Here is a 72,089-nt window from a genome sequence, read left to right as displayed (position 1 = left end):
GGTAACACACCGGTGAATCTTGACTCTTGCACAAAGCATCTTTTATAAAAAATATAGTTTCAACAGCACAATTTCTTGGAAATCTATTTCTATCTGTTGAAATTTTGTAATTAGTTCAAACTCACTATTGTTAAACTTATTACTGTCCTTCTTTATTAGTTATGGCAAACACCGTTTCCTCGCTGTGAATGTGGAAATTAAATTACACCGCAGTGGAGCGTCTAAACGTTTAACCATAAAAACAAAAACAAAATACGGATGTTGGAAATCTGAAATAAATACAGAGAATGCTGGAAACACTCAGCGGGTCGGGCAGTATCTGTGGAGAGAGAAACAGAGTTAATGTTTCAGGTCAATGACCTTTCGTCAGAACTGGAAAACGTTAGATGTGTAACAGGTTCTTAAGCAAGTGCAGGGGCGGGGAAAGGGGGAGGAGATTTAAGATCAAAAGGGAAGGTTTGTGATAGGGGGCAGGAGAGATTAGAGAGACAAAAGGGATGATGGTGCCCACAGACCTTTCGTGGGCTTTTGCCCAGCAACTTATGGTCATTGGCAGATGACCAAAGAGGTAGGTTTTATGGACTGTTTTAAAGGAGGAGAGACAGGTAGAGAGGCGGAGAGATTTAGGGAGGGAGTTCCAGAGCTTGGGGCCCAGGCAACAGAAGGCACGGCCACCGATGGTGAAGCGATTATAATCAGGGATGCTCAGGAGGGCAGAATTAGAGGAGTGCAGATATCTCGGGGGTTGTGGGGCTGGAGGAGATTACAGAGATAGGGAGGGATTTGAAAATAAGGATGAGAATTTTGAAATCGAGGCGTTGTTTAACCGGGAACTGATGTAGATCAGTGAGCACAGGGGGTGATGGGTGAGCGGGACGGTGCGAGTTAGGACACGGGGTCAGTGAGCACAGGGGGTGATGGGTGAGCGGGACTCGGTGCGACTTAGGACACGGGCAGCCGAGTTTTGGAAGAACTCCAGTTTACGTCGGGTAGAATGTAGGAGGATTGCCAGGAGTGCGTTGGAATAATGAAGTCTAGAGGTCACAAAGGCATGGATGAGGACGTCAGCCAGCTGAGGCAGGGGCGGAGACGGGCGATGTTACGAAGGAGGAAATAGATGGTCTTAGTTATGGCATGGATATGATTACATTACAGAGAAAGTTTTAAAACAGATATCAGAAAGAGCATCTTATTGTAAGAGTGAGACATGTGCCCTCCAAACAGGGCAACAGCGACAAAGGCTGGCAATGGGTGCGTTATCTGCCTTCTCACCACCGTACCAACAAGCCCAGATAAGGCTGGAAGAGGTGTGGTGGTACTGGCTGGGACTGCTGTGGGAGATTGAGGTTGAGGACCTTGGTCTGGCCATTTTTTCCGTGGCTCAGTGGGCAGCACACTCTGAGTCAAAAGGTTGTGAGTTCTAAATCCCACTCCAAGAATTGAGCACAAAACTCCACGCTGACACTCCAGTGCAGTGCTGAGGGAGTGCTGCACTGCCGGGGGTGCTGTTTATCAGACGAGACGTTAAACCAAGGCCCTGAACTGCTCTCTCAGGTGGATGTAAAAGATCTCATGGCATTATTTTGAAGAAGAGCAGGGGAGTTATCCCCGGTGTCCTGGCCTCCCTCCCTCCCTCCCTCCCTTCCTTCCTTCCTTCCTGCGTTTTTCTATATCTTGGCTCTTCCCGAGCCACTTGAGATGATGACATACTTGATCGTGAAGAGACCATGCCCCAGGTAAGGTTGGCTTCTCTGCCCCTTCTCTGAATGAGGCGAGGGCCTCCCTGCTGAAATACTGGCACGATTTGCATTGCGCTCTCTCTGGGAATTCGACTTCTCCCCGGGAGCTGGCCGTACAGTCAATGGATTCCCACCTCGGAAACTGTGTCATTACGGCAGTGTTGGGGCAGTGGGCAGAGAACCTACTTGACTCTCTTGGGAGGAGATTCCAGTCCAAAGTCATTAGGTAAGATGTCTGTAACTTCCTCCAGCCCTATAACTCTCCGTGATCTCTGCGCTCCTCCAATTCTAGCCTCCTGTGCATGCTCAATGTTTATCGCTCCACCATTGGTGGTCGTGCCTTCAGCGATCAGGGACATAAGCTCTGGAACTCCCTCCTTAAACCTCTCCACCTCTCTACCTCTCTCTCCTCCTTTTAAGCTGTTCCTTAAAACCTATCTCTTTGACCAAGCTTTTGGTCACCTGCTTGAATAGCTTCTTATGCGGCTCGATGTCGAAGTTTGTTTGATCATACTTCTGTGAAGCGCTTCAGGACATTTTATTACGTTAAAGGCGCTATATAAAGACAATCGTGCAGTAGGAAGCCAAGAAGAATGAGTATGATGAGTGTTAATGGACTAAGTGAAATTTTCTTTTTCTTTACTTATCTTCTACTGTTTTGACAATGGAAACAAATTCATAGGTTGAAGTCGGATTGTGTACGCCGCCTGTCACCGCGCGCAGGAGGCGGTTAACCGGCGGCAAAGGCTGAATGTCGACGCCTCGCCCTACATTCAGTCGGCTCTTTGGCAGAGGCACCAAGAGGCAACGCTGTGCCGGCTAACACCGCCCCTGTGGTGAGGTCATCCAGCGTACAACGCCTCTCTGATGCCTCTGTCGCGACACTCGCTCTGTACGTTGCCGGGCAACAGGCTGCACATCCCGGGAAACGCTGTGGTCACAGAGCGGATTGCGGGCTGCATCGCCCAGACAGGGAGGTTAGTGTTTCTCTGTATTTATCGCTGCGTGTCTTCATTAGGTTTATATTGTGTTCCTAACACAGATGAGACTGCACACAGGGAGGTTAAAGTAACAGTGACCTCAGTGTTTAATAAGACACTCCAGAGTGAGGTACAGGCCTTAGGGGCCGGCTTATATACAGTGCTCCCAAGGGATGCTGGGATCCCTTGGGACTTCAGGGGATGAGCTCCCTGGTGGCGGAACATGGGAGTGCATGCTTTACAGATACACAACATCACTCCCCCCCCAAAGTCAAAGTGAAAACTATTTACAAGGTGAGGCGGTCGGGAGCCTTTCTTTCCCTGGTGGACCGCCTCGGTACAAATGTCTGTTCTGGTGTGTTGGCTGTGCCCTCGCTGGGCTGGCGTGTTGTTGGCCCTGCAGGGCTGCTGGGTGAGCCTGGCCTTGCTGGGCTGTTGGGCGTGATGGGTTTGATTTCCTGGTCCGGCGTGGTGTCGTTAATCCTTTGGGTGTGTGTTGTAGGCTCGAAAAAGGTGGTGTCTGCTGTGGGTTGTTCAGGGCAGTCTGTGAACCGCAGCCTCGTTTGGTCCAGGTGCTTTCTATAAATGTGTCCATTGTCTAGTTTGACTACAAACATCCTACTCCCTTCTTTAGCTATCACCGTGCCCGCGATCCACTTGGGACCATGTCCATAGTTTAGCACATACACAGGGTCATTCAGATCAATTTCCCGTGACACAGTGACACGACCATCGTTTACATTTTGTTGCTGCCGCTTGCTCTCTACCTGATCATGCAGGTTGGGGTGAACCAGCGAGAGTTTGGTTTTAAGTGTCCTTTTCATGAGTAACTCAGCCAGGGGCACCCCTTAGAGCGAGTGGGGTCTCGTGCGGTAGCTGAGCAGTACTCGGGACAGGTGGGTTTGGAGTGAGCCTTCTGTGACTCATTTAGGGCTCTGTTTGATGGTTTGTACTGCCCACTCTGCCTGCCCATTGGAGGCTGGAAGCATAGGCGACAGTTTGCAACTTCCCTGCAACGTTAGCTTGTTGTAATACACACCCAACTCCGTACGACGACACATCACATGCTCGCACAAGTCTTTTACACGGGTTATACAATACCAGCAGCTTTTTGTAGCATAAAAAAGTTTCTGGCTTTCTCAAAAGCAATTACTTGGTTTTTTCCCCATACCCAGTTCTCACCTTTGCTCAATAACACATGTCGGGGCTCTAAGAGGGTGCTTAACCCCGATCGGAAGTTACCAAAATAGCTGAGGAGCTGCAGGAACGACCGCAGCTCTATGATGTTCTGTGGACTGGGCGCGTTCCTGATAACCTCTGTCTTGGCGTCTGTGGGCCGAATGCCGTCCGCCGCGATCTTTCTCCCCAAAAACTCCCCACTTCTGTTGCTATGAAGACGCATTTCAACCTCTTCAGCCGCAGCCCTACGCGATCCAGTCGCTGGAGGACTTCCTCCAGGTTTTGTAGGTGCTCGGCGGTGTCCCAACCCGTGACCAATATGTCGTCCTGAAAGACCACCGTGTGTGGTACCGACTTGAGTAGGCTCTCCATGTTTCTCTGGAAGATCGCTGCAGCCGACCGAATTCCAAACAGGCATCTGTTGTAGATGAACAGTCCCTTGTGCGTGTTGATGCAGGTGAGGCCCTTCGAAGACTCCTCCAGCTCCTGCGTCATGTAGGCCAAAGTCAGGTCGAGCTTGATAAACGTTTTTTCTCCTGCCAGCGTCGCAAATAGGTCGTCTGCCTTAGGTAGCGGGTATTGGTCCTGTCGCGAGAAACGATTAATAGTTACTTTATAATCGCCGCAAATCCTGACCGTGCCATCACTTTTGAGTACTGGAACAATCGGGCTGGCCCACTCGCTGAATTCCACTGGGGAGATGATGTCCTCGCATTGCAGCCTGTCCAGCTCGATTTCAACTCTCTCCCTCATCATGTGAGGTACCGCTCACACCTTGTGGTGAATGGATCGTGCCTCTGGGACCAAGTGGATCCACACCTTTACCCTGGAAAAGTTTCCAATGCCTGGCTCAAAAAGGGAAGGAAATTTGTTAAGAACCTGGGTACATGAGGCCTCATCAACATGTGATAGTGCTCGGATGTCATCCCAGTTCCAGCGGATTTTGCCCAGCCAGCTCCTTCCAAGCAGTGTGGGGCCATCGCCCAGGACAATCCAGAGTGGCAGTTCATGCACTGTGCCCTCGTAGGTGACCTTGACCATGGCGCTGCCCAGGACAGTGATAAGCTCTTTGGTGTACGTTCTCAGTTTCGTGTGGATGGGGCTCAGGGCTGGTCTGAATGCCATGTTGCACCACAATCTCTCAAACATCTTTTTACTCATGATGGATTGGCTAGCGCCAGTGTCCAGTTCCATGGCTACGGGTAAGCCATTCAATTTTACGTTTCGCATTATAGGTGGACATTTCGTTGAAAATATGTGCACCCCGTGTACTTCAGCATCTGCCTCCTCTCTCTGAGGCTCGAAATTGCTTTGATCCACCATGGACCGATCTTCCTCTGCCACGTGGTGGTTAGCAGGTTTTGCAGAGCTGGAGGTGCCCCATTGTTCCACAGCTCTTGCAAACATACCCTTTGTCGCAGCATGAATAGGCTGAATGGAAGCCTCCACAACGCCAACAAGGTGTGAATTGCCTTGCATTCATCCTTTGTTGGGGACTCTGAGTCATTTGGATCACCTGAGGCCTGCTGGCAGTTGCAGACTCGTGGTTTCTGCCCTGTACATTTCTGCTCGCAAACACAATTCCAGTTAATTTATGAACATTGCCAGCACTTGTGTGCTGAGAGATTTGTTTGGTGTTATCACTGGTGGACATTAACACCTGTGCTATCGCAATGGCCTTACTGAGGGTTGGTGTCTCTACAGTCAAAAGTTTTCGTAGGATGGCCTCGTGGCCAATGCCCAGTACAAATAAGTCTCTGAGCATTTTCTCCAGGTATCCATCAAACTCACATTGACCGGCAAGTCGCCTGAGCTCGGCGACGTAGCTCACCATTTCCTGACCTTCAGATCGCTGGCACTTGTAGAACCGATACCTCGCCATCAGCACGCTCTCCCTCGGGTTAAGATGCTCCCGAACCAGTGTACACAGCTCCTCATACGACTTATCTGTGGGTTTCACCGGAGCCAGAAGATTCTTCATGAGGCTGTAGGTCGGTGCCCCGCAGACTGTGAGGAGGACCACTCTCCTTTTTGCAGCGCTTCCTTCTCTGTCCAGCTCGTTGGCTACAAAGTACTGGTCTAACCGTTCGACATAGGCTTCCCAGTCCTCACCCTCCGAGAACTTCTCCAGGATGCCCACAGTTTGCTGCATCTTTGCGTTGGATTCGTATTCTCGTCGCCAGTTATTGTGTTCCTAACACAGATGAGACTGCACACAGGGAGGTTAAAGTAACAGTGACCTCAGTCTTTATTAAGACACTCCAGAGTGAGGAACAGGCCTTAGGGGCTGGCTTATATGCAGTGCTCCCAAGGGATGCTGGGACTTCAGGGGATGAGCTCCCTGGTGGCGGAACATGGGAGTGCATGCTTTACAGATACACAACAGTTTCAGAGTGAGGAAGTGTGTGTGTGGATCGCAGAAGTTTCAGTTCTTTTTATTTCTCTTCCCGTTTTGTTTCCTGGCCTGGCGGCAGCCTCCCATGTGGAAATTCCGTCGACCTCCTGAGCTCCTGCCCGAGCGTGAGTATGCAACGACACTTTTAGCGCTGCTCTCTCATCTTTGGGCGTAAAAACTGAATTTAGCAGTTTGAGGTTGCACCTAACGCCCGGCGCTAAAACCAGCTCTCAGTGGGTGACACTGTCTCAAACACGGTGGGAGCGAATTTCAACCCCATGGTTTCAGGAATTTCTCATCAGGAATCAGAGCACCAAGTCCTACATTGATTCTGCTGGTTCCCCTCTAAACTCTGTCCTGTGTCCTTTCGATTGTCTAGTGCCCAAAACTGCATATGCTCCAAAAGTATCCTCACCATGATTGACAGGAGGTTAGAATACTTTGCTTTTAATCAACTGCCCTTGAGCTGTGTGTAAGTGTTTGATTGGCCCTGTTCACAACAGCTCCACATTGATTGAACATTTTTAGCGAATGGTTAATAAGCACAGGGGACTTATAATTTTGGTCACTTACAAAGAGTGCCTCACTATCCATAATTCTTTATGAAATCAAGTTTTAAAAAGGGTTATGTTTAAAGGACTGCAGTACTGAAGAGGAAGTAGTGATGATAAGTAAAGTGGAATTGAGGTCGAAGTTCAGCCATGATCTAATTGAATGGTGGACTAGGCTCGAGGGGCCGAATGGCCTACACTTACTCCATTTCTTATGTTTTTATGCAATCTGCCTCTCGTGTCATTCTGCTTTTGGCTCTCTGTCCTCTTTATCGCTCCCTTAGTCATCCCTAGGTGCCCACTCCAACATCTTGGGTTGCAGTCTCTCTATCATTATTGGTGTCAGTCTCTGTCTTAGTGTCTCCATGTCAGCCGTGGCTCACACACTCTATCCTCTGAGTCCGGATGTTGTGGGTTCACTTCCCACTCCAGAACCTGAGGCTTCAGTGCAGTGCTGAGGGAGTGCTGCACTGTTGGAGGTGCCGACTTTCGGAAGACGTCAGGTGGATGTAAAAGATCCCATGCCACTATTTTGAAGAAGAGCAGTGGAGTTCTCTATAGTGTCCTGGCCAATATTTATCCCTCAACCAATATCAGTAAAAACAGATGATCTGGTCATTGGCATGGCTGGGATTTTTCTGTGCACAGATTGGCTGCTTGTTTTCCTACATTACAACAATGATCTTGGGGCATCCAATCCAGTGCCATCTCCCTCTTGCACCAGCTCGCGCTGTTTCCTGAAGCGGTATGTTTCCTCGCAGGTTGAGGGCCACCACACTGTTCAGGGGCCACTCGCCACTCGCCTTTTATGGCCCTGACCTCATTGAATTTCTTGCGGCACTGTGTGAGGGTTCCTTGCACTACAGTGCTGGACGGCAACTCTTCTGCCACTTCCCTCCACATGGCCCTGAAGACCTGGGCAATGGCCTCCTTCCAATTGCCGGGGAGAGTGCAGCCCTTCTTTTCTCGACTGCTCCTACCAATGCCTCCAATGCCACATCATTAAAACACTGAGCTACCTACCTTCCAGCTGGATTAGCAGCTGCCATACCAGAAAGTTCCTCCACTTGCTCTCCGCTCTCCCGCAATTGCAGCTTGTTATAACCTCCCCTTTAAGAGCTGTAATGAGCCAGTGTGAAGGATGATTGCTGAATGCAAGTCTCCTGAAATTGGGTAGTGCTGTGCTGTTCGCACTCCTGTAGCGCCCCACTGAGGTCATTAGCGCTTGATTTACTGTCCCCTTCCTTCCCCGGGTGCTGACGCCCAATTAATATGAAGTTAAGATTCGTTTGCACCTGGTGCTAACGTTTCAAAATGTAAAAAGTTAGTATCCGGTTTAATTTCTCCCCCCACATATTTAAAGCAACATCAGTGAGAATCACTACAATTGGTACATGATAGCTACCTCTGTCTGTGTCTCTCTTTGTCTCTGAGCTACCCCTCGCTGTCTGTCGAATTCTCTGTCGACCTTGCTCGATCTGTTTCTGTCTCTCTCTCTCTCTCTCTCTCACTCTGTCTACTAGCTCTGGCTCTCTATCTCTTTCTCCTCACACCTATCTCAATCTTTCTCTGACTTTCTCTTTCCCTCTGCCTATCTGTTGCTATCTGTCTCTCCTACTCGACCTATCTGTCTCTCTGTCTGTCTCTGTCTAGCTATCTATCTCTCTTTCTCTTGCCTCTCTCTATCTCTCTGTCTCTCTTTCTCCTCCTACCTATCTCTCGCTGTCTCTTTCTCTGTCTATTTTATCTGTCTCGGTGAGGGGGTTGTTTTGATTTCTATCCCAATAGTCTCAGGTTCTGAAAAGAAAAATAATTTTCTCAAATTCGCTGCAAGACAATGAAATCCATTTATTTTTAAAGTGTGAATCCCTGCAGTGCGAGCTTTGATGCAATTATCACAATTCAAAGGAATCGAGATGATATTATTCCTCATATCCTGCAGGCAATGAAGATTAAGATAACTGATGTTGGGAATTCCACTTTCGTCCTTCGCCGTTGCAGGATGAAATGTTGTGGAATTTGCAAAGTGAAAAATCTCTCCCTGGTCCCAATGTGTGTCTCCCGAGCTGCCAGGGATCAGACACACATAGCCCGGGACTGAGAACTGAGGAGAATGGGTGAGAATTACCTTCAGGCAGGCACCAATAGAATCGCTCTTAGGCAAAGGATTAGTGAGGAATCACAAGTCTTTAGTCTTCACTGAGCAATTCTTCAACATTCCTTGACCTCTCCAATGGCTCACGCGAATGACATGCCTGACGAATCCCTCATGGAGCAGGCAGACGGCACTCTGAATACTGAGCACCTGTGCACGCACTTCTCCAACAAATGTATTGTGTTTAAATGAATTGTCATTGATTGTAAAATTCAATAAAGCCTTTTCCTTTATTAAGTCAAAAGCAATTGTATTTCCCGGTGTCTTTCTTGTGCTTTCATGGAAGGTGCTCAAGAAAAGACGGATTCTTTTTGAAAGTTGAAACGCCGATACGATATTCTATTCTCTCATGACTCCAGCGGGATTCTGGCAAAACCCAGAAGCAAATTCAGGGCAGCTGTGTCTTTTGGAGTGGCAGAGAAATGTCCTTAGCAATCACCCTCACAAACAACTCAAAGTTCTTTGTGTTTAGTCAATTAGAAGAATGAGAGGTGATCTTATTGAAATGTATAAGATTCTGAGGGGACTTGACGAGGTGGATGCAGAGAGGATATTTCCCATCGTGGGGGAATCTAGAACTATGGGGCATAGTCTCAGAATAAGGGGTCGCCCATTTAAAACTGAGATGAGGAGGAATTTCTTCTCTCAGAGGGTTGTAAATCTGTGGAATTCTCTGCCCCAGAGAGCTGTGGAGGCTGGGTCATTGAATATATTTAAGGTGGAGATAGACAGATTTTTGAACGATAAGGGAATTGAGGGTTATGGGGAGCGGGCAGGGAAGTGGAGCTGAGTCCATGATCGGATCAGCCATGATCTTATTGAATGGCAGAGCAGGCTCGAGGGGCCGAATGGCCGACTCCTGCTCCTATTTATTATGTTCTTATGTTACTTTGAAGTTCAGTCAGTGTCGTGTAGGCAAACACTTTGCGCACAGGAGGATCCCACGAACCGCCATTTACGTTGTGCCTGGATTAATTGGATCCCTCAAAGCAAGTGGTGACGGAGAAGTATTACTTTGACACCAAGCCACATAAGGGGCATAATAAGACAGGTGATGGTCATGGAGGCAGATTTTAAGAGAGTCTTAAAGGATGAGAGAGATCTAAAGGTTTAGGGAGGGAATCCCAGAGCTTGGGACCCAGGCAATTCAGAAGCACGGCTGCCAATGGTGGAGCAAGGGGAATCAGGGATGTGCACGAAGCCAGAATCGGAGGAGCGCAGATATCTGGGAGGTTTGCAGGGCTGGAGGAAGTTACAGAGATAACAACAACAACTTGTATTTATATATCGCCTTTAACGTAGTGCAACGTCCCGAGGCGCTTCACAGGAGTATTTTGCGATAAAAATGTTGACACCAAACCGCATAAGTGGAAGTTAGCGCAGGTGACCAAAAGCTCGGTCAAAGAGGCATGTTTTAAGGAGTGCCTGGAAGGAGGAAAGAGAGGTAGAGAGGGGGAGGGAAAGTGTCAGCGCAGCTCAAGAGAATATAAATGGTCGATTCCGACACCATATCAGCAAGACCGGTTACTTTCACCTCCGTAACATCGCCCGTCTCTGACAATTCTGCTGCTGAAACCCTCAGCCAATAATCGGAGCCCACCTGCATTTGGGGCTGATTTGATGGGCCAGCCGGTCTGGACCCTCCCGTCAATTCCGTATCCGCATATGTTCCCGGCGCACTGACCTCTGTGCCCAGGAAATACAATGGGATTCGGCGGAGGGACAGGGAAAGTCAGCCCCAATGTGTGTGTGTGTGTGTGTGTGTGTTTCAGCCAATTGCAATAGGCATAAGAACATAAGAACATAAGAGTTAGGAACAGGAGTAGGCCATCTAGCCCCTCGAGCTTGCTCCGCCATTCAATAAGATCATGGCTGATCTGGCCGTGGACTCAGCTCCACTTACCCGCCCGCTCCCCGTAACCCTTAATTCCCTTATTGGTTAAAAATCTATCTATCTGTGACTTGAATACATTCAATGAGCTAGCCTCAACTGCTTCCTTGGGCAGAGAATTCCACAGATTCACAACCCTCTGGGAGAAGAAATTCCTTCTCAACTCGGTTTTAAATTGGCTCCCCCGTATTATGAGGCTGTGTCCCCTAGTTCTAGTCTCCCTGACCAGTGGAAACAACCTCTCTGCCTCTATCTTGTCTCTCCCTTTCATTATTTTAAATGTTTCTATAAGATCACCCCTCATCCTTCTGAACTCCAACGAGTAAAGACCCAGTCTACTCAATCTATCATCATAAGGTAACCCCCTCATCTCCGGAATCAGCCTAGTGAATCGTCTCTGTAACCCCTCCAAAGCTAGTATATCCTTCCTTAAGTAAGGTGACCAAAACTGCACGCAGTACTCCAGGTGCGGCCTCACCAATACCCTGTACAGTTACATCAGGACCTCCCTGCTTTTGTACTCCATCCCTCTCGCAATGAAGGCCAACATTCCATTCGCCTTCCTGATTACCTGCTGCACCTGCAAACTAACTTTTTGGGATTCATGCACAAGGACCCCCAGGTCCCTCTGCACCACAGCATGTTGTAATTTCTCCCCATTCAAATAATATTCCCTTTTACTGTTTTTTTTCCCAAGGTGGATGACCTCACACTTTCCGACATTGTATTCCATCTGCCAAACCTTAGCCCATTCGCTTAACCTATCCAAATCTCTTTGCAGCCTCTCTGAGTCCTCTACACAACCCGCTTTCCCACTAATCTTTGTGTCATCTGCAAATTTTGTTACACTACACTCTGTCCCCTCTTCCAGGTCATCTATGTATATTGTAAACAGTTGTGGTCCCAGCACTGATCCCTGTGGCACACCACTAACCACCGATTTCCAACCCGAAAAGGACCCATTTATCCCGACTCTCTGCTTTCTGTTAGCCAGCCATTTCTCTATCCATGCTAATACATTTCCTCTGACTCCGCGTACCTTTATCTTCTGCAGTAACCTTTTGTGTGGCACCTTATCGAATGCCTTGGCTTAACGTGTGCATTCGAAGAGCAGGACAGCTGGGAAAACCGCAAGAGGATCTGCGGTCTCTCTCTCCTATGTCTGCGACCCGAGTTCAAATGCCACAGCTATTCCTCACACCGACATTTAAAGCTTCAATTGACATGGATTATTCAGTGAAGGGGAGCAAGCCGCTCTTACAGACAGCGGCCTCTCAGGAATAACTGAAATCTCAATTCATCCTCTGTTGGCTTCAGAAACGGATGTAAATTGATTTCATATCTCAATGTGTGGAGCTATTTTCTCTGGAGGCTCCTAATCTGAATTTGCTTCTCAATCGTGAAGTGACAATTCATCAGATTGCTCAGTGTTGACTGCTAACATCGAGCTGATGGATTCTCTCCGGCGCTGTTTTACTCATAAGGATTGGAGACGACTTTCGTATACTCTCCCTGGCCAAGTACAAGACCCACAGCCACATAAATACGGTGGCAACAAGAGCGGGTCAGAGGCTGGTATTCTGCGGTGAGTGTCTCACCTCCTGACTCCCCAAAGCCTTCCCACCATCTACAAGACACAAGTCAGGAGTGTGATGGAACACTCTCCACTTGCCTGGATGAGTGCAGCTCCAACAACACTCGAGAAGCTCGACAGCATCTGTAATGTATTTGCTTCATGGGCTCTTGGCTTAAGAATTCATAGCAACACATTGCGATTAAGAACTAGTTGGTTTATTAACATAGGTTTAACAATCACACTGCACATTACCGGTTCATCCACCAGGCTCACAACTGCATACCTCGTCGTGGATGACCAAGGCCCAACTGGCTGGGGTTTTATTGAGTCTTGTGAACATCACATGACTGGCTGAACCACTCACAAGGCAACAGCTCTACAACTATTTTAAAGTAATTTTAAATCAAGTTCCCCCTTTTGTAAGAGCACACAACCCCACAAATTAACCAATAAAAATTAAAGGGAACCTTACAAATAAAATCAAATTAAAATTCCCTGTTGAACTGATGCACTCCAGTCCCTCTGGCGCCCACCTCTTGCGGAAGGCCGCGAGCGTACCGGTGGACACCACGTGCTCCATCTCCAGGGACACCCTGGCTCGGATGTAACCGCGGAAGAGAGGCAGGCAGTTAGGCAGAATGGCCCCCTCGACCGCCCGCTGCCTGGACCGGCTGATGGCCCCCTTGGCCAGGCCCAGGAGCAGTCCTACCGACCTGCCCGCTCCCCTCTGCACAGGGTACCCAAAGATCAGGAGTGTAAGACTGAAGTACAGCCAAAAGTCAAGCAGCAGCCCCTTCAAATAATGGAAGAGGGGCTGCAACCTCACGTGCTGTATAAAAACATGGAACACGGACTCCTCCAGACCGCAGAAAATGCAACAGCTCAACAAACCAGTGAGCATACTCACAGGTGCAGACATTCACCATCCAGGACAAAGCAGCCCACTTGATTGGCCCCCCATCCCCCACCTTCAACACTCACTCCCTCCACCACCAGCGCCCCCTGGCTGCAGTGTGTCCCATCTACAAGATGCACTGCAGCAACTCGCCAAGGCTTCTTCGGCAGCACCTCCCAAACCCGCGACCTCTACCACCTAGAAGGACAAGGGCAGCAGGCGCATGGGAACACCACCACCTCCACGTTCCCCTCCCAGTCACACACCATCCTGACTTGGAAATATATTGGCCGTTCCTTCATTGTCGCTGGGTCACAATCCTGGAACTCCCTCCCTAACAGCACTGTGGGAGCACCTTCACCACACGGACTGCAGCGGTTCAAGAAGGCGGCTCACCACCACCTTCTCAAGGGGCAATTAGGGATGGGCAATAAATGCCGGCCTTGCCAACAATGCCCACATCCCGTGAACTAATAAAAAAAAGAAGAGGTATTCTGCTGCACAGTGGAAGCAGAGGCTTTTCACAGAGACAGACGTGGATGGAAAGTGTCAGCGCAGATCAATGGCCGGCTCTGACGCGATATCTGTATCATTACCAAATCCGATTACTTTCACCTCCGTAACATTACCTGTCTCCGCCCCTGCCTCGGCTAATCTGCTGCTGGAACACTCATTTGTCATCCAACTGTTCCAATGCTCTCCTGGCTGGCATCTTACCTTGCACCCTCCGTAAATGTGATCTCATCTAACACTCTGCTGCCCATATCCTTAACCGTATCAAGTTCTGTCCATCCATCTTCCCTGTGCTCGCTGACCTACTGTTGCTCCCGGTCCGGCAATGCATGTCTTTTAATATTCTCAAATTATTGTTTTCAAATCCCTCAATGGCCCTCGCCCCTCCCTATCTCTGTAATCTCCTCCAGCCCCACAACCCCCCGAGATATCTGCATTCACTCAATTCTGGCCTCTTGCAAATCCCCGATTTCCTTTGCTCCCCCATCAGTGGCTGCTCCTTCAGCTGCTGAGGCCCTAGGCTCTGGAACTCCTTCCCAAAGCTTGGCCACCCTTTTAGATTTTGCTCCTCCTTTAAGACATTCCTTAAATCCTACCTGTTTGACCAAGCTTTTGGTCAGCTGCCCTAATATCTCCTTACATTCCTGTGAAGCACCTTGGTATATTTTATTATGTTGAAGGTGCTCAAGAAAGGGTTGTCAACCCTCCCAGACTGCCGCGTGTCTCCCAGAATCCATCTCCTGGGCAGTGCTTGTCGTTCGACACCAAGGAGCGAGGGAGAGAGATGCAATATCGATCGCAGACATCACGTGGTCAGAAGTTACATGGTCAGTCACCATGAGGTTGGACCACCACATGATCAAACCGCCAGGATTGCCTCCAACCAAAGTTGGCAACCCGACACCAGGGATTGCGGGTATTAAGACACAGAAATGATGCAGATACAGGGGGCTCACTTGTGAGCTGGGCACGGAGACACCTCTGTCTCTATGGAGACACGTTGTTGAGGGAAAGTAGAGAGAGATATTTAATTCAGATCTAACCATCATGAACACAAGTTCAGCCTTGATCTTATTGAATGTCAGAGCAGGCTCGAGGGGCCAGATGGCCTACTCCTGCCCTTATTTCTTATGATCTAAAAATTCATACAAAAAAATTCAAAAAGGTTAAAACAGTAAAAGGGTGGTGAATCTTTGGAATTCTCTGCCCCAAAGGGCTGCAGATGCTCAGTAGTTGAGTATATTCAAGACAGAAGTTGATACATTTTGAGAACTAAGGGAATCAAGGGACATAGGGATTCTGCGGGAAGGTGGAGTTGTGTTGATCAGCCATGATCGTATTGAATGGCGGAGCAGGCTCGAGGGGCCGACTGACCAACTCCTGCTCCTATTTCTTATGTTCATATGTTTTTATGTTTCCTAAGCTGAGGAGGGAGTCACTTCCTTTGTGTAATGTCACTTCCTGTATGTGCGATGGATAAACATGACAGAGCACAGAAGAAATCTTCCCCGAGGTAGTAGTCATTTCTCCAAATATTAACTAGTTCTGGATCTTTACGAAATGGTCTATAAATTCGGCTGCCTAGTGCCTCTTATTTGCTGTAACATTAGCATTTGAGCCACCATGTCAAACCAGGGGGTGGTTACTGGACGGCAAGGGTTATCCACTGACCACCTGGCTCATGACTCCGCTGCACAACCCATGCACACGTGTGCATCATACATGTAACAAAAGAAACCACACGGAATCTGACAGAGCAGACCATTGATATCCCACTAGTCACTGCCTGCCATTCTCAAAAGGACCCATTAATTCCGACTCTCTGCTTCCTGTCTGCCAACCAGTTCTCTATCCACCTCAATACATTACCACCAATACCATATGCTTTAATTTTGCACACCAATCTCTTGTGTGGGTCCTTGTCAAAAGCCTTTTGAAAGTCTCAACACACCACATCCACTGGTTCTCCCTTGTCCACTCTGCTAGTTAAATCCTCAAAAAATTCTAGAAGATTTGTCAAGCATGATTTCCCTTTCATAAATCCATGCTGACTTGGACCGACCTTGTCACTGCTTTCCAAATGCACTGCTACTTCATCTTTACTCATTGATTCCAACATTTTCCCCACCATCGATGTCAGGCTAACCTGGTAATGTATCAGGTCTATAATTCCCCGCTTTCTCTCTCCCTCCTTTTTTAAAAAGTGGTGTTACATAGGAACTGATCCATAGTCAATAGAATGTTGGAAAATGATCACCAATGCATCCACTATTTCTAGGGCACTTCCTTAAGTACTCTGGGATGCAGCCTATCAGGTCTTCAATTCCATCAATTTCCCTAACATAATTTCCTGACTAATAAGGATTTCCTTCAGTTGCTTCTTTCCCATAGACCCTCGAACCCTTAGTATTTCCAAAGATTATTTGTGTCTTATTCGTGAAGGTTATTAGTTAAGACAGATCCAAAGTATTTGTTCAATTGATCTGCCATTTCTTTGTTCCCCATTAAAAATTCACCTGATTCTGTCTGCAAAGGACCTATGTTGGTCTTCACTAATCTTTTTCTCTTCATATATCTATAGAAGCTTTTGCAGTCAGTTTTTATGTTCCTGCAAGTTTCCTCTCAAGCATCCTCTCAGCATCTACTCTGTCAATCTCCCCTCAGAATTTATCTGTTTCAATGAGACCAATGGGAAACGTGAGTTTCATCATTTTGTTAGGAAGAATAGAAAAACTGGATATTTCTTAAATGGTGAGAAAATATGAAATGTTGGTGTTTAAAGAGATTTCGGTATCCTCATACAGGAAACTCAGAGACTTGACCCGCAGGTACAGCAAGCAATTAGGAAGGCAAACGGCATGTTAGCATTTATTGCATAAGGGGCTGGAAGACAAGTGTATGGAAATCTTTGTGTCGTCCTCACAGCTTACTTTCACACCTAGCTTTGTATCTTCAGCAAACTTGGCTACATTGGATACGGTCCCTTCATCTAGGTCATTAATGTATACTGTAAATAACTGAGGCCCCAGCACTGATCCTTGCAGTACCCCACTAGTTACAGCCTGCCAACCTGAAAAAGACCCGTTTATCCCTACTCTCTGCTTTCTATCATTAACCACTCCTCTATCAATTGGGTATTAAGTGTATTCAGGTGGTGGGTATTAACTGGGGACTCTCTTGTGCAGGCTGAGTTTGGGTGTGCATGGCATTCAATGTGTGTCTGTAAATAAAGGCTCCCATATTCTATACATCACCACTTGGCTCTGACATTTTATAGGGAAGTATGTTTAATCAAATGGCTCCTTCAGAGAGCCAGTATGAGTAACGTGGGCTGAACGGCCTCTTTGCATCATTCTCTGATTCTGTATTAAATACTGAGCTGAAGCAGAGTTTATCCACATTCACACACCGGACACCGGAACAGGCTCAATGAAGGATGAAATCTTGCCGTCTCGGCCTTTATCCTTGTTAACTGATTGTTTCTTTTCATTGTTATTTCCCTCAAACAGACCTTAAGAGTCAATCAATATTGCTCCTTATTCCCATCCACCATGACGAATCCATGAGCTGATCTTCAGAAAAATCCTTCCTTTGCTTGAATAATAAAAGCAGGTTTAACCCTTATTCAAGGCCCAACGTTAATAGAGAGATTAGAAAACAGCATGATCAAGATAAGCAGATGTCCAGCTGACAGTGCACTGATAGCATGGGTCCTGTCTTCCGTTAACAGGATGGGAAGTCTAGTCACAACTGTGAAACCAATATATCTGGAGCACTGCGCACAGTATTGGTCTCCTTATCTAAGGAGGGATACACTTGCCTTGGAGGCAGTGCAACGAAGGTTCACTAGATTGATTGCTGGGATGAGAGGGCTGACTTACGATGAGAGATTGTGTAGAATGGGCCGATACTCTCTGAGTTTAAAAGAATGAGGTGATCTCATTGAAACATACCAGATTCTGAAGGGGATTGACAGGGTAGATGCTGAGAGGATGTTTCCCCCGGGCTGGAGAGTCTAGAACCAGGGGTCACAGTCTCAGGATAAGGGGTCGGCCAATATAAAACGGAGATGAGGAGGAATTTTCTTTACTCAAAGAATTATGAATCTTTGGAATTCTCTGCCCCAGAGGGCTGTGGATGCTGAGTCTCTGAATATATTCAAGGCTGAGATCGATAGATTTTTGGAGTCTCGGGGAATCAAGGGATATGGGGATCGGGCGAGAAGTGGAGTTGAGGTCGATGATCAGCCGTGATCTTACTAAATGGTGGAGCAGGCTCGAGGGGCTCTATGGCCTACTCCTGCTCCTATTTCTTACATTCTTATGTTCTTCTGTTCGAAAGGGATTAGTCTGGGCAGCGAATATTACAGGGATGGCAATTCTTGTGGCCCTTTTATATCATGGCCTCTGATCAAAGCTAAGAAAGTATTTCATAAGTTGGTCAGGAATCAATCCTTTGCGGTTGTGTCAATTGGCTATGATAAATTGGGAAGATTCATTAAAAGGCATGACAGTGGATAGGCAATGGCTATTAGTTAAGGAACGAATGCATGAATTGCAACAGTTATACATGCCTTTCTAGCGCAAAAACACAAAATGAAAAGTGGCCCAACCATGGCTAACAAAAGAAATTAAGGATAGTATTAAATCCAAAGAGGAGTTATACAAAGGTGCCAGAAAAAGTAGCAAGCCTGAGGATTGGGAGCAGTTTAGAATTCAGCAAAAAAGGACCAAGAGAGTGATTAAAAGGAAAAAATAGAGTATGAGAGTAAACTTGCAAGGAACATAAAAACTGACTGCAAAAGTTTCTACAAGTACGTAAAAAGAAAAAGATTAGTGAAGACAAATGTAGGTCCTTTACAGACAGAAACGGGAGAATCTGTAGTGGGGAACACGGAAATGGCAGAACAATTAAATACATACTTTGGTTCTGTCTTCACGGAAGAGGACACAAATAACGTCCCAGAAATGCTAGGGAACCAAGGGTCTAGTTAGCAAGAGGAATTAAAGGAAATGATTATCAGTAAGAAAATAGTGCTGGAGAAACTAATGGGACTGAAGGCAGATAAATCCCCAGGGCCTGATGATCTGCATCTCAGAGTACTAAAAGAGGTAGCCATGGAAATACTAGATGCATTGGTTGTCATCTTCCAAAATTCGATAGATTATGGAACAGTTCCTGCAGATTGGAGGGTGGCAAGTATAATCCCACTATTTAAAAATGGAGGGAGAGAGAAAATGGGGAACTACAGACCGGATAGCCTAACATCAGTAGTAGGGAAAATGCTGGAGTCTATTATAAAGGATGTGATAACAAGCACACTTAGATAATATTAACGGGATTAAACAAAGTCAGCATGGATTTATAAAAGGAAAACATGTTTTACAAACCTACTGGAGTTTTTTGAGGATGTAACTGATAGCATAGATAAGGGAGAACCAGTGGATGTAGTGTATTTGGGTTTTCAGAAGGTCTTTGATAAAGTCCCACATAAGAGGTTAGTGTGCAAAATTAAAGCACATGGGATTGGGGGTAATGTATTGGCATGGATTGAAAATTGGTTAACTGACAGGAAACAGAGAGTAGGAATAAACGGGTCTTTTTCGGGGTGGTGGGCAGTGACTAGTGGGGTACCACAGGGATCAGTGCTTGGGCGTCAGCAATTCACAATATATATAAATGAGTTAGATGCGGGAATTAAATGTAATATTTCCAAGTTTGCTGACGACACAAAACTAGGTGGATTGTGAGTTGTTAGGAGGATGCAAAGATGATTTAGATAGATTCAGTGAGTGGGCAAACACATGGCAGATGCAGTATAATGTGAATAAATGTGAAGTTATCCACTTTGGTAGGAAAAACAAAAGGACAAAGTATTATTTAAATGGTGATGGCTTGGGAAGTGTGGATGTACAGAGGGACCTGGGTGTCCTTGTACATCAGTCATTGAGAGCAAACATGGTGCAGCAAGCAGTTAGGGGCAAATGGTATGTTGGCCTTCATTGCAAGAGGATTTGAGTACAGGAGCAAGGATGTCTTACTACAGTTACAGAGGGACTTGGTGAGACCGCACCTGGAGTATTGTGTGCAGTTTTGGTCTCCTTACCTAAGGAAGGATATACTTGCCATAGAGGGAGTGCAACGAAGGTTCACCAGACTGATTCCTGGGATGGCAGGACTGTCGTATGAGGAGAGATTGGGTCGACTAGGCCAGTATTCACTAGAGTTTAGAAGAATGAGAGGGGATCTCATTGAAACGTATAAAATTCTGACTGGATTGGATAGACTGGATGTGGGGAGGATGTTTCCACTGGGCTGTGAAGTCTAGAACAAGGGCTCACAGTCTCAGGATACGGGGTAGGAAATTTAGGACTGAGATGAGGAGAAATGTTTTCACTCAGAGGGTGGTGAACTTGTGGAATTCTCTACCACAGAAGGCTGTGGAGGCCAAGTCATGGAATATAGTTAAGAGGGTGATAGATAGATTTCTAGACACAAAAGGCATCAAGCGATATGGGGAAAAAGCAGGAACATGGTGTTGAGATAGAGGATCAGCCATGATCATATCGAATGGCGGTGCAGCCTCGAAGGGCCGAATGGCCGACTACTACTCCTATTTTCTATGTTTCTATGTTTCTATGTTAACACCTATCCATTGAGCTAACTTTTAATAGGGAACATATCTTAAAGAGAAACACATATATCTTCGGGACAGAAAAGTATCTTTAATGAGACAGGAGAAAGTTACAAGGGAGACGAAGGATTAGCTACAGTAGGAAAGCACAGCCAGAAAGTGAAGGATGGGAGACGGAGACACAAGCATAGGTATGTTGAACGATGGGAGATGAAGGGTTAGACACAGTGAGGGATGAGAGGTGGAGATGGAAGTTTAAATACGCTGCAGGATGGATGGAGGAATACACCTGCTGAAGGGTGAGTAATGGAGGGATGTACACACTGAGGGAGGAACGATGGAGGGATGCTCACACTGAGGGAGGAACGATGGAGGGATGCTCACACTGAGGGAGGAACGATGGAGGGATGCTCACACTGAGGGAGGAACGGCTAGTTATGTGTCTGGTCAAATGTAACAGATTGTATTAACAACAACAGCTTAAATATATAAGCTGCCTTTACCATATTAAGAATGAATGTTCCGGATTTATTTAAAGAATAGAGGAGGATGAAATTGGCAATGGCCAGTTGTAAACCGCTCAGTGATTCTGTCGCCCTCGCATCCCCTCTCCTTCAGTGTGTTGCTCCCTCCATTTCCAACTTTCCGTTGTATTTATCTTTCCATGTTCAGTATTGTAGTGTATTTATGCCCCCACTTCCAGAAGTGATCGGGGCCCAGAAGAGGCGAGGGCCCAGAGGCAGCACGGACCAGCCCACACTGCGATATGTGTGCGCACTGGGTCCGTGCAGCAGAGCAGGTCTCCAGTCGTCCTGGTTAACCCTTGCCACTGGACCAAGACCTCGCTCTGTCAAGCCCGTGTGGTGGCTGGTGTGCAACGGTCACCCCACGTTAAAAAAATCCTCGCACAGGCATCTTCCACCCTTCAACATGTAGTTCGGGATCTGGAATATTAGGTCTTTCATTGAAACACCTGTGAACTCATCCCTTTTTAGCGTGGAAGCAAGTCATCCTCGATATAGAAACATAGAAACATAGAAAATAGGTGCAGGAGTAGGCATTCGGCCCTTCGAGCCTGCACCGCCATTCAATGAGTTCATGGCTGAACATGCAACTTCAGTACCCCATTCCTGCTTTCTCGCCATACCCCTTGATCCCCCAAGTAGTAAGGACTTCATCTAATTCCTTTTTGAATATATTTATATTCAAATTGGCCTCAGCAACTTTCTGTGGTAGAGAATTCCACAGGTTCACCACTCTCTGGGTGAAGAAGTTTCTCCTCATCTCAGTCCGAAATGGCTTACCCCTTATCCTTAGACTGTGACCCCTGGTTCTGGACTTCCCAACATTGGGAACATTCTTCCTGCATCTAACCTGTCTAAACCCATCAGAATTATAAACGTTTCTATGAGGTCCCCTCTCATTTTTCTGAACTCCAGTGAATACAAGCCCAATTGATCCAGTCTTTCTTGATAGGTCAGTGCGGCCATCCCGGGAATCAGTCTGGTGAACCTTCGCTACACTCCCTCAATAGCAAGAATGTCCTTCCTCAAGTTAGGAGACCAAAACTGTACACAATACTCCAGGTGTGGCCTCACCAAGGCCCTGTACAACTGTAGCAACACCTCCCTGCCCCTGTACTCAAATCCCCTCGCTATGAAGGCCAACATGCCATTTGCTTTCTTAACCGCCTGCTGTACCTGCATGCCAACCTTCAATGACTGATGTATCATGACACCCAGGTCTCGTTGCATCTCCCCTTTTTCTAATCTGTCACCATTCAGATAATAGTCTGTCTCTCTGTTTTTACCACAAAAGTGGATAACCTCACATTTATCCACATTATACTTCATCTGCCATGCATTTGCCCACTCACCTAACCTATCCAAGTCGCTCTGCAGCCTCATAGCATCCTCCTCGCAGCTCACACTGCCACCCAACTTAGTGTCATCCGCAAATTTGGAGATACTACATTTAATCCCCTCGTCTAAATCATTAATGTACAATGTAAACAGCTGGGGCCCCAGCACAGAACCTTGCGGTACCCCACTAGTCACTGCCTGCCATTCTGAAAAGTACCCATTTACTCATACTCTTTGCTTCCTGTCTGACCAACCAGTTCTCAATCCATGTCAGCACACTACCCCCAATCCCATGTGCTTTAACTTTGCACATCAATCTCTTGTGTGGGACCTTGTCGAAAGCCTTCTGAAAGTCCAAATATACCACATCAACTGGTTCTCCCTTGTCCACTTTACTGGAAACATCCTCAAAAAATTCCAGAAGATTTGTCAAACATGATTTCCCTTTCACAAAACAATTCTGACTTGGACCTATCATGTCACCATTTTCCAGATGCACTGCTATGACATCCTTAATAATTGATTCCATCATTTTACCCACTACTGAGGTCAGGCTTACCGGTCTATAATTCCCTGTTTTCTCTCTCCCTCCTTTTTTAAAAAGTGGGGTTACATTGGCTACCCTCCACTCGATAGGAACTGATCCAGAGTCAATGGAATGTTGGAAAATGACTGTCAATGCATCCGCTATTTCCAAGGCCACCTCCTTAAGTACTCTGGGATGCAGTCCATCAGGTCCTGGGGATTTATCGGCCTTCAATCCCATCAATTTCCCCAACACAATTTCCGGACGAATAAGGATTTCCCTCAGTTTCTCCTCATTACTAGACCCTCTGACCCCTTTTATATCCGGAAGGTTGTTTGTGTCCTCCTTACTGAATACCGAACCAAAGTACTTGTTCTATTGGTCCGCCATTTCTTTGTTCCCCGTTATGACTTCCCCTGATTCTGACTGCAGGGGACCTACGTTTGTCTTTACTAACCTTTTTCTCTTTACATACCTATAGAAACTTTTGCAATCCGTCTTAATGTTCCCTGCAAGCTTCTTCTCGTACTCCATTTTCCCTGCCCTAATCAAACCCGTTGTCCTCCTCTAAATTTCTCCTAGTCCCTGGGTTCGCTGCTATTTCTGGCCAATTTGTATGCCACTTCCTTGGCTTTAATACTACCCCTGATTTCCCTTGATAGCCACGGTTGAGCCACCTTCCCTTTTTTATTTTTACGCCAGACAGGAATGTACAATTGTTGTAGTTCATCCATGCGGTCTCTAAATGTCTGCCATTGCCCATCCACAGTCAACCCCTTAAGTATCATTCGCCAATCTATCCTATCCAATTCACGCCTCATAGCTTCAAAGTTACCCTTCTTTAAGTTCTGGACTATGGTCTCTGAACTAACTGTTTTATTCTCCATCCTAATGCAGAATTCCACCATATTATGGTCACTCTTCCCCAAGGGGCCTCGCACAACGAGATTGCTAATGAATCCTCTCTCATTACACAACACCCAGTTTAAGATGGCCTCTCCCCTAGTTGGTTCCTCGACATTTTGGTCCAGAAAACCATCCCTTATGCACTCCAGGAAATCCTCCTCCACCGTATTGCTTCTAGTTTGGTTAGCCCAATCTATCTGCATATTAAAGTCATCCATTATAACTGCTGCACCTTTATTGCATGCACCACTAATTTCCTGTTTGATGCCCTCCCCAACATCGCTACTACTTTTTGGAGGTCTGTACACAACTCCCACTAACGTTTTTTGCACTTTGTTGTTCTGCAGCTCTACCCATATAGATTCCACATCATCCAAGCTAATGTCCTTCCTAACTATTGCATTAATCTCCTCCTTAACCAGCAATGCTACCCCACCTCCTTTTCCTTTTATTCTATCCTTCCTGAATATTGAATACCCCTGGATGTTGAGTTCACAGCTCTGATCATCCTGGAGCCACGTCTCCGTAATCCCAATCACATCATATTTGTTAACATCTATTTGCACAGTTAATTCATCCACCTTATTACGGATACTCCTTGCATTAAGATACAAAGCCTTCAGGCTTGTTTTTTTTACACCCTTTGTCCTTTTATAATTTTGCGATACAGTGGCCCTTTTTGTTTTTTGCCTTGGGTTTCTCTGCCCTCCACTTTTCCTCATCTCCTTTCTGTCTTTTGCTTTTGTCTCCTTTTTGTTTCCCTCTGTCTCCCTGCATTGGTTCCCATCCCCCTGCCATATTAGTTTAACTCCTCCCCAACAGCACTGGCAAACACTCCCCCTCGGACATTGGTTCCGGTCCTGCCCAGGTGCAGACCGTCCGGTTTGTACTGGTCCCACCTCCCCCAGAACCGGTTCCAATGCCCCAGGAATTTGAATCCCTCCCTGCTGCACCACTGCTCAAGCCACGTATTCATCTGAGCTATCCTGCGATTCCTACTCTGACTAGCACGTGGCACTGGTAGCAATCCCGAGATTACTGCTTTTGAGGTCCTACTTTTTAATCTAGCTCCTAGCTCCTTAAATTCGTTTCGTAGGACCTCATCCCTTTTTTTACCTATGTCGTTGGTACCAATATGCACCACGACAACTGGCTGTTCTCCCTCCCTTTTTAGAATGTCCTGCACCCGCTCCGAGACATCCTTGACCCTTGCACCAGGGAGGCAACATACCATCCTGGAGTCTCGGTTGTGGCCGCAGAAACGCCTATCTATTCCCCTTAAAATTGAATCCCCTATCACGATCGCTCTCCCACTCTTTTTCCTGCCCTCCTGTGCAACAGAGCCAGCCACGGTGCCATGAACTTGGCTGCTGCTGCCCTCCCCTGATGAGTCATCCCCCCCAACCTTACTCAAAGCAGTGTATCTGTTTTGCAGGGGGATGACCGCAGGGGACCCCTGCACTACCTTCCTTGCACTGCTCTTCCTGCTGGTCTTCCATTCCCTAGCTGGCTGTGGACCCTTTCCCTGCGGTAAGACCAACTCGCTACACGTGATACTCACGTCATTCTCAGCATCGTGGATGCTCCAGAGTGAATCCACCCTCAGCTCCAACTCCGCAACGCGGACCGTCAGGAGCTGGAGGCGGTTACACTTCCCGCACACGTAGTCGTCAGGAACACTGGAGTCGTCCCTGAGTTCCCACATAGTACAGGAGGAGCATAACAGGTGACCGAGCTCTCCTGCCATGACTTAACCCTTAGATACACTTAAATTGGCAACAACAGTGCTAAATGTTACTCACTGTTATAGAAGAGAAAAAAGAAAAACGAATCACCAATCACCAGCCAATCACTTACCCCCTTGGCTGCGATGTCACCTTTCTATTTCTTTCTACTTCTTTTTTGCCTTCTCCCTGTCGCTGCACCTCCTCTCACCGAACCCGGACTCACACCTCTCCACACACCTCCTCGACGCTGGGCCCGGACTCACACCTCTCCACACACCTCCTAGACACTGGGCCCGGACTCACACCTCTCCACACACCTCCTCACGCTGGGCCCGGACTCACACTTCTCCACACACCTCCTCACGCTGGGCCCGGACTCACACCTCTCCACGCACCTCCTCTCGCCGAACCCGGACTCACACCTCTCCACGCACCTCCTCGACGCTGGGCCCGGACTCACACCTCTCCACGCACCTCCTCGACGCTGGGCCCGGACTCACACCTCTCCACACACCTCCTCACGCTGGGCCCGGACTCACACCTCTCCACACACCTCCTCTCACCGAACCCGGACTCACACCTCTCCGCACACCTCCTCGCTGGGCCCGGACTCACACCTCTCCACACACCTCCTCGACGCTGGGCCCGGACTCACACCTCTCCACACACCTCCTCACGCTGGGCCCGGACTCACACCTCTCCACGCACCTCCTCGCTGGGCCCGGACTCACACCTCTCCACACACCTCCTCTCACCGACCCCGGACTCACACCTCTCCACACACCTCCTCATGCTGGGCCCGGACTCACACCTCTCCACACACCTCCTCGACGCTGGGCCCGGACTCACACCTCTCCACACACCTCCTCGACGCTGGGCCCGGACTCACACCTCTCCACACACCTCCTCGACGCTGGGCCCGGACTCACACCTCTCCACGCACCTCCTCGACGCTGGGCCCGGACTCACACCTCTCCACACACCTCCTCGACGCTGGGCCCGGACTCACACCTCTCCACGCACCTCCTCGACGCTGGGCCCGGACTCACACCTCTCCACACACCTCCTCGACGCTGGGCCCGGACTCACACCTCTCCACACACCTCCTCGACGCTGGGCCCGGACTCACACCTCTCCACACACCTCCTCGACGCTGGGCCCGGACTCACACCTCTCCACACACCTCCTCGACGCTGGGCCCGGACTCACACCTCTCCACGCACCTCCTCGCTGGGCCCGGACTCACACCTCTCCACACACCTCCTCGACGCTGGGCCCGGACTCACACCTCTCCACGCACCTCCTCGCTGGGCCCGGACTCAGTGATGCACCTCCTCACGCTGCCTATGATGATGATTGTCATGTATCTCACATTACTGTATATAACTGTATCTTACCATGCTATACATGACTGTAACTGGATATGACCTGTAACAATATGCATTCCTTACCACCAGGGGTGCACTTGCAGGAGACACTCCATACCTGTCCCACTGATGTATTTAAAGGGAGGTCTCAGGCAAGTGCAGCGCTGGAGAGCTGGAATTAAAGGTGCAGGTCCTGAGTGACCTTGACTTCAGCCTGTGCCTCGTGTGAGTCAGTACTTTAGAGTCAGGACTTAACAATGATGATGGTTTTTCTTGTGCCCTTACAAAAGAGGGCACTTGAATTCACGTTCTACCAAAAATAGTTGTGGACTGTTGCATTGTGAGTGGCTGAGCCAGTCACGTGATGTTCACAAGACTCAATAAAACCCCAGCCATTTGGTTCGGGGATCCACGATGGGGCAGGTGGTTGTGAGCCTGGTCGATGGACTGGTAATGTGTCGTGTGATTGTTAAACCTTTGCTAATAAAGCATCTAATTCTGAATAGCAATGTGTTGCTGTGAATTCTTAAGCAAAGAGCCCATGAAGCAAATAAATTACACCTGTGATTAAAACAAGGGTGCCAGTATTGCATAATGGTAATATCGCAATCACTAGTGGCCTTTTAAATAGAAATATGCAAAAGCTCTTCGAATCATTGAAGCACCAACTTGAGAATAAAAGCAGGTTCGACAGTCGAGTGCTGCCCAGCCACCAGTTATAAGTGGGACCATCATTTACTCCACTTAAGCAAACGACCAAACTGCTGTTGTTCAGATGTCACCCAGAATGCAAGGTTCAGCCGAGATTAGTCGTGGCCACAGACGCGCTATTGGCTGGGATCGAGACACCTGATCACCACCCAATTACCTGATGGACCATTCAGATTGCCATGTCAGCAGATGATTGCTGTAAATGCCTGTAGTTGAAAAGCACTTGTCATTAATGCTGCCATATCATGATGCTGTTGTGTAATAGATACAGTGCGTGCAGGAAAGTCTATCCTACTCCCACTCCTGTTACTAATACAACACAATCCATTCTTTTTAACCCACGCCTGTCAGGAGCCAGGTGAGAGCTGCTCAGTAAAACAGGTCTGCTCTGTGGTCAATGTGTTTATCTCCCCCTCCCCCCTCCCGAGCCCCCCAGCCGCCCCACCACCCCCGCATGCCCTCCACCATCTCACCCCAAAACAAGTCAGATAGTTTAAAGACACGGGGGCGCGGGGGCAGAGTTTGTCTTTGCCAGAGATGGATAGAAAGAGAGATAGAGAGACATAGACAGAGCAAGAGAGATAGACAGACATAATGAGACAGAAAGAGACAGAGAGATAGAGATAGAGAGACAGAGAGAGACAGAGAGATAGAGAGAGAGCAAAAGACAGAGCGGGAGAGAGAGGCAAGGTGAGAAGCAGAGATAGATAGATAGATAGATAGATAGATAGATAGATAGATAGATAGATAGATAGATAGATAGATAGATAGATAGATAGATAGATAGATAGATAGATAGATAGATAGATAGATTGTAGACAGAGATATAGATAGATAGATAGATAGATTGTAGACAGAGATATAGATAGATAGATAGATAGATAGATAGATAGATAGATAGATAGATAGATAGATAGATACACGGATAGATAGATAGATAGATAGATAGATAGATAGATAGATAGACAGAGATATAGATAAGATAGATAGATAGATAGATAGATAGATAGATAGATAGATAGATAGATAGATAGATAGATAGACGGAGATATAGATTGATAGATAGATAGATAGATAAATAGATAGATAGACAGAGATATAGATAGATAGATAGATAGATAGATAGATAGATAGATAGATAGATAGATAGATAGATAGATAGATTTTAGACAGAGATATAGATAGATAGATAGATTGTAGACAGAGATATAGATAGATAGATAGATAGATAGATAGATAGATAGATAGATTGTAGACAGAGATATAGATAGATAGATAGATAGATAGATAGATAGATAGATAGATAGATAGATAGATAGATAGACGGAGATATAGATTGATAGATAGATAGATAAATAGATAGATAGACAGAGATATAGATAGATAGATAGATAGATAGATAGATAGATAGATAGATAGATAGATAGATAGATAGATAGATAGATAGATAGATAGATAGATAGATGGACAAAGATAGAGATAGATAGATAGATAGATAGACAGGCAGACAGACGGACAGACAGATAGACGGATAGACAAATAGACAGATAGATAGATGATAGATGGATAGATGGATGGATAGATAGATACACGGATAGATAGATAGATGGATAGACAGATAGATAGACAGACAGATAGTAGAAGGATAGATAGCAAGGGACAGACATATTCAGGCAGTGAGGCAGACAAAGAGCGAGAGACCAGATCATCTGCTTTTTAATGATGTTGGTCAAGGGATGAATATTGGTCCCGGGACACCAGGGAGAACTCCCCTGCTCTTCTACCAATAGTGCTGCGGAACTTTTACTTCCGCCTAAGAGGGCAGACGGGGCCCTCGGTTTAACCAAGGTTCTAGCTAAGTTTAACACAACTGCTCTGCTTTTGAATTGTATTCCTCTAGAAGTGAGCCCCACTGCTTTAGAATCATAGAATGATACAGTACAGGAGGAGACCAATCGGTCCTGTGCCAGTTCTGTGGCAAAGCGATCCAATTCTCCCACTCCACTGCCCTTTTCCCACGGCCCGGCACATTTCTCCTCTTCAAGTATTTCTCCAATTCCCATTTGAAAGTTATTATTGAATCTGCCCCCACCGCCCTTTCAGGCAGCGCATTCCCGATCACAACAACTCGCTGCGTAACAACACTTTTCCTTCTGTCGCCTCGGGTTCTTTTGCCAAATAACAGTGTTGTTAATCTCAGTCAGAGTTCCCGCTCCCGATGGTGGGTCAATGTTCCCGTTCCCGATGGTGGGTCGGAGCTCCCACTCCCGATGGTGGGTCAGTGTTCCCGATGGTGGGTCAGTGTTCCCGATGGTGGGTCAGTGTTTCCGCTCCCGATGGTGGGTCAGTGTTCCCGATGGTGGGTCAGTGTTCCCGCTCCCGATGGTGGGTCAGTGTTCCCGATGGTGGGTCAGTGTTTCCGCTCTCGATGGTGGGTCAGTGTTCCCGATGGTGGGTCAGTGTTCCTGCTCCCGATGGTAGGTCAGTGTTCCCGATGGTGGGTCAGTGTTCCCGTTCCCGATGGTAGGTCAGTGTTCCCGATGGTGGGTCAGTGTTCCCGATGGTGGGTCAGTGTTTCCACTCCCGATGGTGGGTCAGTGTTCCCGATGGTGGGTCAGTGTTTCCACTCCCGATGGTGGGTCAGTGTTCCCGATGGTGGGTCAGTGTTCCCACTCCCAATGGTGGGTCAGTGTTCCCGATGGTGGGTCAGTGTTCCTGCTCCCGATGGTAGGTCAGTGTTCCCGATGGTGGGTCAGTGTTCCCGTTCCCGATGGTAGGTCAGTGTTCCCGATGGTGGGTCAGTGTTCCCGATGGTGGGTCAGTGTTTCCACTCCCGATGGTGGGTCAGTGTTCCCGATGGTGGGTCAGTGTTTCCACTCCCGATGGTGGGTCAGTGTTCCCGATGGTGGGTCAGTGTTCCCGTTCCCGATGGTGGGTCAGTGTTCCCAATGGTGGGTCAGTGTTCCCGCTCCCGATGGTGGGTCAGTGTTCCCGATGGTGGGTCAGTGTTCCCGTTCCCGATGGTGGGTCAGTGTTCCCAATGGTGGTCAGTGTTCCCGTTCCCGATGGTGGGTCAGTATTCCCGCTCCCAATGGTGGGTCAGTGTTCCCGATGGTGGGTCAGTGTTCCCTCTGCCGATGGTGAGTCAGTGTTCCCGATGGTGGGTCAGTGTTCCTGCTCCCGATGGTGGGTCAGTGTTCCCGATGGTGGGTCAGTGTTTCCACTCCCGATGGTGGGGTCAGTGTTCCCGATGGTGGGTCAGTGTTCCTGCTGACGATGGTGGGTCAGTGTTCCTGCTCCCGATGGTGGGTCAGTGTTCCCGATGGTGGGTCAGTGTTCCCTCTCCTGATGGTGAGTCAGTGCTCCCGATGGTGGGTCAGTGTTCCTGCTGACGATGGTGGGTCAGTGTTCCCGATGGTGGGTCAGTGTTTCCACTCCCGATGGTGGGTCAGTGTTCCCGCTCCCGATGGTGGGTCAGTGTTCCCGTTCCCGATGGTGGGTCAGTGTTCCCGATGGTGGGTCAGTGTTCCCTCTCCCGATGGTGAGTCAGTGCTCCCGATGGTGGGTCAGTGTTCCCGCTCCCGATGGTGGGTCAGTGTTCCCGCTCCCGATGGTGGGTCAGTGTTCCTGATGGTGGGTCAGTCTTCCCGCTCCCAATGGTGGGTCAGTGTTCCCGCTCCCGATGGTGGGTCAGTGTTCCCACTCCCGATGGTGGGTCAGGGTTCCCGCTCCCGATGGTGGGTCAGTGTTCCCGATGGTGGGTCAGTCTTCCCGCTCCCAATGGTGGGTCAGTTTTCCCGCTCCTGATGGTGGGTCAGTGTTCCCGCTCCCGATGGTGGGTCAGTGTTCCCGCTCCCGATGGTGGGTCAGGGTTCCCGATGGTGGGTCAGTGTTCCCGCTCCCGATGGTGGGTCAGTGTTCCCGCTCCCGATGGTGGGTCAGTGTTCCCGCTCCCGATGGTGGGTCAGTGTTCCCACTCCCAATGGTGGGTCAGTGTTCCCACTCCCGATGGTGGGTCAGTGTTCCCGATGGTGGGTCAGTGTTCCCACTCCCGATGGTGCGTCAATGTTCCCGTTCCCGATGGTGGGTCAATGTTCCCGTTCCCGATGGTGGGTCAGTGTTCCGTCTCCCGATGGTGAGTCAGTGTTCCCGTTCCCGATGGTGGGTCAGTGTTCCGTCTCCCGATGATGAGTCAGTGTTCCCGTTCCCGATGGTGGGTCAGTGTTCCCAACGGTGGGTCAGTGTTCCCACTCCCAATGGTGGGTCAATGTTTCCATTCCCGATGGTGGGTCAGTGTTCCGTCTCCCGATGGTGGGTCAGTGTTCCCGACGGTGGGTCAGTGTTCCCGCTCCCGATGGTGAGTCAGTGTTCCCGATGGTGGTTCAGTGTTCCCGCTCCCGATGGTGGGTCAGTGTTCCCGATGGTGGGTCAGTGTTCCCGCTCCCGATGGTGGGTCAGTGTTCCCGCTCCCGATGGTGGGTCAGTGTTCCCGCTCCCGATTGTGGGTCAGTGTTCCCGATGGTGGGTCAGGGTTCCCACACCCGATGGTGGGTCAGTGTTCCCGATGGTGGGTCAGTGTTCCCGATGGTGGGTCAGGGTTCCCACTCCCGATGGTGGGTCAGTGTTCCCGCTCTCGATGGTGGGTCAGTGTTCCCGCTCCCGATGGTGGGTCAGTGTTCCCGATTGTGGGTCAGTGTTCCCACTCCCGATGGTGGGTCAGTGTTCCCGATTGTGGGTCAGTGTTTCCGCTCTCGATGGTGGGTCAGTGTTCCCGCTCCCGATGGTGGGTCAGTGTTCCCACTCCCAATGGTGGGTCAGTGTTCCCGATTGTGGGTCAGTGTTCCCACTCCCGATGGTGGGTCAGTGTTCCCAATGGTGGGTCAGTGTTCCCGCTCCCGATGGTGGGTCAGTGTTCCCGATTGTGGGTCAGTGTTCCCACTCCCGATGGTGGGTCAGTGTTCCCGATTGTGGGTCAGTGTTCCCACTCCCGATGGTGGGTCAGTGTTCCCAATGGTGGGTCAGTGTTCCCGCTCCCGATGGTGGGTCAGTGTTCCCGATTGTGGGTCAGTGTTCCCACTCCCGATGGTGGGTCAGTGTTCCCGCTCCCGATGGTGGGTCAGTGTTCCCAATGGTGGGTCAGTGTTCCCGCTCCCGATGGTGGGTCAGTGTTCCCGATTGTGGGTCAGTGTTCCCACTCCCGATGGTGGGTCAGTGTTCCCGATGGTGGGTCAGGGTTCCCGCTCTCGATGGTGGGTCAGTGTTTCCGATGGTGGGTCAGTGTTCCCGCTCCCGATGGTGGGTCAGTGTTCCCGATGGTGGGTCAGTGTTCCCACTCCCGATGGTGGGTCAGTGTTTCCGATGGTGGGTCAGTGTTCCCGCTCCCGATGGTGGGTCAGTGTTCCCGATGGTGGGTCAGTGCTCCCGATGGTGGGTCAGTGTTCCCACTCCCGATGGTGGGTCAGTGTTCCCGATGGTGGGTCAGTGTTCCCGCTCCTGATGGTGGGTCAGTGTTACCGCTCTCAATGGTGGGTCAGTGTTCCCGATGGTGGGTCAGTGTTCCCGCTCCCGATGGTGGGTCAGTCTTCCCGCTCCCGATGGTGGGTCAGTGTTCCCGCTCCCGATGGTGGATCAGGGTTCCCACTCCCAATGGTGGGTCAGTGCTCCCGCTCCCAATGGTGGGTCAGTCTTCCCGCTCCCAATGGTGGGTCAGTGTGCTCGCTCCCGATGGTGGGTCAGTGTTCCCGCTCCCGATGGTGGGTCAGTGTTCCCGATGGTGGGTCAGTGTCCCAGGCTGGGAAAGGCTTGCATGTGGGGCCATTAGACAAAGGCAACATCAGGCTTTGCTCATGGGACGCCTTGCACTTTTTTCATACGTTAATGAGGCTGTATAAAGAAAGACTTGCATTTATATAGCATCTTTCACAACCACCGGACGTCTCAAAGTGCTTTACAACCAATGAAGTACTTTTGGAGTGCAGTCACTGTTGTAATGTGTGAAACGTGGCAGCCAAATTGCGCACAGCAAGCTCCCACAAATAGCAATATGATAATGACCAGATAATATGATTGAGAGATAAGTATTGTCTGGGGCATCGGGGAGACTTTCCCCATTCACCTGAGAGAGCAGACGGGGCCTCGGTTTAACATCTCATCCGAAAGACGGCACCTCTGACAGTGCGGCGCTCCCTCAGTACTGTCCCTCCGACAGTGCGTGCTCCCTCAATACTGCCCCTCCGACAGTGCGTGCTCCCTCAATACTGCCCCTCCGACAGTGCGGCGCTCCCTCAGTACTGCCCCAGCGACAGTGCGGCGCTCCCTCAGTACTGGGAGTGTCAGCCTGGATTTTTCTGCTCAGTTCCTGGAGTGGGACTTGAACCCACGACCTCCTGACTCGGAGGCGAGGGTGCTGCCCACTGAGCCACGGCTGACACAGGGGTACGCTGTTGTTGTTGAAGTGGACAAGGCAGCAATGGTGTGAAATTGCACCTCAGCAAAAGTCTGGAGAGACTGCGTTGAGGAAAGTGACGGGAGAATAATACAGGATCATGAAACTGAGGCACATCGTCATTTTGAAGCCAATTTGTATCTGAATTGCAAAGTGGGCTGTGTGATTTCTTAAATCTGTCCTTCGAAGATGTTCAATAGAATGGACCAGAATGACTGAGAAACTGTTTTCTTTCAATCAGGAGTGCAGGGAGAGAGCAAGAGAGAAGTGTAACCTTTGCTGCAGCATATACAGTCACAATGAAGTGCTTTGCATGGAGAATAAAGGCTCGAGTGCAAGGAGTTACCCGTATATCGTTCTTCACCCAGTCACACACAACGACAATGTCTCCTGTTCAAAGGGCCTTGAAGGAGCCGCGATACGGGAATCTGTGTTTGCAAAGGTGGAGCAGTCCCACAGCAGACATTACAAAGTGATACTTCCATTGTCAACTGTACTCAGAGGCGCGATTACACTTATATAGGGCTTTGCTTCTTTGCATGAATTCCTCCTTCCATGCTTTGAAGAGTAGAGATGTTCATTGATCAAATACAACAGCACTGAACGTACCCAATGAATACTGTAGCCAGCAACACACACAGTAGGGACAAACAGGTCAGGGCTCTCTTCACTAGGAAAGAGAAGGTTGAGGGGTGACCTGATAGAGGTCTTCAAAATAACCAAGGGGTTTGAGAGAGCAGAGAGCGAACAAGTTTCCACTTTTGAGGGAGACCAAAATTAGGGGCCATCGATATAAATAGTCACTAATAAAATCAAAATGGAATTCAAGATGGAGTATAAAAACAGGGAAGTCCTGCTACAACTGTACAGGGTATTGGTGAGGCCACACCTGGAGTATTGCGTGCAGTTTTGGTTTCCATATTTACAAAAGGGTGCACTTGCTTTAGAGGCAGTTCAAAGAAGGTTCACTCGGTTGATTCCGGGGATGAGGGAGTTGACTTATGAGGAAAGGTTGAGTAGGTTGGGTCTCTACTTGTTGTGTCCTTACACACTACAGCAAATCAACATGGGGCACATACTGCAGACAAGGTCACTCTGTGACCTGTACCTTTATTCTCAGGACCAAGAAGTGTTGACCCTGCATAGGACCTCCCTTTATATACCCGGATGACCAGGTGAGGAGTGTCTCCCACAGGTTCACCCCCTGTGGTCAAGGTGTGCATTTCTTAGGTGTATACAGTGTACAGTGTTGTTATGAAGGTTACAGTTACATGAAGGTTACATACATGACATCACCTCCCCCCCAACGTATTTGGGTCAAAGATTGAGTCTTTCAGGCGGTCGACGCTCTCTCGTGGAGCGCCGCAGTTGGGGCTCTGGTTGTTGAGCCTTGGCCTGTGTCTCTGTCACCTGTGGTGATTCCGGCCTGTCCGGGCTGGCCGCAGGGACTGTGCATGCTGCTGAATGTCCTTGTTGCTCGTTCACTGGCGGTGGTGTGGGCAACATCTCATGATCTTCCTCAGGTTCCTCAGTGTCCATGCTGAACCTTTTTTTTACTTGGTCCAGATGCTTGCGGCATATCTGCCCATTGTTGAGTCTGACCACGATGACCCTATTCCCCTCTTTAACAATTACAGTACCCTCAATCCACTTGGGCCCCACAGCGTGATTAAGAACAAATACAGGGTCATCGATTTCTATCCATCTTCCCTTTGAGTTACGGTCGTGGCAGTCATTTTGGGACTGGCGCTTGCCCTCAACAATGTCGGACAGGACTGGGTGAATGAGGGTCAGCTGAGTTTTAAGTGTACGTTTCATGAGTAGTTCCGCGGGCGGGACTCCCGTGAGCGCGTGCGGTCGGGACCTATAGGCCAGCAGGAGGCGCGATAGGCGGTATTGAAGGGAGGGTCCTTGAATCCAGAGCATGCCCTGCTTTATGATTTGGACCGCACGTTCTGCCTGGCCATTGGAAGCCGGCTTGAACGGTGCTGTCCTGACAAGTTTGATGCCATTACCCGACATGAACTCCCGAAATTCATAGCTAGTGAAGCACGGGCCGTTGTCGCTAACCAGGATGTCCGGCAAGCCGTGGGTCGCAAAGACCGCACGCAGACTCTCCACGGTGGTGGATGTCGTGCACGAATTCAATATGATGCACTCGATCCATTTCGAGTACGCATCAACAACAATGAGGAACATTTTTCCCATGAACGGGCCCGTGTAGTCGACATGAATGCGTGACCATGGCTTGGTGGGCCAGGGCCACGGGCTGAGTGGAGCCTCCCTGGGGGCATTGCCCAGCTGGGCACACATCGTGCACCTGTGAACACAGTGTTCCAGGTCTGCATCAATTCCCGGCCACCACACATGTGACCGGGCAATGGCCTTCATTAGCGCAATGCCTGGGTGCTCGCTGTGGAGTTCCCTGATGAATGCTTCCCTGCCCTTCTGGGGCATGACTACCCGGCTGCCCCATAGTAGGCAGTCGGCTTGGATGGAGAGTTCATCCATCCGCCTGTGGAACGGTCTGACCTCTTCAGGGCATGCTCCGTGTGCGGGCGCCTAATCCCCAGTCAGGACACATTTCTTAATCAGGGATAGGAGGGGATCTCTGTCCAGATTTTGATCTGGGGAGCCTGCGTTGTCGAAAGCATCGACAGCCATGACCATCTCAGCACTTTGCTCTGCTGCCCCCTCAGTGGTGGCCAGTGGAAGGCTGCTGAGCACGTCAGCGCAATTTTCGGTGCCCGGCCGGTGCCGTATGGTGTCGTCATACGCAGCCAGCGTGAGAGCCCATCGCTGTATGCGAGCTGACGCATTGGCATTGACAGCTTTGCTGTCGGACAACAGGGATGTTAACGGCTTGTGGTCCGTTTCTAACTCGAACCTTCTGTCAAAAAGGTACTGGTGCATCTTTTTCACCCCGTAGACACATGCGAGTGCTTCCTTTTCAACCATCCCGTATCCCCTTTCTGCTTGGGAGAGCGACCTGGAGGCATAAGCCACAGATTAGAATTGGCCCTCATCATTACTCTGCTGCAACACAAACCCAACCCCATAGCATGATGCATCACATGTCAAAACCAATTTCTTACAGGGGACAGACAGAGTCAACGGCTTATTCGAACAAAGCAGGTTCCGCGCCCGATCGAAAGCCCGTTCCTGACAGTCCCCCCAAAACCAATCACAGTCCTTATGCAGGAGCACGTGTAGCGGCTCCAACAATGTGCTTAAGTTCGGCAGAAAGTTCCCGAAATAGTTCAAGAGTCCCAGAAATGAACGCAACTCCGATGTGTTGCCGGACCTGGGCGCGCGACGGATCGCCTCCGTTTTGGATTCGGTCGGCCGGATCCCGTCTGCGGCAACCCTCCTGCCCAAAAACTCGACCTCTGGGGCCAAAATCACACACTTGGACTTCTTTAGTCGCAGGCCTACCCGGTCCAGTCGGCGTAGCACCTCCTCCAGGTTGTGGAGGTGTTCCTCGGTGTCACGACCCGTGATTAGGATGTCATCCTGAAATACAATTGTTCCGGGGATGAATTTGAGCAGGCTTTCTGTCATATATTCAACCAGCATTGTAACCCATATAAACTGACCTAAGTTGTACACTGTGAGAACAATGACCAAAAGGGGAAGCTCCACCCACCTTCATCACTTGAGTGCGAAGGAATAAAGGACTGGTCACAGACTGACCTTCTCTCAAGCATGGGCCTCGTGTGCATTTATACTGTATAGTAAGGACCTATCAATGGCGACGAGAAACTGGGATTTAAACTACGCGAGCATGGCCACTAGCAGAACAGACAAGAGATACTGTGTTAAGGAATGGTTGGGACAGAGATTCAACATTGTTAAAGCAGCACACAGTTCTCCAGACAGACAAGGGCAATCGGGCATGTCCCAACATGTAGTCGAACCCAGAGGGGGCGTTCGACAGAGACAATGGCAAGTTGCAAGACAATGCGGCCAGTAATGGGGCCATCAACACCTGTTAATGGCGCATTCAAGGACAGTCACAGGGGCAGTCAGGGACGATCGACTGGCAAGGGACCTTTTGTTTCCAACAACAGCTCATGTTGGAGGCGTGGAGGCACACACTCAGCCAGAGTTTGCAGAGATGAGCAAAATACCTGCAGAAATTGCAGAAATGAACGCTGGGGGAAATCGCTGGAAGCTGAAGTTCAGCGAGTTCATGTGGAGCACGTATACAGTTCATACACCAGGATGCCACCGATAATGATGAAAGTGCTCCTCAATGGCATCCCAGTATCAATGGAGCTAGACACGGGGGCCAGCCAGTCCCTGATGGGTATCAAACAGTTCGAAAAGTTGTGGGCGTCCAAGGCCAGGAGGCCAAAATTATCGGCGATTGACGCACAGCTACGGACTTACACAAAGCAGATCATTCCGGTGCTAGGCAGCGCCACAGTAGTCGTGACCCACAAAGATTCGGAGAACAGGTTGCCACTCTGGATTGTCCCAGGGGACGGTCCCACACTACTGGGGAGGAGTTGGCTTGCTGTCATGAACTGGAGAGAGGTCCATCACAAGGGCCACAATCGGGGAAAGGCTGTGGACAGAGGTGGGACAGTTAAAGGAAAGTAGAGAGCTCACGAAAGAAAGGCACAAAACCCAATTAGACCTTTTACAGTGTCAGATTGTTGAAGCCAAGAATAGCGAACGGGAATTGCGGGAAGAGAATTCCTGCCTGGCCAAGCAAGTTAAAGAGTACGGGGAGAGGGTGAGAGACATTCAGGTAGCCTATAAGGTAGCCAGTACCAGGAAATTTGAGGCAGGAGACCACGGCCCCTGCCAGCAGCAGACCCAAAGCTTGAACCTTGCTCTATCCCGGGCTAAAGGCATGGTGTGCCTGATAAACCCGGGTTTAGCCCAGGAACACCTGATTGGGCAAGGAGAAACCCCTCAGTCACCACCTGCAGCTCCCAGGAACGGCCCGGGGCAGCAGGGGTGTCAGCCAGAGTGCGGGGCAGGCAAGGATTGTGAACTACCAACACCGGCAGCCCCGAGTTTTAACTCGGCTTGGCAGCAGGGGGAAGAGGGCGAGTCAATACAAGGAGGGCCGGAACCAGGGCCAATGCACCCGGTCCGGCAGCAGAAGTTTGGCCCGCCTGATGCCAATGGGGCAGCAGGACCCCTAGAAAGCAACTTCGTAGTCCCCCACGACACCCAAAAACTGAGGGCTATGATAGGCCACCTAAGTAAGCTCACCCAACAGGGGGATCCCTCGGTACACTTCCTGGAAGTGGAACACACAGGGGATATTAACGGGTGCGATGATTCGGAGCAGGCTAAGCTGTTGCTCCTCTCACTAGACACCAAGCTGTGCCATTCCCTCTCTGCAGACAGCAGAAAGGGGCGAAACACGTACGCTACGGTTAAGGAGGAGGTTCTCGAGGCCATGGGTATGAACGACGGGAGTCCTTTCTCCCGAGTGGAGAAGACAGTGCAGCTCTATGGGGAGACTCCACAGGCTTTCGCCGACACGTTGTGGCTGGTCTACGAAAGGGCCTGTAGTGGGGTTCTTGACCGGGCCCACCTGAACCCTAACCAGCTGGCTCACTGGCTCCGCAGCCTGGTGGCAAACAGCCTACCTGGAGTAAAGGCAAAAGCCCAGGTCTGGTTCGGTCCAAGAGATCCCAGAACCACCGAGGAGACAGTGGTCAGACAGTTGACCCTGGCTTACTGGAACGGTAGAGGGACAGAGGAGCCCTCCTCTAAAGGGAGGGTCCATGAGATTAAACCCAGCCAAGGCAAGAGAGAGTGGCATCAGGAAGGTGGGAACCCTCCCCACAAAGGGGGCGAGTGTTTTGGGTGTGGGAAAAGTGGGCACTGGAGGAAGGACTGTAGGAACCCATGGAAAGGGACTAAGGGAAAGGCTTCAGCCCCAGCCCGTAAGGCCGGGGCAGGAACACCCGACTCATATGAGACACTCGTAGCCGCCTTACAAACACTCATAAACGGACAGGGAGTGGTAGCCATCGCAACCGGTCCAGTAGCCGGTACGGTAAAACCCTCTGCTCCAACCCACCCAGATGCATGACTAAGGCCAGTGCAGCCTGTGTACCTGTGTTCCCTAGAGTATGATGCCTGGAAGAGACCGTGCGTTACGATGGAGGTGGAGAAGGTGAAAGGGACCTACCTGCTAGATACCGGTGCTTCCAGCACCCTTGTATATGCAGATAACCCAGCTACCTCACCTTTATCGAACGGGGTCCCGTACAGTCTAGTGGGGTTCACAGGCAATGAGCAAACTGGTTTGTTTTCCATCCCGCTCACCATTCAGCTAGGGACACTCAAAACCAAATGGAAGTGTGTCCTGATGAAATGGGAGCAGAAGGGAAAAGGGATCCTGGGGGTTGATTTTATCATTGGCCACCAGATCCTAGTGGATCTCAGGAACCACTGTCTATGAGGGGCCATAGTGACTAACAGGGAAGGTGAGGTGGCGGTGATCCCAGAAAAAGGGGCCAAGGGAACCTTGTGTCCCGTGAAGCCAAAGGAGGGTTACGACTTGGAATTACTGGTCAGTAACACCCCAGTGGAGTACCAGGCATATGTACGGACACACCTTGCAGCATTCGCCACCCACAAACATGACTGTGGCAGGGTAACGGGGTTGGAAGTTAGTATAGTAGGGGACCCCATGACCCGACCACAAAAGCAATATAACTTCCCCAGGGAGGCAGAGGCAGACCTGACAACGGCGCTGGGATCACTGGTAGAGCAAGGGGTGTTAAGACCGATAGCAACCCATGTGAACTCTCCACTGATGCTGGGAAACCGGACAACTCATGGAGGGCCACCGTGGACTATCGAGTACTAAATAAGAATATCCCTGCCTGTGCACCCACTGTAGCAGCCGTAGCGGACCTCATCGGGAGTATTCCAGCATCTGCGACCACTTTCACGGTGCTGGACATTTCAAATGGGTTCTGGTCCATTCCTTTAAAACGGGAGGACCAGTACAAGTTCGCCTTTACCTTTAAGGGCCAACAATACACGTGGAACTGTCTTCCCCAAGGCTTCCACAATAGTCCCAGCATTTTTCACCAGTGTATGGCGAACTGTTTAAAGGCCTTTAGCAGACCCCAGCAGTTGGTGCAGTATGTGGATGACCTGCTCCTGTTCACCGATCAGGGGGAGGAGCATGGCCCACTGCTGGCTGAGCTGCTGGAACTGCTAAAAGAAGAAGGATTTAAAGTAAACCCCAAGAAGGCACAGATCGGCCAGAAGGAAGTCAAATTCCTGGGACTGATTGTGCGCGCTGGGGAAAGGGCCATAGACAAGGCTAGAAGGGAGGCAGTACAGGAGTTACCAGCCCCCAACACAGTGACAGGGGTAAGGTCCTTTCTAGGGCTCACTGGGTACTGCAGAGACTTCATTGAGGATTATGCAGCCACCGCAGCCCCTTTGCTCAGGCTCCTACACAAGGGGGTAGAGTGGGACTGGGATGAGGGTTGTGAGGCAGCATTTAATCAGACCACGCCAGCCTTGGGAGCGATAGATGTAGGAAAGGAGTTTTTCCTGGAGGTGGCAGCCAGCGGGGACAGTTTGAGCTCAGTGCTGCTTCAAGAGCGACACGGTCAGCTGAGACCGGTGGTTTACTCCTCCAGGATCCTCACAGATGTGGAGAAGGGGTACTCCAACTGTGAGAGACACCTCCTAGCCACACATTGGACAGTGAAAAGATCCTTGATCTTCACGGGAGGGTCTCCTCTAACACTCCGAACCCACCACATACCTACTCAGATGCTCCTAGATGGGAGGATTAGGGATGGGACGGTGAGCAGTGCCCGCATTGCTCGCTGGACCCTGCTCCTCTCCCAGATGGACCTCAGAGTAGAGGCCCCCGCGAGCCAAGACTCGCAGCCAACCTAATCTATCCAGGGAAAGCCCACAGGTGCTCCATAGAAGGGGTATGGGAGGTGAACATTGGCCTTCGGGCTGGGTTACACCCTACAGGCCGGGACATCTACATGGACGGGTCCAGCATGGTATCTGCTGGTGAGCGACTCACTGGGTGCGGAGTCTATGACCCAAGGGCAGTTATTGCCCTGGCAATCAAGCTCCCCAGCACCATGAGCGCCCAGCACGCTGAACTGTCCGCCGTAATGTACGTGGTGACCCACCCCGAGGAATTCCCTACCCCGTACACGATTTGCTCGGACAGTATGTTCACCTGCAATTCATGTACGGAGTACCTGGCTATCTGGTCCCGTCGCGGATACACGTCCGCTGACGGGAGACCCCTGGCAATCAAGCCCCTGCTGGAGAAAATCATGACAGCGGTGGGGGAAGAGGGAAAGGTCTACATACATAAGGTGAAGGCCCATTCAAAAACCGAACCCCATGCAGAGGGAAACCAACGGGCTGACAAACTGGCCAAAGAAGGTGCCCGCACGGGAAAGTTCTGGGACCCCTATGACACCGGCCGCATAGCAGCGGCCAAGAATAAGAACAGGGCAGCAGAGAGTACAGGGATAGCCTTGGCCCCGGACTTAAAAACAGTTCAGGCACAGGACCCAGTCCTGAAAGCTGTCCTGAACGCACTAGCTAGAGGAGAGAGTGTAGAAGGTCCGTACGGCACAGCAGCCATTACCGTTAAGGAAGGCACGCTGTTTAAAGAGGGACAATGGGTCGTGTGCAGCAGCACCAGAGGGAATTCCTAAAACTGGCCCATGAGGGTCCAGGAGCGGGACACCCCGGGCCTGAGACCACCTGGTAACGGGTGGAACAGGCAGGATGGTGGCCGGGACTCAGGGAGGACGTCTGCGTGTTCTGTGCGAACTGCCTGGTGTGTGCTGCGAACAACCCTGACCCCCAGAAAAGGAAGGTGTCCCTCGGACACGTCAGGAGGGTAGAGGGACCATGGCAGTCATCCAAATTGAATACATCGGGCCCCTACCCACCGCCCAGGGAGGCTGCAAATACTGCCTCGTCCTGGTGGACGTGTTCTCAAAATGGGTTGAAGCCTTCCCCTGCCAAACAGCCACCGCACTAGGAACAGCTAAGATTCTAGTGAGGGAAGTGTTCTCCCGGTGGGGACTCCCACAGTATGTGGAGTCAGACCAGGGGAGCCATTTCACCGGGCAGGTAATGCAGGCAACCCTTAAGGAAGGATAGAATAAAAGGAAAAGGAGGTGGGGTAGCATTGCTGGTTAAGGAGCAAATTAAGGCAATAGTTCGGAAGGACATTAGCTTGGATGATGTGGAATCTTTATGGGTAGAGCTGCTGAATACCAAAGGACAAAAAGCGTTAGTGGGAGTTGTGTACAGACCTCCAAACAGTAGTAGTGATGTTGGGGAGGGCATCAAACATGAAATTAGGGGTGCATGCAATAAAGGTGCAGCAGTTATAATGGGTGACTTTAATATGCACATAGATTGGGTTAACCAAACTGGAAGCAATACGGTGGAGGAGGATTTCCTGGAGTGCGTAAGGGATGGTTTTTTAGACCAATATGTCGAGGAACCAACTAGGGGGGAGGCCATCTTAGACTGGGTGTTGTGTAATGAGAGAGGATTAATTAGCAATCTCGTTGTGCGAGGCCCCTTGGGGAAGAGTGACCATAATATGGTGGAATTCTGCATTAGGATGGAGAATGAAACAGTTAATTCAGAAACCATGGTCCAGAACTTAAAGAAGGGTAACTTTGAAGGTATGAGGCGTGAATTGGCTAGGATAGATTGGCGAATGAGACTGAAGGGGTTGACTGTGGATGGGCAATGGCAGACATTTAGAGACCGCATGGATGAACTACAACAATTGTACATTCCTGTCTGTCGTAAAAATAAAAAAGGGAAGGTGGCTCAACCGTGGCTATCAAGGGAAATCAGGGATAGCATTAAAGCCAAGGAAGTGGCATACAAATTGGCCAGAAATAGCAGCGAACCCGGGGACTGGGAGAAATTTGGAGCTCAGCAGAGGAGGACAAAGGGTTTGATTAGGGCAGGGAAAATGGAGTACGAGAAGAAGCTTGCAGGGAACATTAAGGCGGATTGCAAAAGTTTCTATAGATATGTAAAGAGAAAAAGGTTAGTAAAGACAAACGTAGGTCCCCTGCAGTCAGAATCAGGGGAAGTCATAACGGGGAACAAAGAAATGGTGGACCAATTGAACAAGTACTTTGGTTCGGTATTCACTGAGGAGGACACAAACAACCTTCCGGATATAAAAGGGGTCGGAGGGTCTAGTAAGGAGGAGGAACTGAGGGAAATCCTTATTAGTCGGGAAATTGTGTTGGGGAAATTGATGGGATTGAAGGCCGATAAATCCCCAGGGCCTGATGGACTGCATCCCAGAGTACTTAAGGAGGTGGCCTTGGAAATAGTGGATGCATTGACAGTCATTTTCCAACATTCCATTGACTCTGGATCAGTTCCTATGGAGTGGAGGGTAGCCAATGTAACCCCACTTTTTAAAAAAGGAGGGAGAGAGAAAACAGGGAATTACAGACCGGTCAGCCTGACATCGGTAGTGGGTAAAATGATGGAATCAATTATTAAGGATGTCATAGCAGTGCATTTGGAAAGAGGTAATATGATAGGTCCAAGTCAGCATGGATTTGTGAAAGGGAAATCATGCTTGACAAATCTTCTGGAATTTTTTGAGGATGTTTCCAGTAGAGTGGACAAGGGAGAACCAGTTGATGTGGTATATTTGGACTTTCAGAAGGCTTTCGAAAAGGTCCCACACAAGAGATTAATGTGCAAAGTTAAAGCACATGGGATTGGGGGTAGTGTGCTGACATGGATTGAGAACTGGTTGTCAGACAGGAAGCAAAGAGTAGGAGTAAATGGGTACTTTTCAGAATGGCAGGCAGTGACTAGTGGGGTACCGCAAGGTTCTGTGCTGGGGCCCCAGCTGTTTACACTGTACATTAATGATTTAGACAAGGGGATTAAATGTAGTATCTCCAAATTTGCAGATGACACTAAGTTGGGTGGCAGTGTGAGCTGCAAGGAGGATTCTATGAGGCTGCAGAGCGACTTGGATAGGTTAGGTGAGTGGGCAAATGCATGGCAGATGAAGTATAATGTGGATAAATGTGAGGTTATCCACTTTGGTGGTAAAAACAGAGAGACAGACTATTATCTGAATGGTGACAGATTAGGAAAAGGGGAGGTGCAAAGAGACCTGGGTGTCATGGTATATCAGTCATTGAAGGTTGGCATGCAGGTACAGCAGGCGGTTAAGAAAGCAAATGGCATGTTGGCCTTCATAGCGAGGGGATTTGAGTACAAGGGCAGGGAGGTGTTGCTACAATTGTACAGGGCCTTGGTGAGGCCACACCTGGAGTATTGTGTACAGTTTTGGTCTCCTAACCTGAGGAAGGACATTCTTGCTATTGAGGGAGTGCAGCGAAGGTTCACCAGACTGATTCCCGGGATGGCGGGACTGACCTATCAAGAAAGACTGGATCAACTGGGCTTGTATTCACTGGAGTTCAGAAGAATGAGAGGGGACCTCATAGAAACGTTTAAAATTCTGACGGGGTTAGACAGGTTAGATGCAGGAAGAATGTTCCCAATGTTGGGGAAGTCCAGAACTAGGGGACACAGTCTAAGGATAAGGGGGAAGCCATTTAGGACCGAGATGAGGAGGAATTTCTTCACCCAGAGAGTGGTGAACCTGTGGAATTCTCGACCACAGAAAGTTGTTGAGGCCAATTCACTAAATATATTCAAAAAGGAGTTAGATGAAGTCCTTACTACTAGGGGGATCAAGGGGTATGGCGAGAAAGCAGGAATGGGGTACTGAAGTTGAATGTTCAGCCATGAACTCATTGAATGGCGGTGCAGGCTAGAAGGGCCGAATGGCCTACTCCTGCACCTATTTTCTATGTTTCTATGTTTAAGGTGCTCGGCATTGAGAGGAAATGGCATGTTGCCCACAATCCCCAGTCATCGGGTATTGTGGAGTGTTTAAACCGCACCATTAAAGAAAGGCTGCGGAAGGAAACGGGAGACTCACCCCAAAAGTGGGTGGAGGTCTTACCATTGGTCCTAATGGGGATCCGAGCCAGCCAGTCAAAGAGCACCGGGTATTCCCCATACGAGCTCATGACTGGCCGGATCATGCGGACCCCCACCCATGTCCTAGCCCCGGTGCTCACAGAAGCTCAGCTCAGAGGGGTGAACCGGGACCGGTTTTTCAGGAATCTGTTTGAACACCTCAAACAGATTCACTGGCAGGCTGCTAGTAACATGGGCAGACAGCATCGGAGTAACCGATTGCTGCTAGAACCCAGCAAACACCACGAATGGGAGATAGGAGGCCAGGTCATGGTGAGGAACTATGCTCGGTCGGGGTTTTTGAAGCATTATATCTGGGGCCATACAGCATTGTGGACAAGGCAAGCCCGATGGTCTGTGCCATAAAGCTGCCCCGCCGTACTAAGTGGTTCCACATCAACCAGTGCAAGCTGTACAACCCAGGGTCAGCCAAGCACAGAGGGCAGCCGGGAGGGGTGAACCGTCCTCAGGACAGGGACCCTCCGTTGGCCGCCCCCGACGGTGGAGGGCCCACAGGGAATGTGGCAGGCTCAGAAACCGTGCCTATAGGGGCGGTGAATTGCAGTACTGGAGGGGCTATCTCACCCATCGTTTGGGATTCGGACGCACCCCCAGTAACCCAAGCCCTGAGAAGGACCCTCCGTACACCACGGCCAAAGATACCGTGGTCACCGGCATCTGAACCTCAGCGATTCTACCCTGGGAGAAGGGCAGCCCGACAGGAAAGGCCGAAGGTCAGAAGTACAGAGGCCGCTCAGAGTAGGGACCACCAGCCAGCCGCCTCCAGCGGTGAGGGTCTCATAGGAGCAGTAGCAACGAGCTGTCCCAGAGACAAGGGTCTCCAGCTCACCGGCTGCGGGGAAACCCTAGCATCCAGGCGGCTATCAGGCCGCACAAGGCATGGGCCTGACAGGGACTAACCAGGCCACCCGGAGACGGGTGGTGGTTGTACATAGCTCTCATTTTAGTTTAAGGCAGCACTGCACCATTTTACATTTTAAGGTTTAGTTTAGAATTGAGGTTAATGTTGCAGTAATGTTTAGGTGATTGTTTTGAGTTTGTCTTGTGTGTCAGCCAGCCTGAGAGCAGTTCTCAAGGGTAGGATCCAGACATTACCGGGTGATGGACAAACCTCAGGAGACCAATTGATGTTGTTTAATTTTAATCTAGGTTTTATCCTTCTGTAATGTGGTTGTACGTTGCCTAAATGCTGGTGAATATAATGTAACTGAAATGAACCTAAATTACAGAAGCTTGAGATCCCCTAAACATCTATGGGAAGGAGCATATTAATTTTAAGATTCTACAACATTTTGGCTGCAAAAAAGAATTACCAAATACAGGAGCTGGGGCCAACCTCTGAAGCAAATTTGTGTATTAAGGATCCCAGGCTATTCACCCTCTAAGAGATAATCGAATTACCCAATCAAGCACAATGGAAATCATGGTCAGGAAACTGGACAATCCGAAAACAATGCAAACCCAGTGATAGCACATTCTCACACCCTAATCGAGTTACTGCTGACAAAGGAGACATTTGAAAATCAATGGACACAACAGTTTAAACAGAGCCCAAGAGATTTGATGGGAGATAATGGAGCCTTTTTTTTGGAATATATCTATCCCCAGTTTTACAAGGAAAGACTAGCAGAACACAGACTGGAACAAGGTCACAGACGGGAACACAGGCACAGACACAAGCAGCCTGCTTCCTCTACAGTGAAGAAATGGAACAGTGAAGGAAACTACCAGAACTGATCAGGAACTGACCGATCACGAGGCCCATGAAACGGAAGGTTGTCAGCAACCAAATTGACAACCGCTCTACAATCTACTTCTGAACGACCAACGGGGGAGAAATTACCAAAAGGGACTAACTGAAACTATTCCTAACCAAAGAAAGTGGGTACTGACCCTCTACATCCAAAACGCAACTTACTGCATCAACGGACTCACCCCAACCGAAGACTACACAGTCCGAAGTCCTCTCCTCCATCCGGGGTGCAGCTCACCTAGAAGGCCAAGTGCAGCGAACCCCGAAACCGTGATTCACCGACAACTGTCTAAAGGGATTGGTGAGCATAACCCCTGAACCCCCAGAGCTATAACTTCGTTAGTTAGGGGAATTAGGAGCAGGGAGACTGGGATAACTTGTGTAAATGTATCTGCATTCTCCTCTTTACCCCATTTAGAGTTTAAGCTGTATTCTTTTCCCCACAGGCTGCAATTTGACATTTTCTTCAATGTGTTGTACCCCTCAGTGTGTATTGGTCTCTGTGTCTTATTAAAGGTGTGCCTTTTACTTCTTTTTAAACACAATAAAGCCATACCTGCTTCCTACCTTGAAACCGATTGTCTGTCCAAGTCTGTCACGATCCCTTCATAATTCCAGTGTCTAGAACCAAGGGTGTGGGAGCGAGTCGGAACCGCTCATATAAGGTCAGAAGGGAAAGCTGACCCCCTGAAAACCACCCCTTACACTGCTGAGATGGTCATGGCTGTTGAAGCTTTCGAAAGCGAAGGCTCACCTGTGACAGCCCGTCAGATTAAAGTCTGGACAAATAGAGACCCGCTATTGTCTCTAGTCAAGAAATGTGTCCTGAATGGGGACTGGGCAGCCACGTACGGGGCATGCCCTGAGAAATTTAAACCATTTCACAGGCGCAAGGATGAACTCTCAATTCAGGCCGATTGCCTACTGTGGGGAAACCGCGTAGTCATGCCCCAGATGGGCAGAGACTGTTTATCAGAGAACTCCACAATGGGCACCCGGGCATTGTCATGATGAAGGCAATTGCCAGGTCACACGTTTGGTGGCCAGGGATAGACGCAGACCTGGAACTTTGTGTTCGCAGGTGCAACTCGTGTGCCCAGCTGGGCAATGCGCCCAGGGAAGCCCCCCTTAGCCCCTGGTCCTGGCCCGCCAAGCCATGGTCACGCATCCATGTGGACTACGCAGGTCCTTTCATGGGAAAAATGTTTTTGGTTGTAATAGACGCCTACTCCGAATGGATCGAGTGTGACATTTTAAATTCAAGCATATCGTCTGCCATGGTAGAAAGTCTACGGGCAATGTTCGCTGCCCATGGTCTACTGGACATCTTGGTCAGCGACAATGGCCCGTGCTTCACAAGTACTGAATTCCAGGACTTCATGGCAGGCAATGGAATTAACCATGTTAGAACGGCACCGTTCAAGCCGGCCTCAAATGGCCAGGCAGAACGAGCAGTGCAGATAATCAAACAGGGGATGCTCAGATTCCAAGAGGGTTCCCTACAAAGACGCTTATCACGCCTCCTGTTGGCCTATAGATCCCGACCACACTCGCTCACAGGGGTTCCACCCGCAGAGCTACTAATGAAAAGGACGCTCAAAACCCGATTATCCCTTATACACCCCACCATGAAAGAAATTGTCGAGATGACTACCATGACAGGAATGCGAGGGCGCGATGTATTGATGTAAATGATCCTGTTTTTTGTCCTCAACTACGCTGCAGGGCCCAAATGGCTTGCAGGCACTGTGGTTGCCAAAGAGGGAAATAGGATTCTGGTAGTTAAACTTACCAATGGACAAATCTGCCACAAACATGTGGATCAAACAAAAAGGAGATTCAGCAACCCCATAGAAGAAGCAGAGGAAGAACACGATATAGAGTTCACTCCACCACAGGTGACCGAACACTGGAACCAAAGGGAGGAGAGCCCAGTCACTGTGGGCAGTCCGGACAGGCCTGAGGCACCGCAAACAGCAGACACTCAGGCCAGCGCCCAACAACCGGAGCCCCAACTCAGACGCTCTACAAGGGAGCGTAAATCACCAGAGAGACTCAACCTGTGATCCCAATAAGACTTTGGGGGGGGAGGTGATGTCATCTATTCAACCAGCATTGTAACCCATGTATAAACTGACCTAAGTTGTGCACTGTGAGAACACTGACCACTCGGTGGGAGACACTCCTAACCTGGACCTTCAGGTACAAAAGGGGAAGCTCCACCCACCTTCATCACTTGAGTGCTAAGGAATAAAGGACAGGTCACAGACTGACCTTCTCTCAAGCATGGGCCTTGTGTGCATTTATACTGTGTAGTAAGGACGTATCACTTTCCATGTTCCTTTGAAAGATAGCGGCTGCTGATCGAATGCCAAACGGACACCTGTTGTAGACAAACAGCCCCTTGTGCGTGGTGATGATGGTCAGTAGCTTGGATTCTTCAGCCAGTTCCTGGGTCATGTAGGCTGAAGTGAGGTCCAACTTGGTGAACAGCTTGCCGCCTGCCAGCATGGCAAAAAGATCCTCCGCTCTCGGAAGCGGGTATTGGTCTTGTGGTGACACTCGGTTGATGGTGGCCTTGTAGTCGCCACAGATCCTGACCGAACCATCCGTTTTTAGAACAGGGACGATGGGGCTTGCCCAGTCGCTGAATTCAACCGGTGAAATTATGCCCTCTCTTAGCAACCTGTCCAACTCACTCTCAATTTTCTCCCGCATCACATACGGCACAGCTCTGGCTTTGTGGTGCACTGGTGTGGCATCCGGGGTGATATGTATCCTTACTTTGGTGCCTTTGAAAGTCCCGACATCAGGTTGAAATAGTGACTCAAACTTTTGTAAGACCTGTGAGCATGAACTTCGCTCCACAGATGAAATGGTGTGCACATCCCCCCATTTCCAGTCCACCTCGGCTAGCCAACTCCTTTCCAAAAGCACGGGACCATTTCCCGGGACAATCCAGAATGGCAGCCGGTTCTCTAATCCATTATGTGTGACCACCAACATTGCATTGCCTAGCACTGGGATGATCTCTTTGATGTACGTCCGTAATTGTGTGTCAATGCGTTCTAGTTTGGGTCTGCTAGCTCTGAGTGGCCACAGTTTCTCAAATTGTTGGACACTCATAAGTGACTGGCTGGCCCCTGTGTCCAGCTCCATGCGCACCGGGATACCATTTAACAATACTCTCATCATCATAGGTGGCGTTTTTGTGTATGAGCTGTGGATGTTTGCCATCTGAACCCGCTGAACTTCAGCGTCCATTGCTGTGTCCCAAGCATAACCCTGCCTTGCAGACCCCTCTTGTGGTTCATCCACTTCGTAAACCAGCCTCGCTGCGGGCTTCCTGCACATTCTGGCTAAATGTCCACTTAAGTTGCAATTTCTGCAGATAAATTGCTGAAACCTGCAGCTCTTTGCAGCATGTCTGCCCCCACACCTCCAGCATGAGCTGAGATTGTTGTGAACAAAAGAGCTGTTAGCAGGCATTCCTCTCTGATTGTCTCTTTGATTACTCTTGAGCACCCTGTTTGTGGGTGTCAATGGTCCCATCCCGGGATGTATTGTCCCTTGTGATGGTGTAAATGTCCGTTCGACCTGCCATTGTCTCTGTTGAGGACCCACTCTAGAGTCTGTTACTGCCTGAGTGGTGTCGAATTGCCCTTGCCTGCCTGCGGGGTTCTGAGTCGCGTTTACAATGTTAACTCCCTGATCCATCGCCACGTTGGGAGCAGAGTTGCGCGCGTATATTATCTTGGTTTCCTCCTCCCCCGCCATGAAGGTTTGAGCCATCAACACCGCTGCTTCCGCGGCCAAGTCCTTGGTCTCAATTAGTTTCCTAAATATCCAGCATGACCAATCCCGTAACATCTGCCCCCTGCAGCGTCTGTGAACTTACAGAGGCTGGCCAAGCGCCGAAGGTCCGCAACAAAGTCCGGTATGCTCTGCCCTTCCCGACGTCGGTGTGTATAGAATCGGTGTCGGGTCATGTGTACACTGCTCGCCGGTTAGAGGTGCTCACTGATCAGTTTGCTGAGCTCCTCGAAGGTCTTGTCCACAGGCTTCTCGAGTGCGAGCAAGTCTTTCATCAGCGCGTATGCCTTAGGTCCACAGCTGGTCAGTAGATGCGCCCTTCGCTTGTCAGCCGCTGCCGCTCCCAGCCAGTCCTTCGTGACAAAGCTCTGCTGAAGCCTCTCAATGAAATCGTCCCATCCTCACCAACACAGTACCGTTCCTCCGTGCTACCGGTGGCCATTCTCGTGAGTCATTGATTCCCGTTCCTCGTCACCAAATGTTGTGTCCTTACACTCTAATGTAAATCAACACGAGGCACATACTGCAGACAAGGTCACTCTGTGACCTGTACCTTTAGTCTCAGGACCAAGGAGTGATGACCCTGCATGGGACCTCCCTTTATATACCTGGATGACCAGGTGAGGAGTGTCTCCCACAAGTTCACCCCCTGTGGTCAAGGTGTGCATTTCTTAGGTGTATACCGTATGCAGTGTTGTTACATGAAGGTTACAGTTACATGAAGGTCACAAACATGACACTACTCATTGGAATTCAGAAGAATGAGAGGTGATCTTATCGAAATGTATAAGATTATGAGAGGGCTTGACAAGGTGGATGCAGAGAGGATGTTTCCACTGATGAGGGAGACGAGAACTAGGGGACATGATCTTAGAAGAAAGGGTCGCCCATTTAAAACTGAGATGAGGAGAAATTTCTTCTCTCAGAGGGTTGTAAATCTGTGGAATTTGCTGCCTCAGAGAGCTGTGGAGGCTGGGACATTGAATAAATTTTAGACAGAAATAGACAGTTTCTTAAACGATAAGGGAATAAGGGGTTATGGGAGCGGGCGGGGAAGTGGAGGAGTCCATGATCGGATCAGCCATGGTCGTATTAAATGGTGGAGCAGGCTCGAGGGGTCGTATGGCCGACTCCCGCTCCTATTTCTTAAGTTCTTATGTTCTTATACAGGAGAAACCTCTTTACCCAGAGGGCGGTGAGAATGTGGAACTCGCTGCCACAGGGAGGGGTTGAGGCGAATAGTATCGATGCATTTAAGGGGAAGCTGGATAAACACATGAGGGAGAAGGGAATAGAAGGATGTGGTGATGGGGTGAGATGAAGGAGTGTGAGAGGAGGCTGGTGTGGAACATAAACCCCAGCACGGACCCAATGGGCCGAATGGTCTGCATCTGTGCTTATTCTCTGTAATTCTCATTCCCTTGCCTGGTTTAACAAGGTGTTAAAGGCCTCAAGATGGCATCAGTCTCCTTCCCAACCTGTTAACACCGGTGATACAGCCGGAACCATTTGGAAAGCTGCCGACCATTGCACTGTCTGAGGGGCAGTACTGAGGGAGTGCTGCACTGTCGGAGGGGCAGTACTGAGGGAGTGCCGCACTGTCGGAGGGGCAGTACTGAGGGAGTGCCGCACTGTCGGAGGGGCAGTACTGATGGAGTGCTGCACTGTCGGAGGGACAGTACTGAGGGAGTGCCGCACTGTCGGAGGGGCAGTACTGAGGGAGTGCTGCACTGTCGGAGGGGCAGTACTGAGGGACCGCTGCACTGTCGGAGGGGCAGTACTGAGGGAGTGCCGCACTGTCGGAAGGGCAGTACTGAGGGAGTGCCGCACTGTCGGAGGGGCAGTACTGAGGGAGTGCTGCACTGTCGGAGGGGCAGTACTGAGGGAGTGCTGCACTGTCGGAGGGGCAGTACTGAGGGACTGCCGCACTGTCGGAGGGGCAGTACTGAAGGAGTGCTGCACTGTCGGAGGGGCAGTACTGAGGGAGTGCTGCACTGTTGGAGGGGCAGTACTGAGGGAGTGCTGCACTGTCGGAGGGGCAGTACTGAGGGAGTGCCGCACTGTTGGAGAGTCAGTACGGAGGGAGCCCCGCACTGTCGGAGGGACAGTACTGAGGGAATGCTGCACTGTCGGAGGGACAGTACTGAGGGAGTGCTGCACTGTCGGAGGGGCAGTACTGAGGGAGCACCGCACTGTCGGAGAGTCAGTACTGAGGGAGTGCTGCACTGTCGGAGGGGCAGTACTGAGGGAGTGCTGCACTGTCGGAGGGGCAGTACTGAGGGAGTGCTGCACTGTCAGAGGGGCAGTACTGAGGGAGTGCTACACTGTCGGAGGGGCAGTACTGAGGGAGTGCTGCACTGTCAGAGGGGCAATACTGAGGGAGTGCTGCACTGTCGGAGGGGCAGTACTGAGGGAGTGCTGCACTGTCAGAGGGGCAGTACTGAGGGAGCACCGCACTGTCGGAGAGTCAGTACTGAGGGAGTGCCGCACTGTCGGAGAGTCAGTACTGAGGGAGCCCCGCACTGTCGGAGGGACAGTACTGAGGGAGTGCTGCACTGTCGGAGGGACAGTACTGAGGGAGTGCTGCACTGTCGGAGGGGCAGTACTGAGGGAGTGCTACACTGTCGGAGGGGCAGTACTGAGGGAGTGCTGCACTGTCGGAGGGGCAGTACTGAGGGAGTGCTGCACTGTCAGAGGGGCAGTACTGAGGGAGTGCTACACTGTCGGAGGGGCAGTACTGAGGGAGTGCTGCACTGTCAGAGGGGCAATACTGAGGGAGTGCTGCACTGTCGGAGGGGCAGTACTGAGGGAGTGCTGCACTGTCAGAGGGGCAGTACTGAGGGAGCACCGCACTGTCGGAGAGTCAGTACTGAGGGAGTGCTGCACTGTCGGAGGGGCAGTACTGAGGGAGTGCTACACTGTCGGAGGGGCAGTACTGAGGGAGTGCTGCACTGTCAGAGGGGCAGTACTGAGGGAGTGCTGCACTGTCGGAGGGGCAGTACTGAGGGAGTGCTGCACTGTCAGAGGGGCAGTACTGAGGGAGTGCCGCACTGTCGGAGAGTCAGTACTGAGGGAGTGCTGCACTGTCGGAGGGGCAGTACTGAGGGAGTGCTGCACTGTCAGAGGGGCAGTACTGAGGGAGTGCTGCACTGTCGGAGGGGCAGTACTGAGGGAGTGCCGCACTGTCAGAGGGGCAGTACTGAGGGAGTGCCGCACTGTCAGAGGGACAGTACTGAGGGAGTGCTGCACTGTCAGAAGGACAGTACTAAGGGAGTGCTGCACTGTCGGAGAGTCAGTACTGAGGGAGCGCTGCACTGTCAGAGGGGCAGTACTGAGGGAGTGCTGCACTGTCAGAGGGGCAGTACTGAGGGAGTGCCGCACTGTCGGAGGGGCAGTACTGAGGGAGTGCTGCACTGTCAGATGGACAGTACTAAGGGAGTGCTGCACTGTCGGAGAGTTAGTACTGAGGGAGTGCTACACTGTCAGAGGGGCAGTACTGAGGGAGTGCTGCACTGTCAGAGGGGCAGTACTGAGGGAGTGCTGCACTGTCAGAGGGGCAGTACTGAGGGAGTGCTGCACTGTCGGAGGGGCAGTACTGAGGGAGTGCTGCACTGTCGGAGGGGCAGTACTGAGGGAGTGCTGCACTGTCGGAGGGGCAGTACTGAGGGAGTGCTGCACTGTCAGAGGGGCAGTACTGAGGGAGTGCTGCACTGTCGGAGGGGCAGTACTGAGGGAGTGCTGCACTGTCGGAGAGTCAGTACTGAGGGAGTGCTACACTGTCAGAGGGGCAGTACTGAGGGAGTGCTACACTGTCAGAGGGGCAGTACTGAGGGAGTGCTGCACTGTCAGAGGGGCAGTACTGAGGGAGTGCTACACTGTCGGAGAGTCAGTACTGAGGGAGTGCTGCACTGTCGGAGAGTCAGTACTGAGGGAGCGCCCCACTGTCGGAGGGGCAGTACTGAGGGAGTGCTACACTGTCAGAGGGGCAGTACTGAGGGAGTGCTGCACTGTCGGGGGGGCAGTACTGAGGGAGTGTTGCACTGTCAGAGGGGCAGTACTGAGGGAGTGCTGCACTGTCAGAGGGTCAGTACTGAGGGAGTGCTGCACTGTCGGAGAGTCAGTACTGAGGGAGTGCTACACTGTCGGAGAGTCAGTACTGAGGGAGTGCTACACTGTCGGAGAGTCAGTACTGAGGGAGTGCTGCACTGTCGGAGGGGCAGTACTGAGGGAGTGCTGCACTGTCGGAGGGGCAGTACTGAGGGAGTTCTACACTGTCAGAGGGACAGTACTGAGGGAGTGCTACACTGTCGGAGAGTCAGTACTGAGGGAGTGCTGCACTGTCGGAGAGTCAGTACTGAGGGAGCGCCGCACAGTCGGAGGGGCAGTACTGAGGGAGTGCTACACTGTCAGAGGGGCAGTACTGAGGGAGTGCTACACTGTCAGAGGAACAGTACTGAGGGAGTGCCGCACTGTTGGAGGAACAGTACTGAAGGAGTGCTGCACTGTTGGAGGAACAGTACTGAGGGAGTGCTGCACTGTCGGAGGGACAGTACTGAGGGAGTGCCGTACTGTTGGAGGGGCCGTCTTTCAGATGAGACGTTAAACCGAGGCCCTGTGTGCCCTCTCAGGTGGATGTAAACAGAAGAGGAAAGGAGTTATCGCTGGTGTCCTTAACCCATGTTTAGCCCTCAACCAGCACCTAATATATAAGAATTTCCGGTCATTTATCTCCTTGCTGTGCGCAAATTTGGCTGTTGCGCTTCCTGTAATGACAAGTACTTTGTTGATTGTGAGCGCTTTGAGGATGTCTTGAGATCATGAAAGGTGCTATATAAATGCAAGTCCTTTATTTCCTTATTAAATTTGCATCAGTTGCCGAGAGAGAGCAGTACTGAGGATGTGGGGTGGCATAACCAGAAGACGGAGGTGGGGGAAGGAATGGGAGTACACTGCCCTCACTGCCTGGTCTGATCTGTGCAGGGTGGGCTGGAGTTAAGCCAATAGCTTCTCCCTGGTGGGGGCTTGAGGGTTGCAGGGGAGGGATGTGTGGGGAACATAGTATTGGGGACACCTGCTGCCCCTACTCCTTCCTGCTCACACCTGCACTCTGCAACCACAGGGAGCACTGACACCTCCGGGGGCATTAATACAATCATAGATGCACACAGCACTGAAGGAGGCCATTCTGCCCATCGAGCCTGTGCCGGCTCTGTGACAGGGCGATCCAATCAATCCCACAACCCGCTTTCCCCATAGACCTACAGCATTTTTCCTTTCAAGTATTTGTCCAATTCCCTGTTTGAAAGTTATTATTGATCTGCTCCCATCGCCCTTTCAGGCAGCGCGTTCCCGATCACAACAACTCGCTGCGTATAAAACACATTCCTCCTGTCATCTCTGGTTCATTTGCCGATGACCTTCAATCTGTGTTCTCCGGTTATCCACATCCTGCCACTACAAACAGTTTCTAGTCAGAGTTGTAACTCCATCAAAGCGTCTCATTATTTTAAACACCAACCATCAAATCGCCTCTTAACCTCTGGTCAAAGGAGAACAGCCCCAGCTTCTCCAGTCTCTCCACGTATCTGAAGTCCCTCATCCCTGGAAACAGTTGTGTAAATCCCCCCTGCACCCTCTCCAAGGCCTTGACATCCTTCCTAAAGTGTGGTGCCCAGAATTGGCCACAATACTCCAGCTGGGCCTGAGCCAGTCTTTTCCAGAGGATTTAGCATCTCAGTGCATTATAACATTTCACTTGGAGCAGGAGTACTTGGTCATAGCCTTTTTTCCATTGCGACATGCCTTCCCCGGGCAGCAGCAGTATTTTTAAAAATTGCTCAATGGGATGTGGGCATCGCTGGCAAGGCCGGCATTTATTGCCCATCCCTAATTGGCCCTTGAGAAGGTGGTGGTGAGCCGCCTTCTTGAACCGCTGCAGTCCGTGTGGTGAAGGTGCTCCCACAGTGCTGTTAGGGAGGGAGTTCCAGGATTGTGACCCAGCAACGATGAAGGAACGGCCGATATATTTCCAAGTCAGGATGGTGTGTGACTGGGAGGGGAACGTGGAGGTGGTGGTGTTCCCATGCGCCTGCTGCCCTTGTCCTTCTAGGTGGTAGAGGTCGCGGGTTTGGGAGGTGCTGCCGAAGAAGCCTTGGCGAGTTGCTGCAGTGCATCTTGTAGATGGTGCACACTGCAGCCAGGGGGCGCCGGTGGTGGAGGGAGTGAGTGTTGAAGGTGGGGGATGGGGAACCAAGCAAGCGGCTGCTTTGTCCTGGATGGTGTCGAGCTTCTCGAGTGTTGTTGGAGCTGCACCATCCAGGCAAGTGGAGAGTGTTTCATCACACTCCTGACTTGTGCCTTGTAGATGGTGGGGGGGCTTTGGGGAGTCAGGAGGTGAGACACTCTCTGCAGCATGCATGCAATGGTGGTCCAGATCTCCCGGGAGATAATGGTTGGGCGCCTGTTGTGACGCGGGGCCCACGCGGGAAGCCCCACTGCCGTGTGTTGCAAAATATCTTTCACAAAGGAGTTCACGATGCTCATGGTCTGGGTTGTAATACAGAGCTCCCCCTGGTGGACTACTGTGCTACTGCAACTACTGTTGTAAATACAATAAAAGGGTCATGTAACAAGGTCACATGACAAGTTCCTGTGGCTCCATCTTGTGTGCGTGTGTTTGTGATGTTGTAATGAATCTATCACAGGGTGAATATGCTTCGTTACATTGTAGTTGGAGTAACCGCCCTTGACTTTCTCCACTTCTTGCCTGGTTTCGCTGGCCGCTTTCTCCAAAGGCTTTCTTGGCCCTTTGCTGGGGAGGGACTTCCTTCCCCTTGGCCATTCTCAGCCTCAGTTACAGAAAGTTCCCCATTCCCCAAACCGCTGTGCTTTTCAGGATCCCAGGATTGAAAGTGGAGGATCGTTAGCAAACAATGAGCACAAGATTGAAAAGTCAATAAACAAGGAGATGCCGTTGTTTTTTAGGCAGTAATCGAATCTCCGGAGCGACAAACAACTTGTGTTTTGCTCTCTTGGAATCCAATGACTGAATTTCAGCCTCCGCTCCCTCCCAGCTGTGTGTTATCCGATATTTATAAACAGCAACATGAGACCGTAAACCTTATTACCCATGTGATGCTCATTAGCAAATCTGTTAATTAGATTTTCCCCTTATTTTATTGTGTTGCATTTGACTAAAGAATAAAACACTGTTTCAGGATCCATATCTAAATAGATCTATTTCTGGACTGTACATTATTTTTTATCTGGTGGGACCAGTCAGGATGCTGGGCTAGGAGCAAGAGATCCATCTGAGAGAGACTGCTTCTGAATTTGCTTTAACAGAAGAAAGACTTGCATTTCGTATCGTGCCTTTCATGACTACCGGACTTCTCAAAGCACTTTACAGCCAATGAAGTACTTTTGGAAGTGTAGTCACTGTTGCAATGTACACATTGTTCACATGCCCGACATGAGACTCCCAAAGCAAGCGCTCTACTCGGAACTCCGACACGGCAAGTGAGCCCCAGGTGGGCAGCGGAAACGTTACAAGGACACCCTCAAAGCCTCCCTGATAAAGTGCAACATCCCCACCGACCCTGGCCAAAGACCGCCCTAAGTGGAGGAAGTGCATCCGGGAGGGCATTGAGCTCTTCGAATCTCAACGCCAAGAGCGTGAAGAGGTCAAGCGCAGGCAGCGGAAGGAGCGTGTGGCAAACCAGTCCCACCCACTCCTTCCCTCAACCACTGTCTGTCCCACCTGTGACAGAGTCTGTGGCTCCCGTATTGGACAGTTCAGCCACCAAATAACTCACTTCAGGAGTGGAAGCAAGTCTTCCTCGATTCCGAGGGATTGGCTATGATGATGATGGTAGGAAATGCGACAGCCAATTTGTGCACAGCAAGCTCCCACAAACAATATCATTATCATCATCATAGGCAGTCCCTCGGAATCGAGGAAGACTTGCTTCCACTCTAAAAGTGAGTTCTTAGGTGACTGAACAGTGAGAGAGCAGACGGGGCCTCGGTTTAAGGTCTGACCTGAAAGACAGAACCTCCGACAGTGCGGCACTCCCTCAGTACTGCCCCTCTAACGGTGCAGAACTCCCTCAGTACTGCCCCTCCGACAGTGCGGCACTCCCTCAGCACTGCCCCTCTGACAGTGCGGCACTCACTCAGTACTGCCCCTCCGACAGTGCGGCGCTCCCTCAGTACTGCCCCTCCGACAGTGTGGCACTCCCTCAGCACAAACACAGGATCATTGATTTCAATCTTGCGTGTCACATTTGCGCTATCATGGAATGCACTTTGTTGAAGCCGCCTGCTCTCTACCTGTTCATGTAGATCAGGGTGAACTAATGAGAGCCTTGTGTTAAGTGGTCTTTTCATGAGCAGTTCAGCAGGTGGGATCCCAGTGAGTGAGTGGGGTCTCGTGCCGTAGCTAAGCAGGACTCGGGATAGGCGAGTCTGCAGTGAGCCTTCAGTTACCCTCTTCAAGCCTTGCTTGATGGTTTGCACTGCTCTCTCTGCCTGACCATTGGGTGCTGGTTTGAACGGGGCAGATGTGACATATTTGATCCCATTACGGGTCATGAATTCTTTGATCTCAGCACTGGTAAAACATGGCCCATTGTCACTCACCAGAACATCGGGTAGGCTGTGAGTGGTACACATGGCCCGCAGGCTTTCAGTAGTGGCAGCGGACATGCTAGCCGACATTATCTCACATTCAATCCACTTGGAGTACACGTCTACAACCACAAGGAACATTTTTCCCAGGAACGGGCCTGCATAGTCGACGTGTACCCTAGACCACGGTTTGGAGGGCCAAGACCATAAACTTAGCGGTGCCTCCCTGGGTACATTGCTTAACTACGGGCATGTATTACATCTGTGAACGCAGGACTCTAAGTCCGCATCAATACCGGGCCACCACACGTGGGACCTGGCTATCGCTTTCATCATTACGATGCCTGGGTGGGTACTGTGGAGGTCATTGATGAAGCTGTTTAAAAAGGGGGCAGACAAAAGACAGGTAACTATAGGCCGGTTAGTTTAACATCTGTAGTGGGGAAAATGCTTGAAACTATCATTAAGGAAGAAATAGCAGGACATCTAGATAGGAATAGTGCAATCAGGCAGACGCAGCATGGATTCATGAAGGGGAAATCATGTTTAACTAATTTACTAGAATTCTTTGAGGATATAACGAGCATGGTGGATAGAGGTGCACCGATGGATGTGGTGTATTTAGATTTCCAAAAGGCATTCGATAAGGTGCCACACAAAATGTTACTGCAGAAGATAAAGGTACGCGGAGTCAGAGGAAATGTATTAGCATGGATAGAGAATTGGCTGGCGAACAGAAAGCAGAGAGTCGGGATAAATGGGTCCTTTTCAGGTTGGAAATCAGTGGTTAGTGGTGTGCCACAGCGATCAGTGCTGGGACCACAACTGTTTACAATATACATAGATGACCTGGAAGAGGAGACAGAGTGTAGTGAAACAAAATTTGCAGATGACACTAAGATTAGTGGGAAAGCGGGTTGTGTAGAGGACACAGAGAGGCTGCAAAGAGATTTGGATAGGTTAAGCGAATGGGCTACGGTTTGGCAGATGGAATACAATGTCGGAAAGTGTGAGGTCATCCACCTTGGGGAAAAAAACAGTAAAAGGGAATATTATTTGAATGGGGAGAAATTACAACATGCTGCGGTGCAGAGGGACCTGGGGGTCCTTGTGCATGAATCCCAAAAAGTTAGTTTGCAGGTGCAGCAGGTAATCAGGAAGGCGAATGGAATATTGGCCTTCATTGCGAGAGGGATGGAGTACAAAAGCAGGGAGGTCCTTCTGCAACTGTATAGGGTATTGGTGAGGCCGCACCTGGAGTACTGCGTGCAGTTTTGGTCACCTTACTTAAGGAAGGATATACTGGCTTTGGAGGGGGTACAGAGATGATTCACTCGGCTGATTCCGGAGATGAGGGGGTTACCTTATGATGATAGATTGAGTAGACTGGTCTTTATTCGTTGGAGTTCAGAAGGATGAGGGGTGATCTTATAGAAACATTTAAAATCATGAAAGGGATAGACAAGATAGAGGCAGAGAGGTTGTTTCCACTGGTCGGGGAGACTAGAACTAGGGGGCACAGCCTCAAAATACGGGGGAGCCAATTTAAAACCGAGTTGAGAAGGAATTTCTTCTCCCAGAGGGTTGTGAATCTGTGGAATTCTCTGCCCAGGAAAGCAGTTGAGGCGAGCTCATTAAATGTATTCAAGTCACAGCTAGATAGATTTTTAACCAATAAGGGAATTAAGGGTTACGGGTAGAGGGCGGGTAAGTGGAGCTGAGTCCACGACCAGATCAGCCACGATCTTATTGAATGGCGGAGCAGGCTCGAGGGGCTAGATGGCCTACTCCTGTTCCTAATTCTTATGTTCTTATGTTCTTATGTCTCTGCCCTTTTTTGGGACCACTACTCGATTGCCCTACAGAAGGCAGTCTGCCTGTATAGACATTTCATCTTTGCGCCGCTGGAACGGCTTTATCTCTTTCTGTATTTCCACTGGGGTGTTGGACCAGCTCTCGTGAAGCACACAGCTTTTGACTTAAGATAATAAGGGGTCCTGGCTTGTCCAGATTTTGATCTGCCGGGCAGTGACGGGTGATTGCTCACTCTCAAATGCTTCCATAACCATGGCTAGATCTGCGGGCTGCACCATTTCCACCCCTGTGGTGAGCAATGGCAGCCTACTGAGAGCATCGGCGCAGTTTTCTGTGCCTGGCCTGTGGCGGATGGCGTAGTTGTATGCAGGTAACGTGAGCACTCATCTCTGGATGCGGGCCGATGCGTTGGTATTTATCCCTTTACTCTCGGAAAACAGGGATATAAGTGGCTTATGGTCAGTTTCCAATTCTAATTTTAGCCCAAACAGGTATTGATGCATTTTCTTTACCCCATAGACACACACTAACGCTTCTTTTTCAATCATGCTGCAGGCTCTCTCAGCCTTAGACAGACTCCTGGATGCATAAACAACCGGTTGCAGTTTCCCGAAATCATTAGCTTGTTGCAATACACACCCGACGCCATATGACGACGCATCACATGCTCGTACCAAACGCTTACATGGATCATACAACACAAGCAATTTGTTTGAGTATAACAATTTTCTCGCTTTTACAAAGGCATTTTCTTGGCTTTTGCTCCAAACCCATTCGCCCCCTTTTCGTAGTAAGACATGTCGTGGTTCTAGCAGTGTGCTGAGACCCGGTAAGAAGTTCAGGAGTCCCAGAAACGACCGCAGCTCCGTCACGTTCTGTGGCCTCGGTGTGTTCTCGATTACCTCCGTCTTCACGTTGGTGGGCCTGATACCGTCCGCCGCAATCCTCCTTCCCAGGAACTCCACTTCAGGCATAAGGAAAACACACTTTGAGCATTTTAACCTGAGCCCCACGCGGTTGCGTTGACTAAGAACCTCCTCCAGGTTCTGCAGGTGCACGACTGTGTTCCGACCTGTGACCAAAATGTCGTCCTGGAAAACCACGGTGTGCGGGACCGACTTCAGTAAAGTTTCCATGTTTCTCTAGAATATCGCTGCCGCTGATCGGATTTCAAATGGGCATCTGTTATAAACATAAAGACCTTTGTGCATGTTGATGCGGGTGAGGGCCTTCGATGATTCCTCCAGTTCCTGCGGCATGTAGGCTGAAGTCAGATCCAGCTTTCCTCCCGCCAGCATTGCAAAGAGGTCGTCGGCCTTTGGTAGTGGGTATTGGTCCTGCAGGGAGAAACGATTGATAGTTACTTTATAATCGCCACAGGTTCTGACGGTGCCGTCTCCCTTCAAGACTGAGATAATAGGAATGGCCCACGCGCTGAACTCGATCGGTGAAATGATACCCTCTCGTTGCAGCCGGTCTAGCTCGAACTCTACTCTTTCTTTCATCATGTACGGTACTGCCCTTGCCTTGTGATGGATGGGTCACGCCCCCGGAATTTGGTGGATCTGCACTTTTGCTCCTTGAAATTTTCCGATGCCTGGCCGAACAGCGAAGGAAATTTGTTTAAGACCTAGGCAGACGAAATGTCGTCAGCGGGCAATAGCGTCGGACGTCATAGAAACATAGAAACATAGAAAATAGGTGCAGGTGTAGGACATTCGGCCCTTCGATACCACCATTCGATAAGATCATGGCTGATCATTCCCTCAGTACCCCTTTCCTGCTTTCTCTCTATACCCCTTGATCCCTTTAGCCATAAGGGCCATATCTAACTCCCTCTTGAATATATCCAATGAACTGGCATCAACAACTCTTTGCGGCAGGGAATTCCACAGGTTAACAACTCTCTGAGTGAAGAAGTTTCTCCTCATCTCAGTCCTAAATGGCCTACCCCTTATCCTAAAACTGTGTCCCCAGTTCCAGTGTATCTTTCCCAGCCAGCTCCTATCGAGCAGCGTGGGACTATCGCCTTATACCATCCAGAATGGTAGCTTGTGCACCACTCCATCGTAGCAAACCTTTATGATAGCACTGCTGATTGCAGGAATCAATTCTTTTGTGCTAGTTCTTAGTTTCGTGCGAACTGGAGTTAAGACTGGCCTTGAGGATTTGTTGCACCACAACCGTTCGATAGTCTTTTTGCCCATGATGGACTGGCTCGCGCCCGTGTCCAGCTCCATTGACACCGGGAGTCCATTTAGTTCAACATTCAGCATTATCAGGGGACAATTTGTGGTGAATGTGCGGACCCCATGTACCTCTGCCTCCTCTATCTGAGGCTCTGGTTCGTCGTGATCCTCCGTGGATCTGTCCTCCTCTGCAACATGGTGGTTTGCAGGTTTAACAGGCTTTGCAGCTCGCCTGCACACTCGTTGGAGGTGTCCCATTGTTCCACAGCCCTTGCGAATGTATTCTTTGAATCAGCATGAATGTAAACGGAGATCACCCCCGCAGCGCCAACAAGTTGTTAATGGCCTTGCATTCATCACCCTTGATGGTGGACTCTGAGTCATCTGCGGACATGTAGCTGCAGGTATGTGTGACCTGCCCTGTACATTACGATTCGAAAACAACATCACTTTGTTCACAGTATTTGTAGCAGCACTTGTGTGCTGAGAGATTTGCTTCGTATTGTCACTGGTGGCAATGAATGCCTGGGCTATCGCTATGGCCTTACTCAAGGTTGGGATCTCTACAGACAAAAGTTTGCGAAGTATGGTTTCGTGGCCAATGCCAAGTATGAAAACGTCGCTGAGTATGTTCTCCAAATGTCCTTCAAATTCGCAATGTCCTGCAAGACGTCTTAACTCAGCGACATAACTCGCCACTTCCTGGCCTTCAGACCTTTTGTAGGTGTAGAACCGGTACCTCGCCATCAGAACGCTTTCCTTCGGGTTCAAATGCTCTCGGACCAGTGTGCACAAATCGTCGTACGATTTCTCCGTGGGTTTCGCTGGAGTGAGCAGATTCTTCATGAGGCCATACGTTGGTGCCCCACAGACGGTGAGGAGGATCGCCCTTCATTTGGCAGCGCTCTCTTCCCCATCTAGCTCGTTGGCCACGAAGTATTGGTCGAGTCGCTCCACAAAAGTTTCCCAATCATCTCCCTCTGAGAATTTCTCCATGCTGCCCACTGTTCTCTGCATCTTTGGGTTCGCTATCTGTCGCCGGTTGTTGTGTATGGAGAAAGAGTCAGACTGAACACTGTGAGCTCAAAGTAAAGTGTGACCTTAGTCTTTTATTGCAGGTCTTCAGAGTGCCTCTCATACCTGAGCTCCCAAGGGATTATGGGATCCCTTGGGACTCCAGGGGAAGAGCCCTCTGGTGGCTGTACAGATAAATACAATTCCACATATATAACAACCATTATGCAGCAAATTACAGCGGCCTTTTTACTCACAGCACCAGGATTCAAACAGCAATTGCACAGAATGACATCGAATGTACAGGCAGAAACAGGCCATTCAGCCTAACGGGTCCTTGCCGGTGATTATGCTCCACACGGGACTCCACCCCCCCTCCCCCCCACCACACCATCTCACCCTATCAGCATAACCCTCTATTCCCTTCTCCCCCATACGCTTGTCCAGCCTCCCCTTAAATACATCGATACTATTTGCTTCACCCCCTCCCTGTGGCAGTGAGTTCCACATTCTCACCACTCTCTGGGTAAAGAAGTTTCTCCTGAATTCCATATTGGATCCATTAGTGACTGTGTTAAATTTATGACCCCTAGTTTTGGACTCACCTAAAAGTGAGAAGCTCTTCTCTATGTCTACACTATCAAACGCACTTCATAATTTTAAAGATTTGTATTAGGTCACACCCCTAGAGAGACGAGATCCAGCCGGTTCAGTCTTTCCTGATAGTTGTAACCTATTAGTTCGGGGATGTGAATAATATCAGTGTCCAGCTAATTTGCTTTTTTAGTTGTGCGGCTTGAGGGAGGAATGTTGGTCAGTTCACCAAGCGATGTCCAGCATTCACCAGGACAGGCGGACAAGGGTCAGTTTTTATATATCGCTCACTCACTGCCCCCCTAATACCACACAGGTATGTGGCCCGAGATTCTGTGTCAACTCCCAGAATGTGGGGGGGGGGCAGGGAGCGGCTGCTGAATCCATGCAACCTTCGAGTCAGACACAAATGTCCGTTGAGTATAGAAGATTAAGGGGTGACCTAATTGAGCTGTTTAAGATGATTAAAGGATTCAATGGGGTAGATATGGAGAAACTATTTCCTCTGATGGGGGTAGTCCAGAACAAGGGACAGAACCTTAAAATTAGAGCCCGGCCGTTCAGGGGTGATGTCAGGAAGCACTTCTTCACACAAAGGTAAGTGGGAATCGGGAACTCTCTCCCCCAAAAAGCTGTTGAGGCTGCGGGTCAATTGAAAATGTCAAAACTGAGATTGATAGGTTTGTGTTAACCAAGGTTACAGAACCAAGTTGGGTAGATGGAGTTCAGATATAGTTCAGCCATGATCTGATTGAATGGCCTCCTCATGTTACTATGTACCTACATTGCAATGTTATCCACTGAGCCAAGCCAGCACTTATGGTGTGAAGTCCTCGATGTGTTCTTTTATTCAGAGAATGCAGGAGGCCTTGGATGCTTTCTTTGCAAGGGATGGAATGAGGCTCTATATCCGAGGAATATAGCTAACCAGTTAAACTTATAGAATACAGGCTTTTGATTGGCTTGACTATTAGCTTTTAGAGCTGCTTTTCAGCCAGTATGAACGGGGCATTGGTAGCAGCGAGGCAGGAGCATGATGTCCAGAGTATAATGTCCAGAGTATAATGTCCAGAGTATAATGTCCGGAGAATAACATCCAGGGTAGAATATCCAGAGCATAATATCCAGAATATAATGACCTGAGTATAATGTCCAGAGCATAATGTCCAGGGTATAATATCCGGAGCATAACATCCAGAGTATAATGTCCAGAGTATAATGTCCGGAGAATAATGTCCGGAGTATAATGTCCAGAGTATAATGTCCAGAGAATAATGTCCAGAGTATAATGTCCAGAGTATAATGTCCAGAGTATAGTGTCTGGAGTATAATGTCCAGAGTATAATGTCCAGAGCATAATGTCCAGAACAGAATGTCCAGAGTGTAATGTCTAGAGTATTATGTCCAGGATATAATGTCCAGAGTATAATGTCCACGGATAATGTCCAGAGTTTAATGCCCAGTGATAATGTCCAGAATATAACGTCCAGCGTATAACATCCAGATTATAATGTCCAGAGTATAATGTCCATGGAATAATGTCCAGAGTGTAACGTCCAGAGTATAATGTCCGAGTATAATGTCCACGGATAATGTCCAGAGTATAATGTCTGAGTATAATGTCCACGGATAATGTCCAGAGTATAATGTCCGAGTATAATGTCCACGAATAATGTCCAGAGTATAATGTCCGAGTATAATGTCCACGAATAATGTCCACGAATAATGTCCAGAGTATAATGTCCGTGGAATAATGTCCAGAGTATAACATCCAGCGTATAACATCCAGAGTATAATGTCCAGAGTATAATGTCCGGAGTATAATGTCCAGAGTGTAATGTCCAGAATATAATGTCCGAGTATAATATCCAGGGATAATGTCCAGGGTATAATGTCGAGGGATAATGTCCAGAGTATAACGTCCAGTGTATAATGTCCAGAGTACAATGTCCAGAGTATAATGTTCGGAGTATGGAATCTATATGGGTAGAGCTGCAGAACACCAACGGGCAAAAAACGTCAGTGGGAGTTGTGTACAGACCTCCAAACAGTAGTAGTGATGTTGGGGAGGGCATCAAACAGGAAATTAGGGGTGCATGCAATTAAGGTGCAGCAGTTATCATGGGTGACTTTAATATGCATATAGATTGGGCTAACCAAACTGGAAGCAATACGGTGGAGGAGGATTTCCTGGAGTGCATAAGGGATGGTTTTCTAGACCAATATGTCGAGGAACCAACTAGGGGGGAGGCCATATTGGACTAGGTGTTGTGTAATGAGAGAGGATTAATTAGCAATCTCGTTGTGCGAGGCCCCTTGGGGAAGAGTGACCATAATATGGTGGAATTCTACATTATGATGGAGAATGAAACAGTTAATTCAGAGACCATTCAGGTCCAGTACTTAAAGAAGGGTAACTTTGAAGGTATGAGGCGTGAATTGGCTAGGATAGATTGGCGAATGATATTTAAGGGGTTGACAGTGGATGGGCAATGGCAGATATTTAGAGACCGCATGGATGAACTACAACAATTGTACATCCCTGTCTGGCGTAAAAATAAAAAAGGGAAGGTGGCTCAACCGTGGCTATCAAGGGAAATCAGGGATAGTATTAAAGCCAAGGAAGTGGCATACAAATTGGCCAGAAATAGCAGAGAACCCGGGGACTGCGAGAAATGTAGAACTCAGCAGAGGAGGACAAAGGGTTTGATTAGGGCAGGGAAAATGGAGTACGAGAAGAAGCTTGCAGGGAACATTAAGACAGACTGCAAAAGCTTTGATAGATATGTAAAGAGAAAAAGGTTAGTAAAGACAAATGTCGGTCCCCTGCAGTCAGAATCAGGGGAAGTCATAACGAGGAACAAAGAAATGGCAGACCAATTGAACAAGTACTTTGGTTCGGTATTCACTAAGGAGGACACAAACAACCTTTCGGATATAAAAGGGGTCAGCGGGTCTAGTAAGAAGGAGGAAACGAGGGAAATCCTTATTAGTCGGGAAATTGTGTTGGGGAAATTGATGGGATTGAAGGCTGATAAATCCCCAGGGCCTGATGGTCTGCATCCCAGAGTACTTAAGGAGGTGGCCTTGGAAATAGCGGATGCATTGACAGTCATTTTCCAACATTCCATAGACTCTGGATCAGTTCTTATGGAGTGTAGGGTAGCCAATGTATTCTCGCTTTTTAAAAAAAGAGGGAGAGAGAAAACAGGGAATTATCGACCGGTCAGCCTGACATCGGTAGTGGGTAAAATGATGGAATCAATTATTAAGGATGTCATAGCAGCGCATTTGGAAAGAGGTGACATGATAGGTTCAAGTCAGCATGGATTTGTGAAAGGGAAATCATGCTTGACAAATCTTCTGGAATTTTTTGAGGATGTTTCCAGTAGAGTGGACAAGGGAGAACCAGTTGATGTGGTGTATTTGGACTTTCAGAAGGCTTTCGACAAGGTCCCATACAAGAGATTAATGTGCAAAGTTAAAGCACATGGGATTGGGGGTAGTGTGCTGACGTGGATTGAGAACCGGTTGGCAGACTGAAAGCAAAGAGTCGGAGTAAATGGGTACTTTTCAGAATGGCAGGCAGTGACTAGTGGGGTACCGCAAGGTTCTGTGCTGGGGCCCCAGCTGTTTACATTGTACATTAATGATTTAGATGAGAGGATTAAATGTAGTATCTCCAAATTTGCGGATGACACTAAGTTGGGTGGCAGTGTGAGCTGCGAGGAGGATGCTATGAGGCTACAGAGTGACTTGGATAGGTTAGGTGAGTGGGCAAATGCATGGCAGATGAAGTATAATGTGGATAAATGTGAGGTTATCCACTTTGGTGGTAAAAACAGAGAGACAGACTATTATCTGAATGGTGACAGATTAGGAAAAGGGGAGGTGCAACGAGACCTGGGTGTCATGGTACATCAGTCATTGAAGGTTGGCATGCAGGTACAGCAGGCGGTTAAGAAAGCAAATGGCATGTTGGCCTTCATAGCGAGGGGATTTGAGTACAGGGGCAGGGAGGTGTTACTACAGTTGTACAGGGCCTTGGTGAGGCCACACCTGGAGTATTGTGTACAGTTTTGGTCTCCTAACTTGAGGAAGGACATTCTTGCTATTGAGGGAGTGCAGCGAAGGTTCACCAGACTGATTCCCGCGATGGCGGGACTGACCTATCAAGAAAGACTGGATCAACTGGGCTTGTATTCACTGGAGTTCAGAAGAATGAGAGGGGATCTCATAGAAATGTTTAAAATTCTGACGGATTTAGACAGGTTAGATGCAGGAAGAATGTTCCCAATGTTGGGGAAGTCCAGAACCAGGGGTCACAGTCTAAGGATAAGGGGTAAGCCATTTAGGACCGAGATGAGGAGAAACTTCTTCACCCAGAGAGTGATGAACCTGTGCAATTCTCTACCACAGAAAGTTGTTGAGGCCAATTCACTAAATATATTCAAAAAGGAGTTAGATGAAGTCCTTACTACTAGGGGGAATCAAGGGGTATGGCGAGAAAGCAGGAATGGGGTCCTGAAGTTGCATGTTCAGCCATGAACTCATTGAATGGCGGTGCCGGCTAGAAGGGCCGAATGGCTTACTCCTGCACCTATTTTCTATGTTTCTATGTTTCTATGTATAATGTCCAGGGATAGTCCAGAGTATAATGTCAGGGTATAATGTCCAGGGATAATGTCCAGAGTATAAAATCCATAGTATAATGTCCGGTGCATAATGTCCGGAGTATAATGTCCAGAGTTAATTTTCAGAGTATAATGCCCAGGATGTAACGACGATGGATAATGTCCAGAGTATAATCTCCAGAATATAATGTCCAGGGATAATGTCCAGAGTTTAATGTCCGGAGTATAATGTTCAGAGTATAATATCCAGAGCCTTATGTCCAGAGTATAATGTCCGGAGTATAATGTCCATGGATATTGTGCAGCGTATAATTTCCAGGGATAATGTCCAGAGTATAATGTACTGCGTATAATGTGCAGGGCATAATTTCCGGAGTATAATGTCCAGAGTATAATGTCCAGAGTATAATGTCCATGGATAATGTCCAGAGTATAATGTCCAGGAATAATGTCCAGAGTATAACGTTCAGCGTATAACTTCCAGAGTTTAATGTCAAGAGTATAATGTCCAGCGATAATGTCCAGAGTATAAGGTACAGAGCATAATGTCCAGAGTATAATGTCCAGAATATAATGTCCGGAGTATAATGTCTGGAGTAGAATGTCCAGAGTGTAATATCCAGAATATTATGTCCACGGATAATGTCCAGAGTATAATGTCCAGGTTAATGTCCAGAGTATAACGTGCAGTGTATAATGTCCAGAGTATAATGTCCAGGAATAATGTCCAGAGTATAATGTCGAGTGATAATGTCCATAGTATAATGTCCAGAGTATAATGTCCGGGGCATAATGTCCGGAGTATAATGTCCGCAGTTAATTTCTAGAGTATAATGACCAGAGTGTAATGACCAGAGCCTAATGTCCAGAGTATAATGTCCAGAGTATAATGTCCAGAGTAGAATGTCCAGAGTGTAATGTTCGGGGCATAATGTCCAGAGTATAATGACTAGAATATAATGTCTGGTGTATAATGTCCGGAGTATAATGTCCAGAGTATAATGTCCATGGATAATGTCCAGAGTATAATGTCCAGCGTACAATGTCCAGAGAATAATGTCCAGAGTATAATGTCCAGAGCATTATGTCCAGAGCATTATGTCCAGAGTATAATGTCCAGAGTATAATGTCCAGAGCATTATGTCCAGAGTATAATGTCCAAAGTGTAATGTCCAGGGATAATGTGCAGAGTATAAAGTCCAGAGTATAATGAACAGAGTGTAATGTCCAGAGTGTAATGTCCAGGGATAATGTGCAGAGTATCATGTCCAGAGTATAATGTCCAGTGATAATGTCCAGAATATAAAGTCCAGAGTATAATGAACAGAGTGTAATGTCCAGAGTGTAATGTCCAGAGTAAAATATCCAGTGTATAATGTGCAGAGTATAATGTCCAGGGATAATGTGCACAGTATCATGTCCAGAGTATAAAGTCGAGGGATAATGTCCAGAGTGTAATGTCCAGAGTATAATGTGCAGAGTATAATGTCCAGAGTATAATGTCCAGCTTATAATGTCCAGAGTATAATGTCCAGCTTAT

The sequence above is a fragment of the Pristiophorus japonicus genome, chromosome 13 (genome assembly GCF_044704955.1).
Source record: "Pristiophorus japonicus isolate sPriJap1 chromosome 13, sPriJap1.hap1, whole genome shotgun sequence".
Lineage (NCBI taxonomy): Eukaryota > Metazoa > Chordata > Chondrichthyes > Pristiophoridae > Pristiophorus > Pristiophorus japonicus.
This window is presented reverse-complemented; position numbering follows the sequence as displayed.